The sequence below is a fragment of the Capsicum annuum genome, chromosome 6, assembly GCF_002878395.1.
Source record: "Capsicum annuum cultivar UCD-10X-F1 chromosome 6, UCD10Xv1.1, whole genome shotgun sequence".
NCBI classification, from domain to species: domain Eukaryota; kingdom Viridiplantae; phylum Streptophyta; class Magnoliopsida; order Solanales; family Solanaceae; genus Capsicum; species Capsicum annuum.
The window spans coordinates 115,408,246-115,480,334 of NC_061116.1; positions in this window are offsets into that span (position 1 = coordinate 115,408,246).

Genomic DNA, 72,089 nt, shown 5'->3' on the forward strand with positions numbered 1-72,089 from the left:
CCAAGCTAAGGGACAGGTATGCTAACTCTACAAAACTGACTGAGGACAATCTCTGATTCTATGGCCTGGCTTACCACAGTCAAAACACAACCGACTGCCTGCTCTACACACACCCTAATGGCTTCTGCCCTATTTCTGGCAAGGAGGATTTGTTCGTCCACTCTTTGGCCTTGGTGTTTTGGCCCTTTTTTTTCTCCCTCTTTTCCTATATCTTTTTTCCTCACTCTGCGGAGCTTGAGTCATAAGCCTAGATAGGATTGAAGCCATCTAATTATTCTGGGCTACTACTGAATAAGCTAAGGCAACAAAAACATTCCTTAGTTCAGAGTCAAATACATGCTTATTCAGGGGATCTGCCTGAACGGGAAGAGGTGCTGGCTGATTTTCATTCCTTCTTCCATTAACTTTTCTGGGAGGTATGTTCTATAGACGGAAAGAAGGAATGAATTATACTGAGAGTTTAACTTGACCTTATACTCACTCATACCACATGAATACTAAAACAAGGGAAATTTTTCCTAAAATATCTCGTAGCCTCCTATCGATAAGTGTGGCATTCTATACACCCATGCATAAGACTCTACTAGATGCGGTTTTCAGAATTCCTAGGACTTTGTTCAACCTTAGGCTCTGATACCAAGTTTGTAATGCCCCGAGTCTATACGCTGGATACAACACGGTGCTAGCGACCCCAAAGGACCACCAGCTAACCCATAACTGGTACCTGCTATGAGCACTAAATTATAATAACACTGTAATAATAACATAACTAAAATATATGTGGAAGTTAGGCTAAAAAGGCCATAACGTTCATAACTGAAAGACCAATACTGAATACTAAAAGCTAAATACTGAAAACTAAAATATCCATCCAAAATACTCTAGTCTGAAAGCCTCTAACTACCTAAATTATGGAGTTGATGGTACAAGCGCTCAACTAACTCCGACTACTAAAAACTACACTAAAATACTAAAATAATACTCTGTCCTTAAACTATGAGGACTCACCACTAAGTTTGTTTCTGATAGGAAGGGCCTCTAAGAACGGTCAGGAGTCCGTGCATCTGAACCTATGATATAAGACACCATAGCATAGAAGAAAGGTATGCATCAGTACTTTGAATATACTATTATGCTAAGTGAGATAGGATGATATGCATGGGTTCATGTGCATAAATAATAACTGATTGAGTAACAAAAACATAACTAAATGAGAGAACATGCATGAATACATAAACTGTAATTGAGATCATGTTAACACTGGTTACTAATTTCTAAATACAGATTAACTGATATCTGAGTTTATTGCTACTGTATACTAATAACTGAGTGACTATTTCTGATAGTTCTGATTGATGACTGGGTGATTGTTTCTGACAGTCCTAATTTTGTAGAAATGAGCTGAGCTCTATAATGAGCTAGGTGACTGTATCTAACAGTCCTGATTCTATAGAACTAAACTAAGTTTTATGTGAAAACTGATACTAAAACTAAAATTTTGGAAGCTAATCATCTAACCGATATGTCCCTCTCTAAATGGTTTAGGATCTAACCCATAACCCCAATTAGAAAGGTATCAGTACCGTGTCATAGATAAAGACAAGCTGTGAGTTAACTCTCTCTAACGGAAGCTCTTTTGTCAACTATCGTTGGTAGGAAAGCTCTGATGAGATGTATCAACCCCAGTCTAGCAGGAAGATATCTCAACCTACACTGTTTATGTAGTTCTATAATGCAGGGATTTCTACTAAGGGTCAAACGCTATACTAGCAGGAATTCCCCCATCCCTGGTTTTGCTCGATGCTGAAACCTACTCCCAACTAAATAGACATTGAACTAAAATCTATCCCATACTAGGATTGACTGAACTCTTACTTATAGTACTATCTAACTAAACTAAACTGATTTCACTACATTTTGCTAACTGATAGAGTACTACTGAATCTGGTTAACTAACTAAGTTCTAAACTGAATACTAAACTGAGACTGTGACTGATTACTGAGTACTACTTTTTGAAACATTACTGAGACTACTCTATAACTACTGTAGCTCTAGGTAAATTGCTAAATTTTTTGGTATAGAATACCCCTAGGACTCGATAGCATGCAAAGTAAAGCATCGAGTAAACTTGAAAAGCATAACATTATGTACTTGTTCATAACTTATCCATTCGGACATTTTATCAAACACTTGTAAGGTATAAGTTTATGCACATACTAGCATGTCATGATTTTTCCACATTTAATTCACATGAACATTTTAACAAATACTTGGTGAGCACAACTATGGACATGATAGTAAAACAACATGTAGGCATCATAACATAAATTCACAAATTCACAAATTCAATGGATTTAATATGAATTCATATGATACTATACACATGATAATCAATTCCAAATGAATCTTGTAATAAACCATGGATTAGAAACCCAATTTACATTATAATATGAATACACTTAAATCCAATTATGGAAATCATGAAATCAATCTACTTGAAGTTTAAAAGAGTTTCTTGGACTCCAAGGGCAGAATGAACCCTTGGATGAATAATTCACATACCTTGGTACTTGAATTCACTAAGGTTGATGGTGAGTTCTTGAATCTAGAAACTTAAATTAGAAGCCCTACAGTTTTTTCTCGAGCAATTTTAAGAATACTGAATGGATTTTTCCTCTAAAATGGCTAAATATCGTGGTTTGGGGGCTGATAGATGTGGGAAAATGACCCAAGTACCATTGAGTATGTGTTTTTTTATTGACTGAAAATTGGCCTAGCAATGCGCAGACAAATGTGCCATATTGATGGGATAAATGTGATGGATAACGTTGCATCAAGTCCGTGTTGGTTCACTAGAAATTACACTAGAATTTGGGGGAAATATTCATCAACACGATAGGCGACACAGCGCATCTAAATCGCATCGATACACTGGGTTGGACTCCTAAACATGTTTCAAACTATGTTAGAAAAACCTAAAACTTATCCTAGAATACCTACTGACATTCCTAATCATGAAACAACTTAAAGATTGACATTTTATGGTTATAAGGATTGCAAAATAAGATTTCCAACTATTAAGGCTATAATAACACTAAGTATGAATACTTTCCTAAAATTTTCTAAGTCTGGGAGCCCTTAACAAACTTTAAAGGACTGAATTAAACTTAGGATTTTGTGGGATCTTATAGTTGTATCCCCACGTGATGCAGGAACTTATCGTTCTACTCCTTTTACTTTGAGATCAAATTTGGGATTCAGCTTGTGTTGGATTAAAGTGGTGAGCTTTCATAGTCTAAAAGTCTCCATTTCGTGTTATGGTTTTCTTTACACACTTTGATCATTTCATAGACTATAGTTTTGGCTATGGTCGGGGGCATGTCTTGATCAGATATTATTTTACTTTTAGATAGAGAATTTACGAGAGTACTATGGGTTCGTATGGGATGTGTCAGTATTGATATCAACATTGGCGTTCATATTGGTACTATGGTTGATACCGGTTGACTGTATTTGATTTATGATTGTTCCATCTTATTATGTTATAAAATAGTTATGGATTGGTTTATGTTATAATTGTTGGTTCAGTATTAGATGGTTTAACTTCTATGGGATAGTCATGGTCATGGACCTATCCCAGAGTCTTGAGTGGTACATTACTCTATCTTGTTATATGTTCAAAATTCATCTGACTCAGTGTATGTGTTTGGAGATTAGGTTGGGTATTGGGGGTTGTCCCAATCCTTGTTGTACTTGGGATGCCCATTACAACAAGGCCCCTGTTCAGGTCGTGTCAAGATGGTATCAGAGCACTAGGTTCATAGTCAATTGGTTGTCCACAAAGTAGTGTCAAATAGAGTCTCTTTAAAGTGTGAGTAGCGCACCACACTCATTAGAGGGACGCTATAAGTAATTTAGGAATATTTATCTTTCTTGTGTTCTGATATCAACCTACAAAGTCTAAGGTCTTGAAATTCTCCTTAATTCTAGTTTGTTCTCTTTTTAGAGTATGGCTCAACAATCTAATACACATAAAAACTCCTCTCGCCTAGCTGGGGACAATATTGATAGGAGACATTCTACTCATGAGATCCATACTCAATCTAGGGGTCTACTCTATAATTTCTCTAGAGTTCAACCACTTCTCTCTAGTCCTCCTTAGGCTACTCACACCAACATGAAAAATGTAGAGTTTCATAGTTGCTTCATATAATTACTCAGTTGATAGCTTCTCAGGTTGAGTGTGGGACATCTATTACTTTATCTTTTGAGATTACAAGGGTTGGCCTATTCATGAGGTTGAGTCCTCCAACTTTTACTGGTGCTAAGGTGGAAAAGAATCCTTAGGTTTTTTGGATGACATGGAAAAAATTTTTAGGGTTATGCATGCCATAAATATGGAAGGGGTGGAGTTTGCTGCCTACCAGGTGAAGTATGTGGCGTACCAATGGTATGAGAAATGGGATGGAGAAAGAGATGGTATTGATGTGTCATTATTATGGGAGACTTTCTCTAATGCATTTATGGACCACTGCTTTCCTTAGGAGTTAAGGGAAATAAAAGTGGAGGAATTTGTTAATCTTAATCAATGGAAGATGTCGGTCAAGGAGTATTCCTTGAAGTTTCACAGTTGTCTCAGTATGCTTCATAGATGGTGTCGAATATGAAGGCTAAAATAAGAAAGTTTGACTCAGGACGATCTTGTGAATTGATCCTCAAAAGCAAGACTACCTTGCCGATCAAGGACATAGACATCTCTAGGTTAGTTTTTCTTATGCAATAGGTGAAGAAGGAAAATAAAAGGCAAGATGAGATAGGGAAAGGCAAGGTAAGAAGTTTAGGTTTACTGAGTAGGTTGGTGGCTACTATCAAAGTGGTAGGGGTGGTAGTAATTGTCCTAAGAAGAAGTAGGGGAGTTTTCGTTTATTCTCCACAGCTAGTGCTCCTTACTCGATGCCGTCGGGTGATAGGCATCAATATAGTAGCAATAACTTTAGGCCACAAGGTGCCCAATCTCTGGTTAGTGGGGCTTAGTCGACTTCATCATGTCCTCCTTATAGGTTTTGTGGTTGGTTTTATCTGGGTTTCTATGATGACTAAAGAGATAGATGATTCAAATATGGTCAGCCAGGCCATATGCTTAGAAACTATCTAGTTGGTAAGGTTGATTCAATGGCAAATAAGGTTCTAGTGGTTTCACCATCAACTCTAGCACCAAAGGGTGCACTATCTAGTTTTCGCACTGGTCGAAACCGTCTATATGCACTCACTACTGGACAGAAATCTGAGGCATTACTTGATATCATGACTGGTAATTGCAACTCTTTTCTTATGACATGTGTTTTTTAATTTGATCTGAGGTCCATTCACTCTTATGTGTCCCTATTTATGACTATGTATTTTGGTTTTGATCCCGAGGTTATTTTAGATCCTTTTTTTATTTCTACTCCGATAGGTGGCTTTGTGATTAGTAGAAGAGTCTATAGGGGGGTGTGGCATCTGTTGGTAGTAAAGAGACCTTGGTGGATTTGTTTAAATTGGATATGGTGGATTTTGTTGTTATTCTGGGATGGTTTTGTTGCACTAGTGCTACACGTCCATAGACTGTCGGACCTAAAAGGTTGCCTTTAGGTTCCTTGATGATCTGATTATTGAGTGGGAGAGTGGTTCCTTAGATCCTAAGGAGAGGTTTATATCATATCTTAGAGCTCAAATATTAATCTCTATGGGGTGTCTCTACTATCTAGTTTGGGTTAAATATTCTAACTCAGAAGGTCCTTTGCACTCTATTTCTGTGGTGAATAAATTCCCTAAGGTCTTTCTTGATGACCTTTCTAGTGTTCCTCCTAATAGAGAGAGAGGGTTAGGGATTGATCAAGTTCTGGACACCCATCTAATTTTTATTCCCCCTTATAGAATGGCTTCGGGTGAGTTAAAGGAGCTTGAGAAGCTGAATGATAAGCTAACTTCGTCTCTGATTTTGACTTTACCAGAAGGCATGGATAGGTTTGTAGTTTTCTGTGATGCATCCCTTGTAGGACTTAGTTGTGTTTTTATGCAGCATGGAAAGGTAATAACCTATGCTTCTAGGAAGTTGAAGGTGCATGAGAGGAACTATCTTACTCATGACTTAGAACTATTTGTTGTGTTATTTGCATTGAAAATATGGTAGCAATATTTGTATGGAGTGCATGTTATCTTCTCTGATCATAAGAGTGTATAGTCTGTGTTTACTAAGAAAGAACTTAATCTCTAGAAGAGGAGATGGCTTGAGATTCTAAAGGAATAGGGCATGATTCTTCACTACCTTCTAGGTAAAGCTAACGTAGTTGCTAATGCTCTTAGCAGGTTATCCATGGGAAGTACAACTCGTGTGGATACGGAGAAGCAGGAGTTTGTGATGGATATTCATTATTTGTCTAACCTTGGAGTTTGCCTCTTGGACTCTTGGGATGGTGGTATGTTCATTCGGAAGGTGGCACAGTCGTCTCTTGGTGCTGAGATCAAGGAGAAGTAGATGTTAGATCCTGTCCTATTAAGGATTGATGAGTGGTGATTTTACCACTTATTTGCAGCAAACATTTGTGGATACTACTATGTTTTGAAAAAGAAAATGAGACATCATCATGATTTAAATGCACTAATATCCATATTTTGTAGGTATATGGTTGAGAAAGTGAAAAGTTATGGATTGGAGATAAAACGGGATCAAATGGAAGCCAAAAAGGTGCAATATGAGGCCTAAATTAGTTTTATCAGTTACTGCAACCTCGGTCCTTAGGCCACAATCACAGTTATTTAAGATGTTCAATATAATGTGATCGTTGAGCATTATCACAGTCGTGGTCAAATCTACATGATCACGATTTAGTTGCAATATGACCCAGGGTAGTTTTGTAAAATTGCATAGACGAATCCCAAACCTCATATAGGCAAAACCCCTTTATTCTTTGGGTATTTCTCACCTTATAGATCATTTTCAATTGGAAATAAAAAACCCTAATTGGGAAAGTGTGTAACTAATTATGGAGGCTTGATTTCTTAGTATTTTATCAAGAAATAATGCTTTGGATAATCCTTATGGTATAACTTTCTTTACTTTGTTCATGAGTAGCGAAGTGAATTAGCCATGGGATTATGTGGAGTAAAGTGTAATTGTTTGCATTAGTTTATATAACGCCCCGATTTTTCTGAACCGGAATACTACACGGTGCTTATGACCCCGAAGGATCACAAGCTAACCCATGACTAATATATGTACCTATACACTACAATATATAACGTAATAATGTAGAAAACATGAACATGTAGGCCATAAGGTTCAACCGAATAAAGAATCTATCAAACCATAACATCCATATGGGTGAAAGATACCCTAAACAACTGAAAATTGAATCAAATCTGAACATAAGTCTGAATACTGAATCTGATAGCCTCTAAGTGTTGTCTGAATAAGCAGTTGAAGAAACATGTCTCTAACTAACTCCGTAAACTGATAACTGGCTAAAATAATAATGAATAAATCAAATCATATTGTCCTCGAATGAAGAGGACTCACTGAATCTCTGTAACTGGAAATGCTACTGCTACTGCTGATCTGGAGCTCGTGTCTCTAAACCTATGGTGTAACATAAAAAGAAAGAACCATAGCACAAATGCGTCAGTATGAGGGAATATATTGAGTATACGAGTGAGGTAGGCTAAATATAAACAAGGTTTACATGCATGAACAATGCTAACTGTCTGACTAACATAAACGTAAGAGTACAAACATGCATACATAGTAACTGAAATCATGGGTGCCTAATAGCTAGTCCTGTATGCTAATACATGGTTTACTGATGGCTAACATGACTAATACTAAAATTCTGATAACATGGGCGACTGTATCTTACAATCCTGAATCTGATGGAACTATCTGAGTTTCATACTGTAACTGAGTCTGACTGTATCTGACAGTCCTGATATACTAAAATCTAAAGACCTATCTGAGTTCTTTTACTGAGACTAATTCTAAAACTGTGGGAGGTAGTTGTTTAACTGACATGCCCTAATAATGGATATAGCTAAGTTGGGGTCCAATCTCTACCCCAAATGGAGGGGTGTCAATACCGCGCCACTGGTAAGGATAGTTGTGGGTGACCCTTAGCTGGTAGGTATTTGAAAAGAGAATGGTGGTAACCCTAAACTGACAGGTTAAGCCACCTCTTCAACCCTAATCTGATAGGCTTAGATGTCTCAACCTACGCTGGCTACGTAGTTCTGGAACACAAGGATGACTACTAAGAATAACAGCCTAAACTGGTAGGTGAGTCCCCATCCTTGGGTTCACTCGGTGCTAAATTCTACTCCCATCTGAAGAGTCTAAACATGATTCAACGGACTGTACAAGAATGGATTAACTAAATTTCGTTGACTTACGGAGTAGTACTATTATCTGAGAGTTAACTGAGATCATGAGATTTCTGAGGTTTTTCTTAGTCACATGACTAACTGAGCTCTATAGATTATAGCTTGACTGAGATTATCGTGACAACATGACATGGATCTAGGCACATAGCAATTTTTTCTGGATACGAATACCCCCAGGACTCGATAGAAGGAAACTGACACACATGACATAACTTTATCATAACATTTGAGTCCACAATTAATAATATCATAAGTAGGGGATATCATATTTTATATAGTTATTCAACATCTTAAACATTGTAGTGAATGCATGGATATATTTCATGTACATATTGTATATCTCCATTATATTACATGTTTCATACCACCACAATAGCAACACATGAAAAGCATGGGATTCATATTGAAGTAAATAGCTAACATGGAATTGTCATTTAAACATCATAGAACCATACAAACATGAATTTCTAGCATTCTAAGAATTTTATGAAACACCTTTCATGCATTCTTTAAGGCATAGGTGAGTTTCATACTTGTACCATATTAAACCACTTAAAGTTCATGGTTTTCAATTAAAAAACATATATATTCCATGAAAACACCTTTAGACATCACATTAAAACTTAAACAACAATCATCAATATGTACATACTCATATCACCACAAAAAAGTTTATAGAATAATATTTAAAACATGGTTCATGAGCTCTATGAACGGATTGGATCCATAGATGAACATTATGTATACCTTAGAAAAGAAACCTTGAAGATTTACTGGAGAGTTCTTGGATTGGGAAACTAAATTCTTAATTATCTTGGAAAAAGGCTTGAATCTTGCTTTTGAGAGATGAGTTTGATGGAAACCCTAATCTTGTGGTTGAGAGTGTAAGAGAGGATTTTTGAGATGCTTTACTGAAGAAAAAATGGGAAAAAGTACTCCTCTTTAGGGTTATAAGTCGTTGAAAGTGAAGGAAATGACCAAAATACCCTTATGAAATAAATTCCCAGTTGCTGAAAAATCATAGCTGACGAACTTCGTGATAGGGAGTCACAATTGTGATAAGCTTTCACGAATGTCGTCACCTAGGAGCTGGTTTTTTCCTAAGGCTGACGAACTTCATGATAGGGCGTCACAAATGTGGTAAGCTATCACGAATGTCGTCACTTAGGAGCTGGTTTCTGCCTAAGGCTAACGACCTTCGTGATAGGGCGTCACAAATAGATAAGTTGTGATAAATGTCATCACTTAGGAGCTGGTTTCTGCCTAAGGCTGACGACCTTCGTGATAGGGTGTCACAAATATGGTAAGCTATCACGAATTTCGTCACACTATTTCCAGCCTGTCATACTGGAGTAAACTAGGAATAACTCTTTGCTCTGATATCAGATTTAGCCAAAATTGATATCATTGGAAATCTAATTCAATTATCTATCTGTTGATAGGTCATGAACTCAAAAATTCCAAGTATAATGAGATATATGCTCGTTTGAAGTTGACTATACCAATATCCTTCTCAAGATTTCAATCAATAAGGAATCTTTTGATCCGTCTGATAGCTGGGAGTTATTTGAAGCCTTAATATACATCTAACCTACTCATAAAACTATAAAATAACCATGATGTACTATGCATGAGCCTGTTACATGGCTCTAATATTGGTTTGGTTTTTTTGTGGTATTGTAATATCTCCCCCTTAGCAACATTCATCCTCGAATGATGACTGCTTAAGAGGGGAGAAAAGATAAAACAATACATACAATGATCATTCTCAAATGGCACATGATTTTAGGACTGAATTGAATTCTAAACTGAATATAGCCAAACTGAATAGCATATCTGATGCATGACTGATAAGCTAAACTCATGAATGTAAGATAAGCTATATACTGATACTTGATACCAATTTTATACTAGAATTTTGAACATGTAACTGAATAAGCTTAAGGAAAATGGTTACCTCGAGCTAAGTCTGAATTAGTGGAGAAAAGATGTGGGTACTTCGTTCACATGTATGCTTCTGCTTCCCAAGTAGCTCCCTTCATTGACTGATTTCACTGAAGAACCTTGACTAGAGAGACTTTTTTGTTCCTCAGCCTACGAGTTTGATAGTCAAGGATTTCGACTAGAATCTCTTGAGCAAAGAGATATAGAAGAATGGATGAACTGAGGCTAGATCTAAAGGCAATTCAAGATCATAGGATACCTTGCCAAAGTAACTGAGAATCCTGAAGGGACCGCCATATCTAGGACTGAGCTTTCCTTTTTTGCCGAATCACTTCACTCCCTTCATAGGAGATATCTTAAGATAGACATAGTTATCGACCTCAAATTCGAGATCCTTTCTACGAACATCACTATAAGACTTTTGTTGGCTCTGAGCAGCCCAGAGTGTTTCTTTGATACATTGAAATTTCTCTAAGTCATCGAATACTAAGTTAAGCCATATGACTGTGGTCTCACTAACTTCAAACCAACCGATCGTAGACCTACATCTGCTACCATAGAGAGCTTCGAATGGAGCCATCAGATTACTAGAGTGATAGCTGTTGTTGTATGAAAACTCAATCAAAGGCAAGTGGTCATCTCAGCTTCCCTTGAAATCAATTTCACATGCCCTTAGCATATCTTCTAGAGTTTGAATGGTCCTTTCTGCTTGACCATCAGTCTGAGGATGAAATGTTATACTGAGATGAACTTGGGTACCAAGACCCTTTTTGAAGGCTTTCCAAAAGTGAGAGGTGAACTGGGTACCTCTGTTTGAGATGATAGATAGTGGAACACCGTGTAGTCTGACCAACTCCCTGATATAGAGTTTGGTATAATCCTCAGCTGAGTAAGAGGTACGAACTGGAAGGAAATGAGCTGACTTGGTCATTTTGTCTAAAATGGCCCAAACTTAATCATACTGATGACGTGTTCTAGGCAAACCAGTTACGAAGTCCATGGTCACTTCTTTCCACTTCCAAGTAGGAATAGTGAACTCCTGCATGGAACCACTAGGTTTCTAATGCTCTATCTTAACCTGCCGATATATAGAGCACTTAGCCACAAACTCTGCAACATCCCTCTTCATCCCACTCCACCAATAGATCTCCCGTAAGTCACATTACATCTTTGTGTCCCCTAGATGAATAGAGTATTGTGCACCATGTGCTTCTGCAAGAATTCATTGACTCAATTCATCTACACTGGGAACACATAGATGACCCTAACAATGAAGAACACCATCTCCCCCTTGGGAGAAAACCTCTACTTTCTGACTTTGAACTGACTCTTTTAACTTGACAAGGCTAGGATCCCTGCCTTGCTTCTCTTTTATCTCAGAAACTACAGATGACTCTGAACTACTCTGAACATATACACCACCCTCTGAAGAGTCGACTAATCAACGCCTAGTCTAGCAAGATGACGAATCTACTGAGCTAATTTTTTCTTACTATCCTCAACATGGGAAACACTACCCATGGACAGTCTACTAAGTGTGTCGTCCACTGCATTGGCCTTGCCAGGATGATAAAGGACACTTATGTCATAATCCTTTAATAGCTCTAACCACCTTCTCTGATGAAGATTGAGATCTTTCTGGGAAATGACATATTGAAGGCTCTTATGATCTGTGAAGACGTCTACATGAACACCGTATAGATAATGCCTCCAAATCTTTAAGGTAAAGACAACTACTGCTAACTCAGGGTCATGAGTAGGATAATTCTTCCCATAGGGCTTTAACTGTCTGGAGGCGTAGTCTATGACTCTACTATGCTGCATGAGGACACAACCTAAACCTACTCTGGATGCATCACAATATCTATGAATCAATCAGAACCATCGAGAAGTGCTAAAACTGGAGCTGAGGTGAGTCGAGTCTTCAACTCCTGAAAAATCTTCTCACAAGGTTCTGACCACTAAAAATTGACCTTTTTTGAATCAATCTAGACATAGGAGATGCAATAGAAGAAAATTTCGCAACAAACCGTCGGTAATAGCCAGCCAAACCCAAGAAACTCCTAATATCTAATAGAGAGATAGGGCAAGGCTAGTTTCTTACCACTTTAGTTTTCTGAGGATCTACTTTAATGCCATCACCAGAAACAATATGTCCAAGGAATGATACTGATCTTATCCAAAATTCGTACTTACTGAACTTGGCGAACAATTGGTGATCCCTGAGAGTCTGAAGAACAATTATGAGATGGTCTGAATGATCACGCTCTGTGTGAGAATAGACCAGAATATCATCTATGAAGACTATGAAGAATGTATCCAAGTACTGCTTAAACACCCAGTTCATCAAGTCCATGAAAGCTGCAGGGGCATAGGTAAGACCAAAGGACACGACTAGAAATTCAAAGTGACCATACCAAGTACGAAAAGCTATCTTCGAAATGTCACATTCTCTAACTCGGAGCTGATGATAGCCTGATCTAAGGTCTATCTTGGAGAAATAACTGGCACCTTAAATTTGGAAACATTGATGATTTGCTAGAGATTTCTTGGATTGGGAAACTTAATTCTCAATTATCTTGGAAAAAGGCTTGAATCTTGATTTTGAGAGATGAGTTTGATGGAAACCCTAATCTTGTGCTTGAGAGCATAAGAGAGGGTTTTTCAGATGCTTAACGGAAGAAAGATGGGGAAAAATTATGCCTTTTTCAAGTTATAAGTCATGGAAGGTGAAGGAAATGACCAAAATACCCTTATGAAATAAATTCCCAGTTGCTGAAAAATCATAGTTGACGACCTTCATGATAGGGCATCACAAATATGATAAGCTGTCGTGAATGTCATCACTTGGAAGTTGGTTTCTGCCTAGGGCTAACGACCTTCATGATAGGGTGTCACAAATGTGGTAAGCTATCACAAATGTCGTCACTTAGGAGCTGGTTTCTGCCTAAGGCTGAGGACCTTCGTGCTAGGGCATCACAAATGTGATAAACTTTCATGAATCTAGTCAATTAGGAGCTAGTTTCTGCCTAAGACTGATGACCTTCGTGATAGGGCGTCACAAATGTGGTAAGCTATCACGAATGTCGTCACACTGTTTCCAGCCTGACATGCTGGAGTAAAATAGGAATAACTCTTTTCTCCGATATCAAATTTAGGAGAAATTAGTATCGTTAGAAATATAATTCAACTATCTATCTTTTTATAGGCCATGAGCTTAAAAATTCTAATTATAATGAGATATATGCTGGTTTGAAGTTGACTATACCAATATCCTTCTCAAGAATTCAATCGGTAAGGAATATTTTGATTCGTCTGATAGCTAGGAGTTATTTAAAGCCTTAACATACATGTAACCTACTCATAAAACTATAAAAGAACCAGGATGTACTATGCATGAGCTTGGTATATGGCTCTAATAGTGGTTTGGATTTTTTAGGGTATTACAATTTTAGTTGTTGAGTATGGATTCCAATATTGCTTCAATTTATGAGTTGGAATTTATGGATGAAAACCCCAAATATCTAAATAAGTTTGATAGGTGAAACCCTTCATCATCCTTGAAAGAGGGATGAAAGTGAACATATAGTAACCCATAACATTCTTGAAAGAGGGTTATAAGGAGACAAAGAAATGGTGGACAATTAAGCCCATGGTTTACTACTTTTTGCAATCTTAGAAATAAGTGTAATTGAAGTGTAAATAAGTCAAGAGCATCATCCTAGAAATAGAGATGCTTGATTAAGGTTTTGGGTGATTGTGAATGGTACACTTGTTAGGTGCTTGAAAGAGCTAATGGGTGAAATTGTTGTGGTTTTATTGAAATATCAACCACAATGAACTTTGACCTATCCTATCATGTAGTTAATAACTAATCTTTCATGTTAAACCATCATCAACCCACATGTTTTTACCTTTTGGTAGACATAATCTCAAGATCTCCTCATATCTTGATTTTAAATAAAAAGTGTCATATTCGTGCATTGTTAATCAAAAATCATTACAAACCAATCCCAATCCAATTCCCCCACTTTATATTATATGTCGTGTTTATTAGCATTCCCGGTAATCTTTTAGCAATCAAAGCACCCATAGGACTTGAAATTTATAATTCACTCCTTGTCGATTTGACCCTAACTCAAGTTGGGTAATTGACAACGTCCGCTTCACCCTCAAACATGAGAGTGAGTTGAGCATTATCAAAATAGCATCGTTCCTGGGGAGTGGATTATAGATTTTACTTGTACGGTGTGCTTTTTTCTTAGGTATATCTGAGGTGGTATAGTTCACTTTCGTTATTGTTTTTGATTTTTTTAGATGGTCATAGCATGAACGAAAATATGAGTAAAGGCACTAATCATGTGGGGTCATTTGATGTTCCCCTTGATATAGAAGGCCAAGTAAATGATGTGGGTAAAATGGTGTAATTTATATCCCACCAACTCATGGGAATGGGACCTTCCATGTGACAAGTTTCATGCTAAACTTATTACAAATGAAAGGGCTATACGAGGGTCAAGCTTACGAGGACTCGTATTTTCACTTAAAGAATTTTTTGGAGTTGTCTGCACCATTAAACATTGTGCACATCACTCAGAAATCATTTCGACTTCGTCTTTTTCCATTCTCACTAACGGGCAAGGCGGTGTTGTGGCTCTGTCCACTTCCTACGGGTTCAATCACTTCGTGGAATTAGCTTACAATGGTGTTTCTTGATCAATACTTACCTCCCTCAAAGATGTGTCACATGAGAGATGAGATCATAAACTTTAGACAAAGTAGTGGGGAGCAGCTTCATGAAGTATGGGAGAGATTTACCAAAAAGTTAGCCAAATGCCTGAACCACGAGATTCTAGGGAAGATACTTCTCCAAGTATTCTATCGGGCACTATATCCTTTGAACCAAACAGTGGTAAGCAATACGGCAGAAGGTTCTTTCTTGAACTTGAACTTGCACTTCTACGCGACGACAAAATTGTTGAGAGCAGTGACTAAACACAATCGGGAATGGCATACACGAGATATCGAAGTCCCCAATAACTCTCCCTCTACATTCATGGTTAGTAAGGAACAAAGAAAGTAGGATAAGGAAGAAGAGGAGACTATGGCAAAGATTTTGATCCAACTTAAGCTCCTAACCAAGTATGTGCTGGGTGTACCCGTGAAAACAGTAAATGTCATATCGCCAAAAACATATGATGAAGATGAGGAAGATAAGAAATTCAATGAAAAGATCTGATATTTGGCAAACTATTCGGGGGGTTCTCACCCAGCCTATCGAAGGTAAGGTGAAAATCAAGGTTGGATAAATCGGGATGGTGGTCGAGTTTGGAGAGATCGGGAACATGAATATTGCCACTTTGTGCCTCACCATGATTGGGTTTATGAAAAAGAATCAAGCTCCATTGACTATAAAAAATTTAATACAGATGATGTCCTTGCAAGAATCTTGACTAGAGTGAAAGATACGAACAAAATGGTTTGAGTTAAAAAATAACTTCTCCCAACTCTCTCTAACTGTGGTATCTCACTCTGCCTCTATCAAGAAATTGGAGACCCAAATTGACCAAATCTTCACACGATTAAATGATAAACCTAGAGGTGATCTCCCTAGTTAAAAAATTGCCAACCCTAATGATACCACTCAAGTCTCAGCAATAGTTACTAGGAGTGGGAAGACAATGGAAGAGCACTTGAAAGAGGACTTAGGTGGAAAGATACCCAAAACTCATCAAAAGGAGGAGTTACCTCAAAGTCAATAAGAAGAGGCTATGAAATAAACGGAAGAAGTTGCCACAAAACTGATTGATATTGAAGAGGTTAATAGAAGGAGGCTTGCAGACCCCCTTGAGAACTGAATAAGGAAGACGTCGTGCCACGAAAATAACTAAGGCGCTATGTGGGAAGCAATCCAAAAATTCCATGAAAGTGGCTTAAATCCTTTTTGTTTTGTGTTTGTAGCATATATTTTAGTTTTTGCATTTGAATAAATCATGCATTTGTGACACTACAGAGTGCATTGGAAGAGCTTAAATAGGGGGGGCAAAATTTGCATTGAAAACTGAATAGGGGTGAAACCTGTGTAAAATGAGAGAAGAGCCGAACAGGGGAAAATAGGAGTGCAAAAATGCTCTCAGTTAACGTGATTGCGGTCCCTAGGCACGATCGCGGTCGTCCGTGTGTTCGAGACCGCGGTCACTTCAGCCATTTAAATCACAGATTCCTCCCTCCCCCCCCCCCTATTTTCCTTACACTCCACTTTAAGTTTCTGCATGAAGTAAGGGTTTGAACTTGAGCAGAATGATAAAGATGCAGAATAAGAGATTGATAGCAGCCCTTGATACAATTTTATGGAGCACCCTTATTGCTTTTATCCTTGCTTATCTATGCATTGGGGACACAACTATCTTTTCAATTGGGGATGTCTCCTTATTAATTTGATTCGGCCCTGTATTAGTGATATTTCTGCATATTTTTCTGCTCTTTAGGTTTATTATTATTGTTATTTGAGTGGAAATATTCTGGTACTATGATGGTGTCCAAACTTGTGTGGATTGGTCACTTTGTTAATAGATAGTTATCTTATTTTAATTCTATTGAATGATTTTTCCCTATGATCAATTGATTATACATTCTTAAGGGGAAAGCAACGTAATTGTGTTTTTAACCATGGATACAGGGTAAGTTTGACTACCTATGGCATCATGGTCAATGCAAGGAAAGTCTGAGTACTTGTGGAATTGATTATTTGGGACCGCATTCATACCCATTGGCAAAGTATAGATAGCAATTTTGGTGGTTTTCCCCTATTAGAGCCGCAATGTCAGACAATAGCTTGTGTTGTTGCCATGATTATCAAATTATTTGTGGTGCGGAAGCAAAGCAAACACCTCTCCCCCCCCTCCATCTAAATATTTTTGCAAAATTTGATAGCATGGAAATGAGCAACCATGTAACAAAACTTTGCCTCCTTTCATAGGCCCCATCAGTGCGGGCCCCAGTACAGGCCCCAGTGCATATAGTTGTATATACATGCACAGGGGACTTGAACCTCACAATCATATACTAAGGAAACTTAAGAACCGATCATGTAATGTAATATAGGGGACTCAAACCTCACAATCATAATAATATGGTGTACTTCAACCACATGGTCATAAGCGCTAGGACTCGCACCCCAGGATATTTTTATTCCCGCGCCGACAAATACGGTTTCTAGTATTGGTGCCTCAGGACCTCCACTTCGATGGCCTAGATACACATCCCTATTTTATGCCCCATTAAAACATTTATCACACATTACCCTTAATTGTACCATAATTCACATTAGGAATACACTATTGGTATCGTCATACCAACTACACTTGCAACGTATCATCAACATGCCTAATCAATTCAATTTAACTCAGGAAAACAACTCCCTTTGTTCATTAATACAAGGTGAGGTTTACACTGACTCCATTTGATCATTAAATCAACTGTTATGTTTCAATAACCTCTTTATATCATGAAATTATTCCGAAAATAGTTCAATGCAATTATACTCTCATTCAAAACAACTTCCGCAAAATTTTGGTTAGGGTTATTACCAATTTAATTTTAAATATTCACATAATTTGAGAAAATCATAATCCCCTAGATTATTCACAATGCCCATGCACCCCAAAAGATCAAAACCATAAATAAACTATGAACAATTATATGTGAACCATGGAAAACATTATTCGGAAACAAACATTCAAAACCCATAACCGATGTTCCAAAATCATTATCCAAATCACATGAATAACTATTTAGAACACATGTCATTAAAAAATATTAGTTGGGGAAGAGTAACATGCCTAAAATATTCAAGAGTTATGGAGAGAATTTTCCCTTGGGAACTCTAATTGATCAACTTCTTAGAAACCCTAAGCATCTTGATTAAGAGAAGTTATAGAGTTTGAGAGAGTGTTTTGATTATAAATAGTATGCTAATGAAGTCCCAAATAGGGTTTTAAGACGTGGGGGAAATGTTGGATAGGAGGTAAATTACTAGGATACTCTTAATTAAAAGATCAAAAATTAAGTCACAACTCATAGGGTTACCCTACGACTTATTTAGTCCAGTCATAGTCTGTACAGTGTCCAGGGTCACCCCATACTGAAATGGTTACGTATCGCACCACACCACTCGTATCCAGTCCTTACGACTCATTGCATGCTAGTCACAATAACAATATCAACTTAGGATAGTACAGTGGTTTCCCCACGATTCACACCTTATGACTCATTACGAGACCGTACAACTCGTAGGTTCCAAACCGTAGTCAAGATAGAAAATCTAGACCAACATACTGGTCAGGTTATGATTGGGTCCCTAAGACACCCAATAACACCCTGTGACTCGCAGGGTGTGTTGTAGTAAGGGCAGTAAGTTCAAAGATCAAGAAATTTTTAGGGATCAAAAACCAGGGATATTACATTCTCCCCCCCCCCCAGGATCATTCATCCCCAAATTATGGAACAAGGTATCCCTTAGCATGATTTAACACAGAAACATACCTACTCTTATCTTTACCAACGATAGAAAAAAAAATATATCAAGGAAATCAAAATTTCTTTAACAAAGTCAGGAAAAAAAGATGTTAAGAATAACACATACCTTAAGCACGATTATTCGGAAAGGAGAACAAGAATGGATGTTTGGAATTCATCTCCTCTTCAGCTTCCCTAGTGGACTTTTCAACCTTTTGGTTCCTCCATAGAACCTTTATAAAAGCCACATCCTTTGTTTGTAATTGTTGGACTTGATGATCCAAGATATCCACTGGGACTTTCTAATAAGATAAGGAATCCAAAACACCTGCACTTTTTTATGAAACCACCAAGGAAGATCACCCACAAACCTCCTCAATATTAAAACATGAAAGACCAAGTGAATAAAACCAAGACGCAACGGAAATTCCAACTCATAATCTACATTACAAAATCTCTTAAAAATCAAATAAGGGCCCATATAATGGGGACTAAGCTTCTCCTTCTTTCCAAATAACATCACTTTCTTCATGGAAGACACCTTTAATAACACCCAATCACCAACTTCAAATTCCTTATACCTTCACGTCATGTCGTCATAGGACTTTTGGCAACTTTAGCTGATCTTAAGCCTATCTCGAATCACCATCACCTTCTCTACAACTCGAAGAACTAAATTAGGACCAAATAATCCAACCTTATCAACCTCAAACCACCTAATAGGAGAATGGCATCTCCTACCATACAAAGCCTCAAACGGAGAAATCCCAATGCTAGGGTGATAGATATTACTATACACAAAAGCAATAAGGGGAAAATGATCAACCCAACTACCACCAAAATTGATCACACAGGATTTGAGAATATCCTCCAAAGTTTGAATTTTCCTCTCCACTTGTCCATCCTTCTGAGCGTGGAAAGTGGTGCTAAGGTTCACCTTAATTCCCAAACCTCTCTGAAAGTAACGCCAAATATGCGAGGAGAACTTATTACCTCAAACAGATATAATGGAAACTGGAGCACCATGCAACTTTATGATCTCCTGAATAAAAAACCTTGCATAATCCTCAATAGAGTAATTAGTCCTCACAGGTAAGAAATGGGCAGACCTAGTCTTCCTATCCACAATAACACAAATCGAATATAACTGACGGCAATACTTTGGAAGACCAGTAACTAAATCCATATTAATCAATTCCTACTTCTACTCGTGAAACTTATCTCTTGAGAAAACCTATCAAGTCTCAAGTTCTCCTTATTCGCTTGTTGACATACCATATAGTTGGCCATAAAATTTGCCACACCCCGCTTCATGTTATTCCACCGATAGATCTTTTTCATAACATGGTACATCTTTATTATTTCAGGATTAATGGTGTACCTCAACTCGTGAACCTCAACCAAGATCCTCTCTCACAGCCCATCAATGTTGAGAACACATAACCTACCTGGGTACCTCAAGATACCATTACCATATATCTCAAAACCCATTAGTTTCTGCTAGACCACATCACCCTTAATCTGCATCAAGATAGAATCTAAAACCTACTTGTCTTTCACCTCGATAAAAAGAGATGGCTTTACTATCTCTCTCACTATTACACCACCATCCACAGAGCCTACGAGACAAACTTCTAGATTATCCAACCAATGAATATTCTTTACTAATTCTCATTTCTTCTCCTCCATATGAGATAATCTCCCTATAAATAACCTGCTAAGAGCATCAACAACCATGTTAGCTTTACCTAGATGACAGTGATGACTCATACCATCAGTCTTGAGCAACTCAAGCGACCTCCTCTGCCTGACATTCAACTCCTTCTGGGTGAACACATATTGCAAACTCTTATGGTCGAAATAGTTATCAACATGAACCCTATACAAATAATGAGGCCAAATCTTCAAAGTGAAGACCGCAGCCAACAGCTCTAATTCACGCATCGGGTAATTCTACTCATAAACTTTGAACTATTTAGAAGCATAGTCCACAACCGTGCCATGCTGCATAAACACACAACCTAGTCCCACACGAGATGCATCATGATAAACTACAAAACCCTCAATACCCTCGATAGGGTTAGAACTAGAGCCCAAGTCAACTTGTTCTTCAACTTCTCAAATTTTCCCTTACAAGAATCGGACCGTATAAACTTCACCTTTTTTTGATTCAACTTAGTCAATGGAGCAGCAATCGGAGGAAAATATTCCACGAACCTTTTATAGTACCCTGCTAAACCCAAAAATCTTTGAATGTCGGTTGAAGTTGTGGGCCTAGGCCACTTATTAACCACATCAACTTTTTATCGTTCTACCATTATCCCCTTACTAGAAATAACATGACCCAAATAAGTTTGTGTATTCAACCAGAATTCATACTTGTAGAATTTAGCATAAAATCAATAATCCTTAAGGGTCTCCTATACTATTTGGAGGTGGTTGAAATAATCCCCCTCACTCTTAGAATACACCAACATATCATCAATAAATATGATGATGAGTATGTCCTTAAACTGATGAAATACCTAGTTCATAAGATTCATAAATTTGTCAGTGCATTAGTCAAATTGAAGTACATCACCAAATATTGAAATTTACCATACCAGGTTCGAAAGCAGTCTTTGGGATATCCATGTCCCTAATCTATAGCTGATGATAACCCAATCAAAGATCAATCTTAGAAAAGTAATTAGCTCCCTAAACCTGGCCAAATAGATCACCAATCATCAGAAGAGAGTACATATTCTTTACCATTACCTTATTCAACTGGCAGTAATCTATACACATTCGTATAGACCTATCCTTCTTATGCATGAACAACATAGGAGCACCCCACGGAGACACACTAGGACGAATAAAATGCTTATCAAAAAGGTCTTTCAACTGCTCTTTGAGTTCCTTTAACTCAGCTAGAGCAATTTTATAAGGATGGATAGAGATAGGGCGAGTATACAGAAGAAGATTAATCCTAAAATATACTTCCCTATCGGGAAGGACACTATGAAGGTCATTAGGAAATATTTTGAGAAATTCACAAATCAAGGGAATAGATTGCAATGAAGGACACTTGATTTAAGAATCTTTAACATGCACTAAATAGTACTAACACCCCTTGGAAATCAATTTCGGTGCTCTAAAACAAGATATAAACCTTTCCTTAGGACTAGGGAACTCCCTTCACTTTCTATAACTAACTCATTCGGAGATTTGATAATGAACTTATGGGTCCAACAATCAAGAGAGGCATAGCACAATTTCAACTAATCCATCCCTAGGATAATATCAAAATCTATCATCTCCAACTCTATTAAATCTACTAAGGTTTCCCTACTACAAATAGACACCATACAATCCATATAAACCCTTTTATCCAACATAGAGTCACCAACCAAGGTAGACATAGGGAAAGGATCAGGATTCTAATCAGGAACAAAACTAAAATGAACAACCACATATGGGGTCACATAAGAAAAAGTAGACCCCAAATTAAGAAGATAATACACATTATCAAAAGAGTTGTAACATACTTATGATAACATCAGGAGAAACTACAGATTCCTAATGAGTGGTGATAGCATAAAGGCAGTTCTAACTAAAGCTGGAGCCAGAGTAGCACCCTTTAGTACAGGAGTTGAGGATGTGATAACCAGAACTTTATTAGCCCTAGTAGAAACTTTGACTGATGGACAATCCTGCTGCAGGTGGCCCGACTAAGCATACTTAAAGCACTGATTTCTTCCCTCCTTAAAAATTTTGTGATGTACCTGCCTACAAAAATGGTAAGTTGTATAAAATGGGGCTTACTGAGTTCCACTAGCTTGAGATTAAGCACCCTATGTCCTAAATCTATTGTTTCTCTAAAATGATAATTATCAAACACCTTAGGATATGAAGCACTAGCCATTGAATAGGAACCAAAATTACCCCATCTCTTCTTATACTATTTTCCACCATCTCTACCACTCTACTATACACCTCCACCTTAGTCTGAGTACTAAAACTTCTTGTTCTATCTTTTGCTCATCTCTGCTTGCTTCTTATTTTCCCCTTCCACTCATTACATATACACCATAAATCTAGAGATATCCATATATTTGTTCAACAGGGTAGCCTTTCTCTTTAAAATCAAATCACAAGACAACCAAGAAGAAAATTTTCTCATTCTAGCCCTCATGTTAGATACTAACTCAAGAGCATATCGTGACAAATAATAAAAGTTCAGGTCATACTCTTTTACTGACATCCTGCCTTGCTTTAAATTCATGAATTCCTCAGACTTTATCTCTCTCAACTTCTGAGAAAAGAAACAATCAAGAAAAGCACTAGAGAAGTCATCCCACAAAGCACACTCAGCATTATCGCCCTTATACTCGTCCCAATACTCATACCACTGATACCACATCCATCAACCAATATGCAACAAACTCAACACCTTCTACATTAGTAGAATGGATCACACCATAAATCTTCTCTATCTTATTAATGAAACTTTAAGGATCCTCCTCAACCTTTAAACCGGTGAAAGTCAGAGGACTCAACCTCATAAATTGGCCAACTCTAGTGACCTTAGAAAATAGAGTAACAGAAGCAACATACTCAGTCAGAGAGTCCACCAACTAGGTAAGAAAATGGATTGACTGAAAAAACTCAGCATTAAACGCATTAGGTTGAGGTGTCTGAGATGGGCTAAGGAACTGGTGAAACTCCAAGTGGGGCAGTATAATCAGAAGTTGGAGCTATATACTAGGTCTGAACTGTTTAAGTAGTACGATCTTCGTTAATACTATCCTCAGATGCAAAAAAAAAGTTTCCATAATCATTAGATCTTTCGGGAAGCATGATCTGAAAAGGAAATAGATGGGAATTAGAGGAGATTTTTGGATCTTAGACTCTATATCCCAAAATATAAGAACAAGAAAGGAAATATTCCTAAATGTCTCCTAGCCTCTCCCTTATAAGTGTGGCATACTAAACGCCCATAAAAGAGACTCTACTTGACACGACTTTATGGACACCTAATGACACAAAACCTAGGCTCTGATACTATCTTGTTCATAACCCAAACTAGGGCCTGGTAGTGATGGGTATCTCAAGTCTAACAAGGACTAAAGACCAACCCCTGCTCCTAATTAAATAGGACACAATACCCTAATATTAACTAAATTCCAAACCTATACTAGATATCATAATCTAAGCTCAATGAATTTAAGATATATTTATAAGCGATAACAGTTAACCAACCAAAATAACCATCACCACTACCCAAGTCCGTAGTAACCGTAAATCCTTCTAATAAACCAAAATCAATGAAGTGTCAGGACATGACCTTGACTCTGACAATGATAATGACAATTATAATGTTAATGTGAACTCTTCAATTCTATTTTATGAAAGGAAACTAACGGACTAATCAAGTCTATTGGAGAATGGAACCTCAGCACTTCTCCGCAAATGACTGATGTACTAAGTAGTTCCATCTAATACTTTTGGAAAAGTAGAAGCATCTCTGGTGCTTGCATCGCATGGTAATACAACATATGAAGATGGTTTTTGTCTTGGGTACAAGTATGTAACTCAGGGATAAGAATAAAGTAATCACAATTTAAAATTCATTTCAACTTAGTGTACATGTTTGCATACATATATGAATATATATATATATATAAAACATGTTGGGATAAGGAATAAGAATTAACATGCAGTTTGAAACTTTAGCCTAGATTATGTAGCTTAACTATCATATAATAGTACCCACAGGATATATAAGCCCTATCTCTCATGCCCTGGTCGGGACCCAGTGCGTGTAAACCCACGAACTGGATAATATCTCACATATCTACATGGGGGAATCGAACCTCCCAATGTTAAACAACGGTGACATAAGCACCCGATCAAGTAATGTAATATGAAGGACTCAAACCTCCCAATCATAATAATAGACTTTAATAACTTGGTCATAAAGCGGGGACTCAAAAACCAGGCCATTTCAATGTGTGCGTTTATGAATAAGGTTTCTAGTATTGGTCCCTCGGGACCTCTACTTTCACGGCCTAGCTACTCCACCCTCTCTTAATCCCCATTGAAAGATTTATAACACATTCTTATTCATTGAACCATAATACACATTTAGGCATACATTGTTTGTATTGTCATACCAACAACACTTGCAAGGTATCATCAACATGCTAAATCAATTATATTTAACTCGAAAGGACAACTTCCTTTGTTCATTAATACAACAAGGGTGAACAATAACTCCCTTTGTTCATTAAATCAACCATCATATTTCAATAACCTCTTTATATCATGAAATTGTTCTGAAAATAGTTCAATGCAATTAAACTCATGCTCAAAACAACTTCCACAAAATTTGGGTTGGAGTTATTACCAATTCAATTTTAAATATTCACAAAATGTGGGGAAATCAAAATCCCTTAGTTTATTCACCATGCCCATGCACCCCACAAGTTCAAAACCATAAATAAAGCATGACAAATTTTATGTAAACCATGGAAAACATTCTTCAGAAACAAACATTCAAAACCCACAACCCATGTTCCAAAATCAACATCCAAACCACAAGAGTAACTATTTAAAAAATATGTTTTTACAAAATATTAGTTGGGGAAGAGTAACATGCCTTGAATATCAAGATTTATGGACAGAATTTTCCCTTGGGAGCTCTAATTGATCAAGTTCTTGGAAACCCTAAGTGTTTTACTTGAGAGAATTAGAGATTTTGAGAGAGCATTTTGATTATAAATAGTATTCTAATGAAGTCTCAAAAAGGGTTCTAAATCATGGGGTCTAAGTGGGGTAGGAGGAAATTAACAGGATACCCTTAATTAAAGCACTAGAAACCAATGCCTAGTAGCTACGGGTGACCTCACAACTCATAGGGTTACCCTATAACTCATTTAGTCCAGTCGTAGTCTAACAGTGTCCTGGGTCACCTTACCCTGATTTGGTTATGATTTGTACCATATGACTCATATCCAGTACTTACAACTCATAACATGCTAGTCATAGTAACAATAGGAACTTAGCATAGTACACCGGTTTCCCTATGGTTCACACCCTATGACTCATTGAGTATAAGTCATAGTGAAGACAGAAACTACAAGCCAACATACTATCCTGGCTATGATTGGGTCCCTAAGACCCGTAATAACACCCTAACTCTCAGGATGAGTCATAGTAAGTATAGTAATCTCAAAGATTAAGAAATTTTTTGGGACCAAAAAACCTGGGGTGTCACAACATCATAGTCTAATTGAGCTAAATTGCACTAAAATCATAAATAGAGTTCAACTATATAAATCAATGTCAGAAATAATGGAGCAAAACCAGAAATAGTCAATCATGCCAAGTGAAAGTGATATAAAGGTAAAATAAGTTCTTGAATATGCAAAATAAACTCTAACTATATCCTAACTGAGCCTTGATAAGACAATAAGGGACAAATAAAAAGGATAATAACCTAATCAATCCCCTATAATCTTAGTGGGATCAAGGAAAATGTAATCACCAATTTGAAGATAAAATAACGCCATAACAAATATAAAATGAACCACCATGTGACAAGTGTAACTAGAACTCTTTTATTATTCTATTCTTGAGTCTTTTCGGTACTTATCAAATTGTCAATCCCAAATCAATATTTGTATGGATCATAAATTCCAGACTCAAATTCAAACTAGAGGGTAATATGTATGCTAGACTCAAACTAGAACAGATAGCAATAATAGAGCTACTAGATGCCAGACTTAAACAAGAACTAATATATGGTAATAAAGCTATTAGATATCGAACTTAAATAAAATTGATAAAAATGTAAAAAGTAACAATAATCCAAGAGTATAGCTCGAATTAAGTAAAAGAATACATAATTTAAAGGTAAGGTGGTCAAGTCTGAAAGGTGATATGGGACCTAATCACTAAGCCAAGGAGTGTGATTTATGGTCAAATACTACCCCATATGGAATAATCAAGATAAAAAGGGCTCATGAAAATGATAAGTCATCCTAAACTCACTATTAGTCTGAGGTGATAAATCCAGGTTATTTATGTCACAAGGGAATATTCTAGGCATTCTACCTAAAAGTAGGGTTAAAGGGGCCCACTAACAGTGTCAAAAACTAGCTTGAGTGAAGAACCTACCCACCTAGACTAAGGGGTCTTAATCCCATCCCAAAAAGCTATGTATACTAATACTAGTCCCAAGGGATAATCATATAAAAATCAAATGAAATGGGGAAAAATTCAATAAAAAAAAGGCCCATAACTGGCTAATTTAATTTATGACTACTAAAATAATAATTGTGTCATAAGTAACCACCTATAGCTACCACAATACATACAAATACTACAATGAACAATAGTCTAGAAGAAAAGTAAGCCTAACCTACATGGACATCATCTAATGCATGTATAATCCTCTACTCCATAGCTTTCCCCTTTTGAGAGGCTTTTGACCATTGCCATGCTGTCAAAACAATAATCTACGCATCAAGAATATAATATTGATACCTATATTACATATTAACACTCCAAGTTAGAAATGGGACTAAAATCCCATATGGGGTTCAGTTGGGAATTCACAAATTTTTAATCATCACAGTGTCCCTCTCAGCTCAATGATTATTTTTCTAGAAAAATGTGTGTAATTCGAGCCCTAGTAATCCCCAAAATAGCCCCAAAAAGTTCTAAGAAACAAAGATTTCATCTACTAATTTAATTGAAAATTTAAATGGATACTTACAAAATTAATACAAGAAGATGATTAGAAAAATGGTCTCAATGCTACCCCGACTTCAATTCTATGATCTCTCACATGTTTAGAGCTCTTAACTATCTCTAATGGAATTTGTACTTATAAGGGAAGTGCTGAAATTTGACAAAGTGCATACAAATATATATGTACCAACAATTGTTGTTTTAGAGGCTAAATAACCACTAAAGCAGCTAAGTGGCTGCCCTAAAGACCTAGGCTTAACCAGGAAACCTCAACTAAAGTGGTCTAGAGCCATTAAAGTAGGCTGATAAAGTGGTTGCACAAGAGAATTTGGCACCTGCCAAATTTTTCTAAGTCCCGACGGACTCCAATAGGGTGCATAGGATTGGTTCAGAATCACGTTCACACAAACACTCTATGCTACCTTATCAAATTCAGCATTTCAAACTTAATAAGAACCATTGATATTTCCACCTATGGTTATTGACAAAATTTGAATCCCACCCTTAAGATTCTGGTTTTCACCAAAATCAACCCAATAGTCTCAAATGAGTCTGCAAGCCTAGCAACCCAGATCACGGGTCGTTCTAGAATAAATTTGGCATTCTAAAGCTGATGGAACCATTAGAAATAGCATTTGATTTCATTTTTATGAAGTTTTGGCATGAGACCTATTTCTCAAATTTAAAAGCTCTAAAATTGGGAAATGTCTCTAAAAATAAATAAACTGACAAATAACCCTACTTTTAGTCCCAGCAAGTCATAAATGACTTTAGGCACCTATAGAAAAGCTCTAAATATAAAAAGGGAACATAATTAAATAAATAACATGGAGGGTCATTACAACATCCACTACAAAAAGGATGTTCATCCACAAAAGTAAAGTATTAAGAAGTACATGAGGGGTCGAACATTTATGGATATTGGATCTATATCTTACGCTCGGTCTCCAAGTAATCTCCTCAAATGGATGATGTATCCTCTAAACCTTAACCATAGGAATACCTCTGGAATGTAATTTCCTAATATCTCTGTCTAGTATAGATACTGGCATTGCAATCAAGGTTAACCTTTTATCCAACTAAACTGAGTCTCATCAAAGCACGTGAGACTCATTCAAAAATAACATAGTATCAAAGATAAATGGAAAATTTTATGGATGGTTGAAAGTCTAGAAGTAAAGCCAACTCATAAGCTACCTCCGTAATTATCTAAAAGATCTCAAATGATCCAATATACCTAGGATTGAGGTTTTCCTTTTCCCAAATCTTATCTTCCCTTTACAGGCGATACTCAAAGAAAAAGTCGATTACCAATTATGAATCATAAGAGACACAAAGCCTATGGTCAGCATAACTCTTCTACTTTAAGCTACCCATAGCCTATCCTGAATCATCCAAACCTTACCCAAACACTCATTAAGAAAATTAGTACCACAGGGCCTAACCACTAAAGTCTTAACTCAACCTACTTAAAATAGACAATGCCTATCATATAATGCATGAAATGGTGCTATATGAATACTTAAATGGTAGTAGCTATTAAATAAAACTCTTCTAAAGAAAAAATTTCTCCCACTAACCTCTAAGTCCATAACATACGCACAAAGAATATCCTCCAAAACTCAAAAAGTTTACTCCAACTGCCTACCATTCTGTGGATAAAAAGCAGTGCTAAGTTTAACCTGGGTACCAAACTTCTCCTGAAATACCCTCTAAACTCTAGAAGTGAATTAAGAGCCTCTATCTAAAATAATAGACACGGGCACTCCATAAAGGAAAACTACCTCTTTAAAATAGATATGATCCAAACTCTTAACATTGAAGGAAATCTGAATAGGAATGAAATGGGTAAAATTGGTCAATCAATCTATGATAACTAAGATACTATTAGAAAACTGAGATGTGTGAGGTAAACCAAGTACCAAATCCATAGTAAGATACTCCCATTTCCCCTCAGTAATGGGTAGCCTCTAAAGCAATCCACCAAGCTTCAGATGCTCGACCTTTATCTTCTACCAACATAAGCACCAAGCCACAAAATTTGGCGTATCTCTTAGCATACCGCTTTATGGTAATTGTACCTCAAATATCTATATATTTAAGCTATCTTAGCGTAAATAAAATATTTGGATCTATGAAACTCCAAAAGTTTCAACTATATTAAGTATCCTATCCTTAGAATATCTGGAGCTATGAACCTTATAAAATATCTACTAAATCAAGTCTCTTATCCTCAAAACACAGATGTGAGCATCAAATCGTAAAATACCCTCCAATTATATAGTAGCCCTCTTGGACTCACCTCTCAACACTTGTTACCAAATGACACATAGTCAACTATCTTAAAACTATTGGGCCCAAATCTACTACAACAAGGTAAACCAAGTCTCAACACTAGAAGGAATCCTCCTAAGATCCAAAATATCAAGATGAACTATAATTTTGGCTAGGGACTAGATGTCCAAGGCCAACGAATGCTTAGAAACTAAAATGAAGGCTAAGCTACCCATAATCACAGACTTTCTAGCTTAGGTCATCTGCTAACACATTTGCCTTACCCAGATAGTATAGAATAGAGATATCATATTCATTCAACAACTAAATCCATCTATGTTGCCTTGAATTTATCTCTCTTTAATTAATTTACTTAAACTGTGGTGGTTAGTAAAGCTTAAATATCAAACACCATACAAGTAATGCCTTCAAAACTTAAATGTATAAACCACTATTGTAAACTCTAGGTCATGAGTGGGGTAGTTATGCTCGTGCACCTCTTAGATGCCTTAATACATAGGCAATAACTTAGCCCCACTACATCAAAACATACCCTAGACCAACACTAGAATCATCATAATAAATAGTAAACCATGCCCCCAACTAGAAGAGGCAATATATGAGCTGAAGAAAGGGAGTCCTTATGCTTTAGAATGCTTGCCTCACAATTAATCAACCACTGAAACAAAATAACCATCCTAGTCAATCTACTAATAGGCACTTTAATAGTAGAAAATCTCTCGACCAATCCTATGTAGTAGCCTACCAACCTAATAAAACCACCAACCTCAGTCAGAGATATACACCTCGCTCAATCATAAATAACCTTAATTTTTTCTAGGTCTACCATAATTCCATCCTTAGACACCACATGCCATATGAAAGTTTTAACTTAAGCTAGAACTTACACTTTGATAATTTAGCATCAAGCCTATGATCTTTAAAAGTGTGAAGCATAGTCCTCAAATATTGCTCATGATCCACCATACTCAATGAATAAACAAGGATATCACTGATAAAATCTATCACAAAGAAGTCCAAATAAGGCCTAAAATCATGGTTCATCAAGTCCATAAATGCTTTTGGGCATTTGTCAACCTAAAAGACATCAGTGAGAACTCGTAATAGTTGTAGCGGGTCCTAGAGGTTGTCTTAGGGATATCCTTTCTTGAATCCTTAATTAATGGTACCTATACCTCATATCAATCTTAAAAATCATTGACATGCCCTAAAGTTGGTCAAATAAACCATTGATATGAGGTATTGGATACTTATTCTTCATAGTCACCCTTTCAACTTTCTTTAATCGGTACACATACCCATAGAACAATCTTTATTCTCCATGAATAAAATAAGAGAACCCTAAGCTAATAAATTGGAACTACTAATACCCTTAACCAAAATATCCTGAAGCTAAATATTTATCTTTTTTAGCTCAACAAAATCCATACAGTAAAGTACCATAAAAGTAGGATGGGTGCTCGGCTTAAGGTCAATAGCAAACTGTATATTATGCTCAAGAGAAAGGCTAGATATGTCAGTATAAAAAGCATTAGGAAAGTCATGAACAAAGGTAATAGAGTTAAGTAAAGGACTCTCAGTACCTTACATAAAAAAACATAAACAACATAAGACACACAACCTATCAATACTAGTCTCCTAACCTAAATATAATATGTAATCCACATTAGTACATTGGTAAAAGAACATGCCATACAACTAGGGGTAAGCCAGGAATGGCAAAGAAAATGGTCTTAGCAAAGCAATCCAAGACCACATCAGGAGGATAACAAGTACGTGCCCAAAATTACATCGAAATCTACTATATCTCAGACAAAAAGGTCAGTTTAAGTTCCATACTCTTGATCAACCACCAAACACAATTTGTATACCCTATCCACTACTAAAGAATCACCCACAAGAGTAGCTACACACAAAGGCACAAATAAAATCCACCTAGATAATACCAAACATGGTGTAAAATATTTAGAAACATACAAATATGTGGAGATCAAATCAAATAAAGTATAATTTGGATGATGGCATACTAAATTCATACATGTGATCATAATATCTAAAGCCTCTATCTCTGGGCAACCAAGAACAATAGACAAGTGACCTTGTCTGCCTCTAGACTAGGTGCCTACCCAACAACCTATTCGACCTACCTATGGACCTTCTATAAAACCTTAGGGATACATCCAATGACATTTTTCACCACCTCTAGATAGAGATGCTACTAAATTTGATTGCTTAAAGACTTTGCATTAAAGGCTCATTCATACCATACTAAGGACACTCTCTAGGAAATTGACCTATTAAGCCACAATCATAATATATCTCGAGAACTCTAATCAGTCAAGAATGTCTGGTTGACTCAAAATGGAAACCTTGACCTGAATACCCTGATTATGCACCCCTTAAAAATTGACTACTACTGTAACTGGGTTGACCCTCATCTAAAAGTTCAAGCTATCTCTGAATGGGCTAACTATACTAACCTTAATATTGATAAGATTTATATTGGAGTACCTAGCCTAAAAACTATGAGCTATTATAGCTTCCACTATAACTAGCCTACTGACATGGTCTCTTATCTTTTCTTCTATGGGCCTCATGATGCATCTCTTTTATTACTTGTGCATAATCAAAAATATCCACGAAAGACCAGACTATAATAACTAGACCTTGAGTATCCATGTGAAGAAAAAGTCTTATCTCTCTAAAAAATCATCAAATCTGCTCATACTTGGTCGGTAGAATCATAGTAGCATGCCTAGCTAATTCATGGAACCTTACCTTAAGCTCAGCAATTTACATAGAACGCTAGACTAATTATGTAAACTATTCTCCCATACACTTATGCATGCCTCCAAAAAATCCTCAGAGAATTGAATCTATTTCATGATGGAGATCTAACTATCCCAGAATCCATATAACCCTTCCACCACTACATGGCTAACTGATCAAACCAAAACATGGTGGAGTCCATACCATGTGCCTCTATCAGGCCCAAATTATATATTATCTCCTCACAACTAGTCAGAAAGTTAAATCCATTCTCACCTAGGTCCCCTAAAAACTAGATGGACTTAATCTCATAACTCAATCCAACATTTTTTGCTCCACCATGATCAAAATTGCCTAGGATAATATTGGTTGTAGAATTATCTGTGTGGTGAAACCTCTAGTTTAGGAGTCACAGTTGTAGGCTATGATCCTAAACTAGTACCACCTTAGGCTACGTTTTGATCCCTATAAGTCGGTAAACCGCATACTAATCCTAATATTTTTACAAAATCATTACGATGGATGGGAGAAGATATATACCACAATATGTCATGGGCAACCCCCTAGACTACCTACTATTATAGTGAATGACACTATGGTGCTATAGCTAGCTTGGGAGCAATAGGATCTAGAGAAGACAACCTAGCCTGATATAGAGCTAGTGATCTAGTTTTGTCCTAACTTAAACCTATTGCTCAACCTAGGTCTCTACCTGATGCTCTGACTATAGGCTTAGGGTCCTAATCCATGGTCATCGTCTCTCAAATCCTAGTCATTTATGATATAGAAAAACAAATAATAATACAGAAACTAATATATATTCAATGCCTAAAAATGAACCAAAAAGGTGAAATTTGCCTAAGAATATCCTATAGCTTCCCAAAAATTTGATATGAACATTATCGCACTGATCTGTGGTGCATTATTGGACACTTGCTCTTGTATCAATAGTACTAGTGAACTGAGACTCTAATACCAAACTATCATGACCCAATCTCTCAGGTCATGATGGCATCTACTACCAACCAGTAGGTAAGCCAACCCCTAAATCAAAATGGCAGTAAAGGGATAACTAGCAAAGAAAAATAAAAGAAACAAACATATACACGAGATATGAAGAAAAAAGTGATAAAATACATATTTATAAATATGTTGTACAACAGAGGGAGGAAGACAAATAAACTAAAAGAGTCCCTCCATCCCCTTAAGATATGGTTTAATCGATTCAAGAGCTACTAAATAAAAATAGCGCACCAGACAATACCAAATATCCAATATAGTCTCAGAATATACAAAAAGAATATTCAAAAATAGCAAGGGGAGGAGGATCGGCTCTTAACTCAAAAAGCTCACTCAAGCTTCGAATAGCAACACGACCCAAGATAACATTAGTTGTGGCAACTCGTACTTGAATATGCATTGGATAAAAGGTGCAAAAGTATAGTATGAGTACCAAAGCAATAAGTACATAGTAGGCATCAAACACCAACAAAGCTAAATTACAGTAAAACAAGTTAAAGTTGAAAAATGTAGACTAAAGTCAAAAATAAAGGAATGAAAATAATAGATCATGCCTAGAAAAAGAGATAAAAAGGTGAAATAAGTGCTCAAATGCATAAATCAAGTATAACTATAATTTGGGCCTCATAAGCCTAGTAGGCACATACAAGAAAGAAAATAACACAATCAAGCCCCCATAAGCTCGATGGGTACAATTAAAGAGTAATCATCAATATAAAGATGGAATAATTCCATAAAAAATATAAAATAAAACAATGTCTGAAAAACATACCTAGAAATCCTTTTTATCATAATTTTTGAGTCTTATAAGTCCTTACCAAATTCCCAATCCCAAATTCTTCATATAGATCATAAATGGTGGACTCAAACTAGAACTAAAGAATAATATCATAATAGTATGCCAGACTCAAACTAGAACTGATACTAAAAATAGAGATGCTAGATGTTGAACTAAAAATAGAAATAATATATTGTAATGAAGTTGTTAGATGCCGGACTCAAACTGTTACTGATAAATAAAATAAAAATTAACAATGATCCAAGAGTATATATCCCAATTAAGTCCAACTAGATATAATCTTTAAGATCAAAATTTCAAGTCTATAAAGATGATGTAGGACCTAATCACTAAGCCAAGAATTGTGATTTATTGCAAAATACTACCCCCGCCCAGCCCCGCCTAGAGTAATATAATGGCCCTACATCTCATTTCATGCATCTCTATTCATTTCTTAATTTAAAGCCTACCTATATCTGACCTAACTTATTTATGACTTGCTAGAGCTGACAGTTCAATTACCAAGAAGTTCGTTTGGGCTTTAGAGCCAATTTCCTATTTTAAAGTCTTCACAGGTATAAATTGTCTATCAAATATAAACTTCAAATAAACAACCTCATATGCTAGTTTTAACAGTTCCATCAGTTTTGAAACATCAAATTTAGGCTAGAAGAACCTTTGGTTTGGGTCCCAGGTCTTTTGTACCCATTCGAGCTATTGGTTGAAATTAGATAAAAGTGACCTTTAGGTATGGGGCCTACTTTTTGTTGAAGCAACCCTGGATTTATATTTCAAGTGATCAATTAAGTTTAGAATATTAAATATTATAGGATAGCATAGTTTGTTTGTGTTCATAGGATTCTGAATAAATCCCAAGGGGTCAGTGGAAACTTGAAATTTTTCATGTTTCAAGTGGTGCATTTGCTTAAGTGGCCAGCAGGTCGTTTAAGTGATTAGGGCTTGTCCAGCTCTATTTCATAAGCGAAGGCACATTCTCTTAAGTAGATGTTTCTAAGCATGAGGTTATCACCTAATAAGAATCGCTTAAGATATCCATTGACCACTTTATCGGTGACCACTTAAGCAGAGTCTGGGAGGCCATTAAATGCCCCATTTGCCCAACCCTATTTTCCACAATTCAAAAATCTAAAAACCCCTAGAGAGTGTGCAAAATTATTATACTAATTGTTGAGAGTTTTGGGGGTGATAGTGAATCTTGGATTAATCAGTTTCTCTTGGAAATCTAGGTAAATTTTCATCAAATTATTGCTTTAATTCTTCTATATAGACCCGAATCCCTAAATTATTTTTTGGTGGATTTTAGTATGGATTGAGCTCTAAATTTACCCATTCTTGAGGGTAAATATTCCTTGATCATAGAAGGACGTGTTGATGATTTCCAAAGTATGATTTTACAAGCGGGCTGCCCATGGGATTTTGACTCAATTTTTGACCCAAAGCATAAAAATGTAATAATGGGGACTTTTGTGCTCGTATTAACAAGTAGATTGCCATTTTGATAGAATGGAATTGTAAGGAAGCTTCTCAGATGAGGAAATCATCAATTTAGCAAACTTCACTAGGCCTTTTTGGACTCCATGTAAGCTAGGTTAACCTTTCTCAAAGATTGAGATTAATTATAGTATAATTATGATATTATTCAAGTTTTGGGATAGGTATTCATGAAACAAGAGGGGGTGAATTGAAATTTTTCTGAGTTGACTAGTCATTCTTGACATTCAACTCACCTACAAAAAAGTATACTTAAATAGAACAATTTTAAGATTAACTATATAGGTAAATAAATATGTAAATAAAGTAAAAATACAAAGATTTATCCTGGTTTGAAACACTAATATGGTGCCTACTTCCTCTCCCCTTGGGTTTCAAGATTTTCCTTTAGATTATTCAAAGTAGATTCAGAGTATAGATGTTGAAGACAAGTTTGGAAGATTACTTTGAAACTCAGATCTTTTGACACAACCTCAATTATTATAACTAAGTTGTCTCTATCTTTTTTTGTAACCATTGTAAACAACAAAATACAAAGCTTATCAAGAATAAGATTGAGACACACTAAGATTTTTTGTGACGTTGCATAAGTCTTCCATCATTCAATCTTCACTCTTTATACATTTGGTTTATGTTGTTTCTTTGCTTCAAAAGTAAACCAAAGGAAATTCTTCTCAATCAAGGATTTGATTGGCTCCTTGATTGAGGGTAATAAATTAATATCAAATATGTCTGTATATACTAAGTTTCTTACCTTTAATCACTTTCATTCATGTCCATATCATATATGTCCATGATGATGGTGTGATTTCCTTCCATGTTTATTTCCAATCTTGTTGATTATCTTTCTTGAATTCTGGGATCTGATAAGATCTTGAGAGATATTTTAGTGACGTCATTAAGGGATTGGATTTGCCTTCCAAGTATATCTTCATGATAATCTTTCTTACCTTGATAACCCTTTTGGTGTATCCTTCATATTAGCAATAGATTGGTTTGTTATTATTAAAATTCACTACTTTGATACGTAAATCTAACAATATTCCCCCTTTTGATAATGAAATACATTAAACATCAGTTGACTTCTATGTCAATGTAGTTGACTAGCTCTTCTTGACTTACTAACTCCATGCCCTGTTGACTTAGTGTCTTCGATAGTCGAATGGCTCTTCCTTAGTTGTAGCCATATTTAATGTGGGTCTACTTATCCCCCTTTTAACATAATCAAAAATACCAAAACACAAAATAAATAGGGCATATAAAACAAGATATGCAGATAACCATGAAGTGTTTCAAAACATAAATGAAAAATATTGCAAGACAAGTTAAAAACATTATTTTACGACCCCAAAACATGGAAAGGAATTGAGCCCTTTTGAATAGTATTCAAGAATTTTATCATTTGGCTAAAAAATAGGTTAAGGTATTGTACATGCTGGTGCAAAAATAGTCAAAGGATTTTTCAATAGTTTTGGTAAAACTAGAAAAGGAATTCTTGATAGAGATTGTGATCTCAATACTAGAGAAGGAGGTCTTGAATTTGATTATGTCAATCTTAGCAAATGGTCTGTTGAATAGCTTCAAACCTTCCTGCTTGAGACCATCAAAAGATAATCGTAGTTTGCCTATGTCAGTGCTTGTTTCCTTACTCAGTTGTAGCAACTTGGTACTCGACTCCTAAAGACTCACCAACCCTTATTTGATAGATTTAAGCCAATATTTAAGCTCATTAACCTCTTTAGTTGCAGAGAGCATAAGGTTAGACATAGATTTTCTTACCTTGGGAGTGTTAGAATGGGTTTCGGTGATTTCTTTCTTGAACCATTCATTGTACTAGGACATATCCCATGCTTGAAAGGTCTTAGAGTCATAGGTAGATAAAATGTTTACCATAGGGTAAGAAGAGAGATGAATTAAATAGTGAACAAAGATTCTGGTGATAAACAGTCCATAGGACAAGTTGTCTAAGGCATTATCGGCTGTACTTTCTAATATGTATTCACAAATCCAAGCAGTTCAATTGATTTTTTACCTTTTAACCCAATAATATTGCATGAATACATCCCAACAAGTCACATTGGTAAGAGAACTTTTTCGAGGAATTAAAGTGTTGGCAATGATATAAGCCAAAATTATGTTCTTATAACTAAAAGATGGGGGACCAAAGTTGGAAATATTTACTTCAAGGTCTGAAACAATCTTCTTGGCCTCTTTAAAACTAACCTCTAAATTATCAGGCCAAGATCCATTCAAATAAAGGAATGATACCAGAAAACTTGGTGTCTAAAATTTTTTCAAATAAGAAGTCATTTAAAATGATTCGTGTTCCCAGTACCAGTCTCTAATTCACCATATCATAGGATAGGCAAATATTTCCATATAAAATACGAACAAGATCTTCAATGACTTCCATATCATAGAGACCAAAAACCATAGACAAATCTTGTGCTTTAAAGAAGGTACATACATTGAAACGGGATTCCTTTAACTGAGATAGATTTATGAATCTTCTAGGCATAATAGAGCGGCTTTTGAAGGTGATGAACTTCTCACTTTGTGTGCTAGTCTAGAATTTGTGCATGTATACTAGTAGAAAAGAATCCTGAGGAGAGGGATGACTTTTCTTTGTAGAAAAGTTAGGGCTAGAGGCAGACCATTTTTATTAATAGTTGACTGGATGGAATAGGAGGAGGCTTCGTCGTAGAATCTAGAGATGAGAATGGGGTTGTGGTAATTGAAGAGAAGGTCAGAATTTGATTTAGAGATATAGACCATTGAACAAGTTTTAGTCATGGATGGAAGACATGAAGTGAGAAGGGTATAAAAAGAAGAAATAAAAAATAAAGGAATGGGAGTCAAAATAGGTGTAGTAAACTGAGGTGACTCAAGAGATAAAGAGGTTATAGATGTGTATGGAAGTTAAAATGGTGAAAATATGGTAATTATGATGGAAGAGTAAAAAGGAGACGTAAAATGAGTTGGATAAGAAAGGAAAAGATGGGAGTCAGAGGGATAAAATTATGGACAAAAAATTGTAACAAAAGATTTTTACACAAAAATAAATGAGTTTAAACATTTAAAGGTTATTAATGCATAATACACCAAGTTTTTTATCTTAAAAAAAGAAAATATTTCTTCAAGTATGGTTTTTGTAAAGATATCAACAAGCTAATTTTCAGAATCAACAAATTATAAGGAGAAATCTCCACTTTCTATGAGATCACAAATAAAATGATGCTTAATGTTTATGTGCTTGGACCAAGAATAATGCCTTGTGTATTTTGACAAACTAATTTATCTTGTATTATCACACATGATAGATACAAATTCAAATGATAAATTAAAATCAAGTAACTGATGCATGATCCATAAAATTTGAGTACCATAATTTCCAATGGCTATGTATTCAACTTTGATAGTTGATAGAGCAACTGAAGTTTATTTCTTGCTATGCCATGAAATTAGGGCATCACCAAGAATTAGACCTATTTGACTCATGTGCTTTCTATCATTTTGGTCACCTATAAAATTAGAATTGGAATAGCCAACTAAATCAAAGTTTGAGTGAGGATACTAAATTTTGACATCTTATGTTCCAATAAGATAGCAAATTATTTTTTTGACAGTATTAAAGAGGGACTCTTTGGGAGCCAACTGAAACCTTATGAATTTACACACGATAAACATATGTCTGGTCAACGTGCGTTTAAGTAGAGTAGGGATCCAATCATTCCTCTGTATGTATTTTCATCAACACCCTTTCTGGATGTATCAGAATCTAGGCTTGTTGAAGGACTCATTGGAGATCAAAAGTTTGTCCTTTCTCGTTTCCATATTTTTTATGAGCTCCCTGATATACTTAGCTTGTCTGATGAAAGTACCTTTGGAGGTTTTTTTTATCTATAACCCTAAGAAGAATGTGAGTTCTCCCATGAGGCCCATTTTGAATACTCCTTTTTATTAGATTTACAAAATTCTCACACAAAGAAATGTTAGATCTTCCAAAAATAATATCTTCCACATAAATTTGCACAATAAGTAAGTTAGAGTCCATATTTTTAGTGAAGAGAGTAGTATCAATCTTTCCTATTTAAAAATTATTTTTTAGCAGAAAAGTACTCAACCTCTCATACCAAGCATTTGGAGCATATTTGAGATCATAAAGTGTTTTTGAAAGTTTGAAAACATGGTCTGTATAAGATGTATTTTCAAAACCAGGAGGTTTCTTAAACATAAACTTTTTCATAAATGTAACCATTTAGGAAAGCACTTCTTGCATCTGCATTTGAGCAGCAAAAGCTAGTAAAATTCAAATTAATTCTAACCTTGCTCTGGGAGTAAAGGTTTTATCATAGTCTATACATTATTGTTAGGAGTATCCTTAAGCTTCTAGTCTGGCTTTATTCTGGATTCCTTACCATCATCGCTTAGTTTATTCCTGTAGACTCATCTGGTTTTAACAACTGAATAGTTCTTAGGTCTTTCAACAAGACTCCATACTTGATTTTCTTTCAAACGGTTCTAATTATTCCTTCATTGAATTAACCCAAAACTTATCATGGAGGTTCTCATCAACCTTTTTATGATCGATTTGAGACACAAGAGCAATAGACGCTTGCTTTTTTAATGAGGCTCTCATCTGCATCCTATCATTTGGATTTCTGATGATAAATTCATTCAAAAAACTTGTATTATGTCTCCATTATCTGGGAATGTTGGTTTTAGTTATTTCATTTATAGGAACTGACTCAAAATTGACTATACTAGACTCATTGATTAATGGTTCAAGAGTTATGCCTGTTTGACTCCTGGTTATAAATCATTTACATGTTCTTCATCAAAAGTCAAACTTATAGGAGAGTGAGCAATTTTATCAAATATGATATGCATAGGTTCTTCACAAAATAGATTCCATTTATTATTGGACCTATATGCCTGACTAGTAGGAGACTACCCAAGAAAACCTTCGTCACTTCATGGGTAAAACTTCATTAAATGATTCTTAACATTGTTGTGAATTAATTACTTACATCCAAAAGGATGAAAGTAACTAATATTAGGTTTTTTCCCTCCCCATGGCTCATAAGGGTTTTTTTTAGAATTGGTCTGACAAGACATCTATTGATAATGTGACATATTGTGCTTACTGCTTCTGCCCAAAAATAATATGATAAGTTATGTTCTAGAATCATGGATCTTGCATTTTTTTGAAGATATTTATTCATTCATTCCACCACACTATTTTGTTGATTGGATGTAGGAGATGAAAAGTTCTGAGAGTAGCTGTTTTGAGCACAGTATTCCTCAAAAGCTTTATTTTCAAATTCCCCTCCATGATCACTATGAACATAGGTGATAAAATATCTTGTTTCTATTTATAATCTTTTACAAAAGATCATAAAATTAGTAAATGGTTCATGCTTATAAGAAAGAAACATAACCCAAGTAAAATAATAATAATCAACAATAACAAATACGTATCTTTTTCACTAATACTTACCATCTTGGTGGGGCCAAACAAATCCATGTGGATTGCTTGAAGAGGTTTCGTGGTGGTAACAATATCTTTGACTTTAAATGATATTCGAGTATGTTTACCAAGTTTACAAGCACCACAGATATGTTTCAAGCTTTAGCTTTGGTAAACCTTTCACCAGTTAAAGTATAAAGCATTTCTCAATGGCATGCATGATGGCATAACAAAGCTTTCTGTGCCACAAATAGGTGTAACTGGTTTACATAGAGAGATAATTCAAAGTGGCAAAGTCAGGTTTATTAAGAGCATATATATTATCAATATGTTTACTGATAAGAGAAATATCTTTTCTATAATATTTGATAGAGCAACTCTCAACTTTAAAGGAAACTCTGAATCTTGTGTCGAATAGTTGACTAATACTCAGTAGGTTATGTTTGAGTTTATTCATGAGATATACCTCAATGAGTTCGCTGAAGGATTTGAGCTTCACTGAGCCAACTCCAATGACATCTCATTTTGCATTATCACAAATATAATTGATCCTCCTTCTATATTCTTCAGAGAAAAAAATTATTTATTTCCAGTTATGTGTCTAGAATATCCGTTATCAATGACCCACATTCCTTTACTGTAGCTTTTGCAGATATGTTCCTTCAAAATAAGAAAATTAATTTTGTGTAGGTACCTAAGTGGTATTGGTTCCTTGAGGGTTAGATGTACTTACTTTAGGTATCCAAACCCACACACCTTTAGACCTTTGTCTACAATTGTGTGATTTTTTCCCCTTCTTTCCACAGGTGTAGCAGACTGGTCCTCAAAAAGAAAAAGAGGTTTTACGTGACTTAAACAAACTTAATAGGGAACTTGATTTTTTTTTGCAAGAATTTGATCTTATGGAACTATGACTTGGTGATTTTCTAATGCTATTTAATTGCAATTTACATCATTAAGTTCTTCTTGAAGTAAGCCAGTTTTGATTTGAAATTCTTCAAGTTCAACTTTCCTGCTCCTTCATTCCTCTTCAAATATTTTCTTTAACCGAGCTTTCTAGTTTTCTTTTCCTCAGCAAGTTTATTGTATTCATCAATAACTTTATGAAGCTCATCAGTAATTATATCAACATTTGTTTGAAGAATGTTGCAATTATTTCAATTGTAGGGTCTTACCTAACTTGATTAACCTTTTTCCAAGTTGAACATGTTGGTCGCTTTTGTCTCTCCTTCATCTTTATCTTTATCACTGCATACCCGAAGTTTTTATTTCTTCTGGTTGATCTTCTTCTCAATTCTAGATAATTTTGTTTAATGTGACCAAGCTTTCCAAAATAATAACAGCAATTATCATTCCTTGTGAATTCATTGGTTTTTAATACTTCTGGTCTTTCCTACCTTTGTTTCAAGATCTACCTTACTCTATGATTTATGAGAGCAATTCCCTCACTATTGTCCTCTTCTATAGATTCTTCTTCTCTAGTTCTTAAACATTAAATTCCACTAGTTTCTTGTCTTCTTCTATGATCTACCTATTGATATAATTTTGTTCATAGGCAATGAGATAGCCTCTTAATTCATCGTAGGTCATATTATGGAGATCCCCATCTTCTAGAATGGTAGCTTTGGTTTCCATGCTTTTTAAAGGCTTCTTACAAGATTTTGGACTTCAAGACTAAGTAGATAGATCATCTATAATGACTTCAATTCACATACAATTTTACTGAATCTAGCAAACATTGATTCCACGCTTTTATCTTCTTCCATATTGAAGAGCTCATACTCATTGACCAGAGTACTGATTTTTGCATTTTTGACTTTGGTGGTTCCTTCATAGGGTACTTCAAATTTTTACCAAATTTCTTTTATAGTTTCATAGGTTGATATCTTGTCATATTCTTCAACACTAACTGTAGAAAGGTGTAAACTCATAGCTCTTGCATTAGTTTGAATTACCTCTTGTTGTTCTTTGGTGACTTTGACGTTTTCAAAGTCCTCCACATCAACACTGCTTGATTACTTGTCCTTCTATTTTTATTTGAGTCTTGGAATAGGCGTTAGTCCCTTTATAATAACAACCAATTCTAGGAAATCATTTGACTAAATAAAGATTTTGAATCTATTCCTCCAATAGGAATAGTGTTGTCCATTGAAGTGTGGTGCTTTTGTGAAAGAGCGACCATCATTAAGGAGAGCTCCTGAAATCAGATAGTTTTATATTGGATTGTTGCTCACCTATGTTTTAGCAACTCTATTAGTGAGACCATCTCTGATACCAATTGAAATTCAAGAGGGGGTGAATTAAATTTTTCCAGACTCGACTAGTAAGGCTTGACAGTCAACTAACCTTCAAGCCAGTATACTTAAATAAAACAATTTTAAGATTTACTATGCAGGTAAATAAATAAGTAAATAAAGTAACAACACAAAGATGTATCCTAGTTTGGAACACCTATATGGTTCCTACTTCTAGTCCCCTTGGGTTTCAAGAGTTCCCTTTAGATCCATCAAAGTAGATTCGGATTATAGATGTAGAAGACAAGTTCTAAAGCTTATTTTGATATTCAGATCTTGTGAAATAGCCTCAACTAGTATAACTAAGTTGACTTGATCTTTTTTTGTAACTATTGTAAAACAATAAGTACAAAACTTTATCAAGACTAAGATTGAGACACACTAAGATTTTTCATGAGGTTACGTAAGTCTTCGAGCCTTTAGTCTTCTCTATTTATATCATTGGGCTAATTTATTGCTTCTCTTTAAAATGCAACCTAAGTGATTTCTTCTCAATTAAGGATTTGATTTGGCTTTTTAATTGAGGGTAATACGTCCATATTAGATATGTTTAAATATATTAGGCTTCTTTCCTTTCATCACTACCATTCATGTCCATATCAGATATGTCCATGAAGAGGGCATGATTTCCTCCAATGTTGCTTTGTGATCTTGTTGATTATCTTCCATGCATTCTTGATCTCAGAAGATCTTAGGAAATATCTTATTGATGTCATATCAAGGATAGGTTTTGCTTTCCAAGTATATCTACATGATGATCTTTCTTTCCTTGATTATCCTTCTGGTGTATCCTGCATATTAGCAATAGATTAGTTTGTCACTATTAAAATAAATTACTTTGATATGGAAATATAAAATTTATTTCTTGGATTTACATTTAGTATCATTTGGATATTTATCCGAGTAGGCATAATTGACTTAACTACTCGTTCCTAGTGTACAATTTCAATCTTAGGACTCAAGTGGCTTAATCAACATCACTTAGTGAAATTAGATACCTTAGCCTAGTTTAGGATTGAATTTTCTTTAGAACGGACAGTGGGATTAGAAGTGGACCCCCTCCGACCCACCTTATGCATAGATCGTTATTAGTTTCTTGTAGACTCAGTAGGCCTTGCGCATTTCTTTAATTAGATTCTTAGACCCCAAAGAGCTTTATAATTATGATGTTTTATTCTAGATTGGTACCTGGGATATGGTATTAGTTTCAGGTCGAGTTGGATAATTTCCAATAATGAGTTCTAGTTGAAATCCAAATTATGACGATATTGAGTTTCGATTCAAGTCTGGAAAATAATGATAAGAATTTCGGTTCAAGTCAGGCATTGAGACATTATTCATGACAATTATGGGACTGGTTGGAGTCCCATTTTATGATAGAGAAGGATTCACGATTATGAATTTGAGACATATTTAATTTGCATAATTATGATTTCTACTTCTCCTTGATTGCACCCTCTGAACTTATGGGACCCACGTTGGGTTATTTACTTTATTCATACTTTCTGTCTTATTGGGGAGAATTATGTAGAGGTGATTATGTTTTCTTTATTATTGTTATGCCAATAATTTTCCTTCAATATTTGGGGCGTTATTCTAGGTTCTTGCTCTATCCTTGACTTAGATTATTTATCTCACATTTTATTATGTTTATATGATGAATTTACTTAGTCGGTTGAAGATGCCTACAAAGTACCCATGGCTTTGGTACTCATACTACACTTCTAACATTTTTGGTGTAAATTAGAGTACTTGTTGATGTTGTGATCATGCTTGTCAGAGTTCAGAGACACGATGAGCTCTCAAATTCAGAGTCACCTTTACTACATTTTCTATATTTCAGATAGTCTTTGGCTACGACAGTACTCATATTCTTTTGGATCAGTACCTCTTGTACCGACTATACTAGGTCATGGGATATTGTTACTTATATTTTATTTCTCTTCCACTATGATATTATTATCCTTATTCTATAGCCTATAAATACCTTACATGCACTTTTCCAACATTTATTCCATTTTCCGTCGAAATAGCCCGTTGCTTAAAGCATTGGGATATGGGCTGACTTACCTTTGGGTAGGATAAATTAGGTGCATGTATCATAGCATTAGGCTCACCAGTATTGTTCTACAAGAGCAACTGTCCAGTAGAGTCTCGCAGATAGAAACGATGACGTCCATTTCTTATATTTGGGAGGCAATAGGAAATTCTTAGGAGATCCTCACTTTCTTCACTCCTTTCATGCTAAGAGTCTGTGTGGGTTTCAAAGATTTTCTTGTTTTCACTCTATCACAGATGGCTAGGATGTTTGCTACTTCTACACAGGATGAGGACCTTAAGTCCGCAACTAAGGATTCTATTTGAGTAAGTAAATGAACTAGGGGTCAAGGATAGTTGAGAGATGTAGCCTCAGCTAGAGACTGGGATTGGGAGCCTTTTAACAGACCCTATTCCCTCTCACGCACTAGATATTTCTCCACCCCATCCAATGGTGGGACAAGAGTCATCCTAGGCTCCACCAAAGTTTATTTCATCTTCACTTCTCAGGGAAACAATTGTTCGGTTCTTAGGATTAGTTGGTGGTGCATTGGTTTATGGTCCTCCATCTTCAGACCTGTATGGTACTAAGGCAGGAGCACAGCCTGTCGCTAAGTCTCCTAAAATTGAAATTCCTCTAGTGTTTGTAGTTTATCATTTGGCAGATGACTATCCTTATATGTATGTGGAGGAGCAGAAGATTTTGGGTAAATTCTTGAGATTTACTCCTCCTGGAATTTTTGGGCACCGAGCGAGGATCCGTATGAGTTCTTGGTCTCTTGTAAGGATAGGCTCTGTAACTTTTGCCTGATTGAGAATTGTGATAGGACTACACTACCTTTCAATTAGATTTGGAAGCTCGATATTAGTGGAGAGGCTACCTATATTCCAAGCCATCTTATCACAACTCAATTTCTCAGGTCATGATGTTGCCTATGATAACCCACCGGTAGGTAAGCAATAGCCTAGTTCAAAACTTCTAGTAATGGACTACCAAAAGAATGAAAGGAAAAAGGTGGAATAGATGTAATAAAAGACTAACATACATAAGTAATCCCAAAACCTGGTGAAATCACTTCAAGAGCTTCAAATATAAGAAGGATATAAGAGAGGTACTAAATGAATATACAGAATACAACCATCTCTGAATACAACATAGTGACTAGTCGAGCACATAAGAGGGAGGAAGGTAATACTCCAAATGTTAGGAGCTCACCTTATATCTTCAAACCATGGTTGCTCTACATGATGCACATATCAATGAAGATTAGATATACTATGATCTGCAGGCGGCAAAAGTGTAGTATGAGTATCAAACTCGTGGTACTCAATAGGCAACTACCAACTAAGCTACAAAGATAATGCAGATACATATAACATATAAATAGAATGGAAAACTACACTCAAATGTCCAGAAACCACATAAGAAAGTCAATGAGATAATAAGGATAACTATCTTATTCATGTCCAAGAAACTAACATAATAAGGCTAAGGAAGTATTAAGGATGAACTGTCCTATTTCATCCATATTCAAATATCTCAACATTATACCATATATAAGTAAAGGGTAAAAAGATATATAATAGTATATAAGTTCAAGGAGTGAATATAAAATCTGAATAAATGAAGGAAGGGATATACGGCAATACCTTAGCTATATATAGCAAGACATACATATGTATATATATATATATAAACAAGGTCAACTCAAAGTACAGCCTAAATCATCAGAATACCATTTTAAGACCTCATAATCATAGGTAGAACTAGTGCTAGTATACTCATGGTTTACTATCCATACGTCTAATAATGAGTTAATCATGCATAAGAATGAAGTTGCAAAACAGAAGAGAGAGAATCATAGCTCAAATCTCAATACCGAATCATTAACCAATCTAGCAAGAACTAGCCATAACAATGATCATTAAAATAATCATAACCATAATAATAATAGTAGAAAAGACAACGCAAGTAACCAGCTAGTCTAGACAAACAATACCTAATCAAGACTATCATGAACCCCCACCACCCCAGGCTTAGAAAGTTCAATCAACATACAACACACTATAAGTCATAATATCCAGGTGGTATAAAAACCAATAAGGCACCTCAAATTAATAAGGCATTATATCAATAAACCATAACTCAAAACTATGAGATATATCACATCTATAAGGCATCTCATATCTATAGGCCATATATCATAACTATGTCTATGCCTAAGTTATTAAGCATGGAGATAGACCATATCATATATCAAGTTCGAAAGTCATATCATAGCTAAAAACGTAGAACCATAATGAGGAAAACCATCATCAATCACTAAGTCACAAAGTAACCTTATACTAAAGTCTCAATACTCGCAACTATGTCTAATATGAGTCAGTAAGTTCACAAAGGCTAACACAAGTCTTGGCCTAAGGTGGGCCGGAAGAACCCACTTCTAATCATTGAATTCCATATTTAGTCAAATTCTACCCCGGACTAGGATATGGTATCTAAATTGACTTCTAGAGGGTACATAAGTTGTAAATATTCTAAGATAGGAGTACCACCAAGAACATGAGCAATTTGGTCAATTTCACCTAAATTATTGGTTCAAGATAACAAAAATACCCCAAACAAGGTTAATCATACTTGCCATGCTTCCAACACTTAAATTGCATCCCAAACCTAGCATTATATCATATCCATTCTACGAATTAGCTTAATCTATGAAAAAGACAATAGGATCCTAGAAATATAAAAAGTATTCCACCTTACGGGTCAAACCACTAATCTAATCCCTAAGCATTCCATAATTAAGACTAAGCCATGGTGTTCTACCCATGATCAATATTAACATTCACATTCACAAGCAATATAGAACACATATCTTCTTATGAAGAATAATAGACAAAAGCCTACCTTAAAGCCAAATCATAAACCCTCGGACCGTCCACCAAACATTCATCTTCACTCCATGATCTAGAAATTCTGCTATACTATCAAAATCATAATTTTTGAATGATTAGGAGTAAAATAAGACCCATATTCTATATTAAGGGCCAAGTCAAATTTTGGGTCAAGAACGGGTCTGTGGGATCTGCTAACGGAATCCAAAAATTGAACCCATCATGAGGTCCCTCGAAGGATAAGGAATTTGTGCTCAAAAATTTAGCACAAAAAAAATACAAATTGAGTCTCAAATCAACCCTCAAAGTTTAAGAATTCAAAGCCCTAATTTCTATAAATTTATCAAGAAATTGGAGAAATCATACAATGAATTCGATGGGAAATCATGGAATAATGGATAACCAAGCTCCCCAAATCATCTAAAAGCTTCAATCCCACTTAATCTCACTATTTAGGGTTTAAGCTCTCAAGTAATGGGTGAGAAACAGTTAAATTTGCAACCTAAGGGGTCTATTTATACCTATACCAGGTACTCGGGTCCCTCTATCGTAGCCTGAGGCCAGCAATCGCAACTCAGGGTATTAGAATCAGGTTTTGCAATTGCAACACTACCTTCTCGATATTTTAACACTTCCTCTGCCAAGGGTACTATAATCGCAACCCTTAGCTTGCGATTTCGGCTGCACGAGATGGCAGCTGAAACTTTAAAATTCTTCCAAGTTCCCATCAAGCCTTTAGGATTCATCCAAAACTCCAATATGTAAATGAAATATGTAACCACACCAAATTAGACGTTCGAAATATGATGGTGCACTCAAAATTTCCATCTGAGGTTGTTTTGACCAAATATGGGTCCCACAACTTAATTTCCAATTTCTCAACTTTCAAACTAATAGGTCGAAACAAGCCCAGGTACCTTGGGACCCAATCCAAAGGTCCACCCAGCCTAAAATCAACATTCTAAAGCTGATAATACTGTCGAATTCTCATTCGAGGTCATCTCCTAAGATATTTAGTTGGACAACAAATCCTAAATAGCGAAAGCTCTAAATAGAGAAATGAGCGTAAAATCCGAACTTATTGTCCGATCAATAAACCGCAGTTTTGGAAAGTCATAAATTTTTGGTAGTTGTTGTGGGAAATCTCAAAACGCTGGAAATGTATGCAAATCAAGGAAATGACATGGAGGGTCATTACAATATTCACTACTAAAAAGACTTTCATTCGCATATGTTAGTAGATAGAAAGATCTCAAAAGCTCAAAAGTGTGTGGTACTGGCCTGCATTCCCCAAGTATGACTTCCTTAGATAACCTTCACAAAGAAAGAACACTTCAAATGAATTTTCCCACATGTATTCCTTCATAACTATCTCTCTCGCTTCCCTTTCAAACAGCCCAAAACTAAATCTCCATAACCAACTGGTCTTCAACAGAACTACAGAAGGCTGAGACACCCAAATCAAAATCATGACACACTGATACTACACCTCTACAAGTACAACCTAACAAAGGATTATCCAAGATAAAAGAAAACCAAGGCATGAGTTATTCAACCGACTCTAAATATAAACATAACCTTCCCTTACCGTTCCATGCCTTCTATCCACTCCAAACCAGGAGAAAAATACCTGAGTCTTCTCCATGCAATCTCATCACAGAGAAATCAAAGAAGTGAAGTTTATTTGCTGAAAGTCCATATGAAAAACATGAGGATAAGCCTATAAGGCACTACCTGGGCACATAAATAGAGATAATCAAGAAATGCAATCTATGCCATTGCTACAACTAGTCTAGATGATAATCAAAATTGAGATCTTAAAGATCAAGGCATAAATACTCATCACTAAATGATCCTCTCCAGGATGTCCCATTATCCATGAATAAAATCAAGTTGAACCCAACTCAAGCATACTACTTCCACTGAGTATATCATTTGAGAATCTCAAGGAAAATTGAAAACCCGAGGTCAGAGCTGAAGGAACTAATATCGAGTCCATGGGCTATCATCTAAATACTTATCAACTAAAATCCATCCTAATAGATAACCATGAAATAGGATCAACCAACCTATAAATGGAATCCAATCTTAGACAAATCTGAATTGAAGGTTGCACTCAAGCTCTACAACTCCAAGCTAAATCTCTACAACAAGGTTGAATGGCTCGACCTCCACTACCAAAACAAAATTTGAAGATGGGTAGTCATTCATACTCCAACTCTATCATAACTTTCAAGTTTCATTTTAAGGCATCAAATCCAAAATCGAGCCAATAATCCAAAATAGGGTCAAATACTAAAATCAATCATACTATCTGAATAAGACACATCTATACTAAATCATGTTGAGGTAAAATCTAAACGTAGCTTGAGAATAAAATCATGAGAAAAATTATGGCTGAAATCACAAGGAATTAACTCCATATCCTATAAAGGGCATGAATTATCCAAACAAACTCCAAAACTTTCCAAGGTTGCAAACCACTCTAATCATAGAAATAACTTTAGCGACTCATAAAAATGCAACTTTAGCCAAAACTAATCAATTCAACACTCCATCTCAACCAAGAATAGCCATAGGCACTATCACCAGGGATAAGCACTCCACCAAACCTTATTAGGCTGAACAAACACTGAAATGGGGATTTTTTGAATCCACCTAACTAGGACAATCATAACTCAAACAAGCCATGAATCATCTCACTGAGGAAGAAAATACAAATCTCGACATCAATGTCAAGGTAAAGACAACTACCAAAAAATGAATCAATAACTCAAGATGAAGAATTTCTGATTTTCCAACTCAAGACACGATCACAAGAAAGACCACCTACCTCTAACTCTCTAACTACACTTCAGACAAAAAACAAATCACAGAAAGAAAGGATCACCAATCTCCACGCTAGTACCTTGAGCAAACCATCACAAGGAGATGAATCTAACAAATCTAAGAGATGAATCCAGGATATCTCAATATTAATATCAAAATATTATCAAGCGATGAAATAGCCATAACCAAATAATGGACCCAAAACTAATCAAACACAAAAATGGGCTACATAGACAGGGATATCCAATGCAAAATCCTTTGCAACATAGGGGAAAGCCTAGTAATCCGAAGATCAAGAATGGCAAAATAACTAAATTGCCAACTCTAGATCCATAACAGAACTATGGAAGGTCAACTTACCTTTAATACCATAGTTTTCTCCACAATCAATCTAGCATAGCCAGTAGAAAATGAAAACAAAAAACCTCGGCTTGCTATAGGAAAGAAATCATCAAATTAAGTTATATTTGCCTAGGCTAATGATTAAGAATTATAATAAATGGAGTTCTAACTAGATAACACTAGTCTCAACAGTCATCCAGCGAGGATAAATTTGACCAAATAATATAAATAATAGTAGCAATAGAAATATAAAGACAATGAATTAGCGGTACCAAATTGAACGTTAATAGCAACACACAAGGGCCATAATAAGACCAATATGCCAAGATAAATAGGACTCAAAGCCAAATGCTACACCCACAGTGGGAAAATATCAATACAGATCTACCCCATCCATTACTAAAAAAAAAACCACGGGGATAGTCATATAATCATGAATACAATGACAAGGCACACAATAACCAATATGAACTTATCAAGGCATATAATTATCAATGGCTATGAAGACCCCAATATTCATAATAAATTGGAAAATATGGTTAAATAAAACCACACCAATCATGGTTAAATCCGCAACCACATTCCGGACAGATCTAAGGAAGAATAAATCTGAATGGGTCTAAATTTGCACTGACTGATTGAATTATAAACTAAGGCACTAAGTGCACTATTTTAAATTAACCTTGCTATAATATCATGAGGCTGATCTGAATGAGCTGAATAACTAAAAATCCCACATCATGGACTTTGTCTAAACTAGTGACCGGTTGCTACAGTCATAATAAACTTATGAGGCCCTAACCTAGCAAGCTACATGGAATAAGCCTAAACGGTTAGCCAACTATTGCTGAGAGTACTCTCTACTACTATAATCATCCTTCCCACAATCATAGCCTATCTCAAGAACTCTATGCTAGTGGGGAATGCATGTTAACTCTGTTTGACCAACCAACTCGCATCTAGGTCACTCTAGGAACCAATGTCCCATCCCATCACAACCATGACAAGCTCCTAGAATATTCTATGATAATACCCCTCCTAATCCAAAATGGCCGCCAGAACCTCAAGACCCATATCAAAAACTCTACAAGGTCTGACGAGAATTATTCCCACTGTGATCACCATAACAAATTTGAGATCCATCCATAATATTGAATGATACTCCCATAGAAATGATGGTATACAAGTGAAGATGACTACTACACTAATGGTATGGTCTCCTATCATCACCTCCATAGGTCTTAATGTATGCTCTCTCTATGGCCTCACATAATTAACAATTTAAGTGAAGAAAACCCTAGTTGCTATCAGCTTCTTCAATGCCAAATAGGGTGGCAATGCTAAACCTCTAATAAATCTATGCACCATGTCCAACTCAGAAGAATATAGCATAAAAATATGCTTGGCCTAATTCAAAAAACTAATCTCCTACTCCAAAATTGATAAAGAACACCAATAGACCCAACTCGGATTTGAGATCTGCTTGATAAACCAAATGTTATCCCTGGTTGTAAGGTTTTTGCAATTATACTTAGGATCCCCAATGCTAAACCTCAAAGGGCTGAAGTATTCACGAGCTCTACTAGAGCCTGAGTTGGCCCTAAATCCTTTGGCTAATGCTGAAGATCTTTGATATGCATCTCTAACTCTCTAGTCAAAAGCTACACTAAAGCTCTAAAAGCATGTGTTGAAGTCTTATATACATCCATCAAAATCCTCACATCATCCATTAGGGACTAAATAGTATTAAACAATATGCTTAAGGCACATAGCAATGCTGACACACAATAAGTAGCTAAGAAATGAATTTCCTAAAAATGTCCCTATATCCTCCTGATGATAGGTTATGAATATTCCGCACCAATCCATAAGACTCTACTAAACACTTAGCTCTTGTACTAATACACCTATTAACCTAGGCTGTGATACCAATTTATCATGACCTAATTTCTTAGGTCATAATGGCACCTACTGTAACCCACCCGTAGGCAAACTAATCTATAGTTCAAAATTGCTAGTAATGTACTACAAAAAGAATAAAGGGAAGAATGCAAAATAGATGTAATTCCTAAGATAATCCCAAAACCTAGTGAAATTAGCATTAAAAGCTACAAACATAAGAAGGATACAAAAGAAGTACTAAATGAATATAGAGAATACAACCATCTTTGAATACAACATAGATACTAGTATAGTATATAAGAGTGAGAAAAGTAATATTTTAAACGTCTAGATCTCACCCTACATTTCCAAACCATGGCTGCTCAACACGATCAGCAATGGCGATAACCTGTACTCTGATCTGCAGCCTGTAAAAATGTAGTATGAGTACCAAACATGTGGTAATCAGTAGTAAATTGTCAACTACAAATATAGTGAAAATACATATAATATATAAACAGAATATATAACTACACTCAAATGTCTAGCACTCATATAAGATAGTAAATGAGATAATAAGGATAATTATCCTACTCATGTCTAAGAAACTAACATAATTAGGCTAAGGAAGTATTAAGGATGAACTATCCTGTTAGCATACTATCAAATCGCAACACTATACCATATATCACCAGCTAATATGTTAATAAAGGGCAAAAGAAAGATATATAATAGTAAACAAGGCCAAGAAATAAATATACAATCTAAATAAATAAAGGAGGAAGGGATATACCATAATATCTTAGCTACATATAGCTAGATATACATATTTATGTATAAAAATAAGGTCAAATCAAAATATAGCCTAAATCATCATACTAGCATTTTAAGAACTCATAGTAATAATAGGAACTAGTGCTAGTATGCTCAGGGTTGCTAATTCATACATCTAATCGTGAGGTAATTATGCATAATAATAAAATCTCAAGATAGAAGAGCTAGAATCATACCTCAAATCTAGATACCAAATAATTAACTAATCTATGACAAATTAGCCATAACAATGAGCATAGAAATGACAACACGAGTAACCGGCTAGTCTAGACAAACAATACCTAACTGAGCCTATCACGAACCCCCATTACCTCAGGCTCAGAAGTTTTCATAAACATATAACACACCCCAAGTCATACTCATTAACCATATCTGTACAACTCGTTATAAAGGTGATAGGTATAAGAGTAGCTGCAAATATGCATGCAAATATAAATGCATTAGAATCCACAATATTGTAAGAGTAGTTAGACTTGAACTGGTAATCACAATTAGGATCATAACCATCATTATCACAATAATCATCATCATAAAGATCCTCCAAAATTAAACTGGGCATTATAAGGATATCATCATAATCATTCTCCAGCCTTATCGAGTATATAAGCATATCATCATCATCGTTCTCTGGCCTTGCCGGTCACATAAGTATATCATCATCATTATCTGTCTTGGTTAGGTATATAAATATATCATCATAATCATTCTACGGCCTTGATAGGTATACAAACATATCATCATAATTATCAACATATATATAGCATCAATACTATAATATGTCATTGGGTTTACCTAAAATTTATATCATCAATACATCATCTTCCTCCATCCCATACTAGAGTGATGTGCATATAGATATATGATAGGTGCACAGATTTAAGTCATGGATATAATGAGTGTCAATCTATAAATCCATTACTCGAAATAAACTTTGGGACTAAATCATTATAAAAGTATAGAAATGGTCGAATCTTTCACGATCAGAGTAGATAGTAGTATCAATCATATATCAAAATCTGTCTGGGTCAAATCTTTTGAACATCATTTTCCATCTCTTAACACATAGGTTATTCATTAAGAGAGGCAATTATTGTTATGAATAAAATTATTTTCAAGGTAAAAAGTGGGTTTTGAACCCCTAATTAGGAAAAATAGTAATAAAATCATATTTTTGTTAGAATTGTATCATTTGTCAATTTAATGCTCATGTATGTACTGAATCTATGCAAGCCATCACCAGTATTCAAACAATGAACCATATGAATCAATATATCTATAAACTACAACCACATCCTTTACAAGATAAAATACTTCCCAGATATACAACTGATATCATAACATGACCTAGGCTAAATAATGTGTCCAGAATAATTACAATATCATAGTCACTGCATTAGGCCCACATACATATCTGAAACTCATATCAATAAAAATATTTGTAAGCCATCTCGCATCTATAAGCCATAGCGTAACTTTGAGGTCATATTATCTATATAGGTTATCAATCGTATCTATCAGGCATAATATATTAATATTGACTATCAAATCTAGAAGGCATAATATCAATAAGGCATCTCACATCTAGGAGGCCTAATATCAGTAAAAGATCTCATATTTAGGAGGTATAATACAAATAAGGCACCTTGCATATAGGAGATATAATATCAATAAACCATAACTCATAACTATGAGGTATATCACATCTATAAGGCATCTTTTATCTATAGGTCATATATCATAACTATATCTATGCCTATGTTATTAAGCATATCGATGAACCATATCATAGCTATGTTATTAATCAAGTTCGAAAGCCATATCATAGCTACAAGCTAAGACCCATAATTTATAAAAACTATCATCATTCACCTAGTCACAAAGTAACCTTATACTAAAGTCTAAATAGTCTTAACTATGTATAACATGCATAAGTAAGTCCACAAAGTCTAACACAAGTCATGGACTATGGTGGACTGAAAAAACCCATTTCCAATCCTCAAATCCCATATTTAGTGGAATTCTACCCCCAGACTAGGCTAAAGTATCTAAATTGATTTCTATAAGGTACATTAGCTATAATTATCCTAAGATAGGAATTCCACCTAGAACATGAGCAAGTTGGTTAATTTCACCAAAATTATGGTTTTAAGATTACTAAAATGGAATAAATAAGGTTAATCATAATAAGCACGCTTCAAACACTAATAACGTATCCCAAACCTAGCATCATATCATATCCACTCTATGAATTAGATCAATCTATGAAGAAAACAATAGGAACCTAGAAATATAACAATTATTCCACCTTACGGGTCATACCACTTATCTAATCACCAAGCATTCAATAATCAAGACTAAGAAGGGTGTTTTACCCATAATATATCTTAACATTCACATTCACATACAATACATAATGCACATCATGTTACAAAGAATAGTACGTAGAAGGCTACCTCGAAGTCAAACCACAAACCCCCTAATCATCCACTAAATATTTGTCTTCACTCCATAATCTCAAAATGCCTCTACACTATCAAAGTTATAATCTAGACATTATTAGGAGTAAAACACAAACCATATTTCCATATTAAGGGTTGGGTCAAATTTTGGGTCAAGAATGGGCCAACAGGGCCCAGTAATGGAATCCAAAAATTGAACTAGTCCTAAGGTCCCTTGAAGGATGAGAAATTTGTGCTCAAAATTTTAGCACAAATGGAACAAAAATTGAGTCTTAAATCAAACCTTACAGTTTTGGATTTCAAATCCCTAATTTCTAAGTTTTTATCAAGAAATCGAACGAATCTTACCATGAATTCAATGGAAAATCATGGAATAATAGATAACCAAGATCCCCAAATCATCTACAAGCTTCAATCAAACTCAATCTCACTCTTTAGGGTTTAATGTATCAAAAATGGGTGAGAAATGGCTAAATTTGTGACCTAAGGGGTCTATTTATACATATACCAGGTACTCGGGTCTTGCTATTGCGACTTGAGGCCTATGGTCACTACTCAGTACATAAAAATCAGGTGTTGCAATTGCAAAACTACCATTCTTTAACTACACCACTTTCTCTGCCAAGGGTACTGCGATCATAGCCTTAGGATTGTGATAACGGCTCCACCAAATGACATCTAAAACTTGGAAATTCTTCCAAGTTCCTGTCAAACCCTCGAGATTCATCCAAAACCCCGTATACATAAATGAACTATGTAACCACACCAAATTTAACATTCTGGATGAAATGGTGAACTTTGAATTTCCATCTAAGGTTGTCTCGACCAAATGTGGATCCCAAACCTAAATTTCTAATTTCTTAACTATCTAACCAATAGGTTGAATAAACTTGAGTGCCTCAAGACCCCAACCAAAGTTCCCCCTAGTCTAAAATCAGTGTTCTGAAACTGATGGAACTATTGGAATTCTTATCTATATTCATCTAATAGGAGTTTTGGTCTGAGATCAAATCCTAAACAGTGAAAGCTCCAAAGCAAGGGAATTGACCTAAAATCTAAATAAACTATCCAATCACCAAACCGACAATTTTGACAAGTCATAAATAGTTTGTAGCCACTATGGGAAGGATTAAAATTCCATAAATGCATACAAATTAAGAAAATATCCTAGAGGGTCATTAAATAGCTAGATATTCCTCATTGGCATAGACTTAGTTTTTCGAGGTTTTCTTGGAGAAGTATATGCCTTGTAGCCTTAGAGATCTTTTGAGAGACTAGTTATAGAGATTAGAGCTAGCTTCATAAATATTTTGGAGTATGAGGCTCAATTTTATGAGTTGGTTAGGCATGCTACATCTATCTGATTGATCGAGTGTAAGCAAGTTTGGTGTTTTACTTGGGGATTGAGACTTTCTCTTTACATAGATAAGCATAGTTTGGTTGGCACTAGTAGGTATTTTATTAAGGTTTTTTATCATGTATATATTATGAAGAAGATACATCACAAGGACCAAGGGGTTAGTGATAAGAGGTCATGATATTAGTGCAATTTTAATAGGAACCAAAGTGGCTCACTATTCAGAGGTAGTGGTTCCTAGGGTAGGAACCCTCCACCCAGCCTTATAAGTATCAGGGCCAGTCTAGTAGGCTTGTTCATGTCGTACTTCAGATTACTTATGGAGTTAATTCTAGCTTCAGTAATCATCGTAGTCAAAGCAGTGGTTAGTTTTCGAGATGTTCATCTTCTGGTGTTTTAGTCGAGATGATGATTTTAGGTCAACTAGATTTTTTGGGTTCATGTAATACCCTAGGTTTTAAACCCTACAAATTTCATGGTTTAGTCATAAATGTCTAGGGTATAGCTCAGGTGATGAGTCATAAAGACTTCTCACAAGTCTTTGTGGTCTAACTAGTGAGATAGTCTATTATTTCTGTTGTCGTTATGACTAAGACCCTATAATTCATAAGTACTGTTCACGAGTCATAGAGTGTCACTTGTGACCTTACTAGATAAGATGCGCAAACTTTTTTCCCCAACTATGAGTCATGGTGATGACTTGTGTCAAGTGACCATGAGTCATTATGAAACCCATAGAGAGTGGGAGTTATATTTCCTGCATGATTTCATTAAGGGAATTTTGGACTTTTCATTCCATCCCATTATATTACATATATTAAAATACTTCCCTTAGCCTTATTTCAACCAATTAACATAACATAAACACTGTTTATCCTCTTAAATTTCCCAAGAAAGAATAATTAGGGTTTTAAAGGGAATTGGTTATCTAAGCTTCAAATTGGGGTTTTGTCTTTGAATTTCTTGGTATCTTTAGGCATGTATCTCTTTGCTAACTTTATTTTATACAAAAGTATGTGTTTAATGATGGTTTAGGTTAAATTAATTATTGGGTTTTGAATGAGAAGTTGAGGATTTTGAATAATTGTTACCTACTTAGTTTTTGATGGTTTTGGAATTGTTATTCATGCTTTATCCATGGTCTTTAATCTAAATTTGTGTATATGCATGGTGAATGGGAAGGTGGTCATGGATTCCTCCAATTTTATTTAATTTGGTTTGAAATTTGTATTATGCTCAACCCACTTGTATAATTGGTTTTGAAATATGGATAATTACATAGTTTTGCTTACTAATCTGAGATACTACATTGTATTAACGGCTAAACAAATAAAAATAGTTTTAAAAAGGGCCTTGGTGTCCATGTTATGTTTTTACATTTGAACTTAGGGGTCGTGGATTCCCCCTAGGTTGATGGAATATTGGAATGGTATAATTCTATAAGCTTGCAATCATAGTTAATTAGTATGACGATGCCAATGGTAAATACTTAATTAAAAGACTCCTTGGTTAAATGGATGGGTTATGTGAAAATGCTTTAACTAAGATTAAAGGGGGTTGTGTAGCTCTTTAACTAGGGTCTTTATGTGAGCATAGTTGACACTTTATACATATTTTTGGAATGTCTAGCGTCATGGATTCCCTGGCCTTTCCTTGGATTTTTTCCTAGTTCTTGCAGCTAACGCACATTAGGACTCTTTCAATAGAGGAAGCTCAACACATAAAGCCAGTGGGTGCCCTTAAAACGGTTATAGATACACAGTCTAGGTTAATGGTTTTTTAATCTCATGTTTAAACCCTTTAGATGCATAATTAAAAGCCTCCTTGGTTAAATAGATGGGTTATTTGCAAATGCTTTAATTGGGATTAAAAGGGGTTATGTAGATCACCTTGGAAGGTCAAGGTCACGAGGGGACCAATACTAGAAACCATGTTTATCAGCGTAGGGGTTTTTATGACTGTGTACATAGTTCACACTTTATATATGTTTTGGAATGGTTGGTTTCATGGATTCCCTAGCCCTTCCTCAGATTTATTCCTAGTTATTGTGGCTAACACGCACTATGACCCTTTCAGTAGGGAAGTTGAACACATATAGCCCGTGGTTCCCTTAGGATGGTTGGAGATACATTGTCTAGGTTAATGGTTTTTAAATCTCATGTTTAAATCTTATACCCTATCCCATCATCTTATATATATATGTATATGCATTTTGTAAACATGTACATTGAGATTGGTTTTTCTTTGGAAAATGGAATTATTTTATCCCTTCCCTGAGTTACATACTAGCGTTTACCCTACTAACTGTCCCCGAATACTATATCATTTCATGATGTAGGGTCTTAGGTGTTTTATATTATTAGATGCAGTGGTAGGTGATCTAGTTCATCAGTTGGTCTACTTAAAGTGGTGAGCCTCCTTCATTTAAAAAGCCTGTTATTTCTTAGTTTTGTTGTGTTTCTTAGACTATTGCTTTTGGATTTCTTTTGGCTATGGTCGGGGGCATGTCCCGACTTAGTTTGTTATTTAGTTTTGTTATAGGTGTATGTGGATAATAATATAGGAATGATTATTGTTAACTCTTAGAGCTTACTTTTTGGGTTGCATTAACTATCTTGTCTTTATGTTTTGGGTTTCTTTCTGTTATTTATCTATATTATGTTTGATTGATCAGTCTATAGGGTGGTATGTTGCCCAGGGTGGTCTCTTGCCTAGGGTGGGATTGAGATACTCATCATGAAAATGCCCTAGCTCAGGTCCTGACAAACTTGGTATCGGAGCCTAGATTTAGGGTCTGGCTGTGCATAAAGTCATGTTGAGTAGAGTCCCTTTTATGGATATGTAACATGTCACACTTATAAGAGAGAGGATACAAGGCATTTAGGAATGTTTCGATTTCTTATGTTTTATTTTGGGCTATAAATTCTAGTGTCATAAATTCTTTCTCTAACTCCCAGTTTTGTTCATATTTTAGATCATGCCTCCTCAATAATTTGATGGTCATAGAAACTATATTGGGACCTCTACCCCACCTGATAGGACTCGTCTTATTTATGAAGTGTAGACCCAATCTAGGGTCCCTGCTACTGATTGTGTTTCACTTTTTAGGGTTCTATCTATCCCCCTAGTCCTTCCTCGATTGGTAACACTAATTCTCAGTCACTTCAGAGAGATATCTCTAATGCGGAGTTCCCTCAGTCTATTTATCTTCTTTCCCAATTGGTGTCCTCTTTTTCTTATTAGTTTGGTCCTATTGGTTTTGTTGTGGTTTCATCAGAGGTTACTTAGGTTGGTTAGTTTTTAATGTTGAATCCCTCAACCTTTAAAGACTCTAAGGTTGAAGAGGATCCTTAAGGATTCATTAATGAGATAGAGAAGATTTTTAGGGTCATGCATGGTACTGATGTAGAGGGTGTGGAGTTTATTGCTTATCAATTGAAAGATGTTACTTATCATTGGTATTAAGAGTAGGAGTATTTAAGGAGTGATGATGCTACGGGTAATGTGGGAGGAGTTTTTCGGTGCTTTTATTGATTGTTTATTTCTATAGGGGTTGAGGGAGGCCAAGGCTGAAGAATTTGTCAACTTGAGGCAAGTAAGATAAGTGTAAAAGAGTATGTACTAAAATTACATCAGTTGTCTCATTATGCTTCAAACTTAGTTGCTAGTATGAGGGATAGAATAAGAAAATTTGGTTTGGGTTTGTCTCATATCTTGGTATTTGAGTATAAGGTGACAATTTTGAACTATGATATGGACATCTTTATACTTGTGGTTTAAATTTAGTAGGTTGAAATTAATTAAAGAAGCAGGTGGAAATAGAAGAGAGATAGGATAAAAAGTTTAAGAATTTAGAGCAGAGTGGAGGTTAGAAAGCAAGTAGGAGAAATAGTAGATAATGGAGCAAGAAAAATACTTGTGGAAATTTTGTTACTTATTCATCGGCTAGTGCTCCTTATCTTAAGCCTCCAGTGATCTCCATTTTAAGGCTAGTCATGTTTCGAAGGCATAGGGTGATCAGTCTCAGTCTAGTAGAGCTCAGATAGCCCACCTTAACTCCTTATAGATTTTTTGGATACCTACACCATGGTTAATGTGATGAGGGAGAAACTTATGCTTTAATAGTGGCCAGTTGGTACATATGTAGAGGAACTATTCGGCAGCTAAGGTAGCTGCTAGGGCTAATAAGGTCCTTATCTCTACTTCATCAGCTCCTGCACCAAAGGGTGTTATTTTGAGTACTAGAACTGGCTAGAATCATTTCTATACTCTTGATAACCATCAAGAATCTGAGTTATCTCTTTATGTTGTTACTGGTATGTTACATTTTTCTCTTCTGATGTATATTTTTTCTTGATCCAAGATCTGCTCTTTCTTATGTAACCCCTTATGTGGCTTTCTATTTTGGTTTTGGTCCTAAAAATATTTGTAACCCTTTATCTATTTCTACTCTAGTAGGTGATTCAATTTTGTCTAAAAAGATCTATAGGGGTGGTGTGGTGTTTATCTTTCAGATAGAGACCTTGGTAGATTTGGTAGAGCTAGATATGGCATATTTTGATGTGATCTTGGGGATAGATTATCTTTATTCATGCTATGCTTCTTTAGACTATAGGACCCAAAGAGTCAGTTTCCAATTCCCTAATGAACCAATAATCTAATAGGAGGGGAGTTCATGAGTGCCTAAAGGGAGGTTTATTTCTTATCTTAGAGCTCAGAAATTGATTTCATTGGGAGTTTTATATTATTTTGTTCAAGTTAAAGATTCTAATTCTGAGGGCCCCTCTTTGCAATATGTTCCTATGGTAAACGAATTTCTTGAAGTGTTTTTTGAGTATCTTCCTAGCATTTCTCCAAATAGCAAAATAGACTTTGAGATTGATCTTCTACCAATACCAATCCAATCTTTATTCCTTCTTATAGAATGGCTCCAACCAAATTAAAGGATCTTAAAAAGGAGTTAAGGGATCGCCTTGATAAGGGTTTTCTTAGTCCTAGTGTCTCTACATAGGGTGCTTTTCATTTTTTCATACGTAAGAAAGATAGGTCTCTTTATATATGTATAGATTATTGACAGTTTAATAAGGTTATCATGAAGATTAAGTACCCTCTTCCTTAGATTGATGATTTCTTTGACCAACTTTAGGGTGCTAAATACTTCTCTAAGGTTGATCTCTGTTCTAGTTATCATCAGTTGAAGATCAGGGAAATTGATATCCTTAAAACTTCTTTCCAAACCCAATATGCTCATTATGATTTTGTGGTTTTGTCATTTGGGTTGACTAATTCTCTGGCTACTTTTCTGGATCTCATGAATAGGGTGTCCAAGTAGTTTTGGATTTTTCTATTATAGTGTTTATTGATGATATCTTGGTGTATTTTAAGAGTAAGAAGGATCATACCATTAATCTCTGAATTATATTTTAGACTCTTAAAGATCAACGGTTCTATGCTAAATTTTCTAAATGTGAGTTTTTGGTTAATATTGTGATATTTCTTAGGCACATTATTTTGAGTAAGAAAGTTAAGGTGGCTAAAAGTGGCCTAGACCTACAACTCTAGTCAACATTCAGAGCTTACTGGGATTGGTTGGGTATTATAGGAGGTTCATAGAGAGTTTCTCATCTACTGTCGCTCCATTGACAAAGTTGACTCAGAAAAAGGTGAATTTCTTATGGTCGATGCTTGTGATTGTAGCTCTAAGAAGTTTAAGGATAAGTTGACTTCTGCACTAGTTTTGACCTTGCCCAAGGGTACTGATGGATTTGTGGTGTATTGTGATGCGTCCCATGTGGGACTGGTTTGTGTCTTGATGCAGCATGGTAAGTTTGTAGCCTATATTTCAAATTGCATTAAAGTTCATGAGAAGAGTTATCTGACTCATGATTTAGTGTTGGAGACTATGGTTTTTATTTAATGATTTATCGCTACTATTTGTATGGGATGGGAGTGGATATTTTATTCAGATCATAAAAGTTTGTAGTATGTGCTTACCCAGAAGGAGTTAGATCTCAGACAGAGGCGATGGCTTGAATTGCTTAAGGATTATGACATGAGTCTTCACTACCATCAAGGTAAGGCTAATATGGTTATTCATACTCTTGGTAGGTTGTCATTGGGTAGTTTATCTCATGTGGATGAGGAGAAAAGAGGATCGATGAAGGATATTCATGAGTTGGCCAGCTTGGCAATTCATTTTTTAGACTCTTAAGATAGAGGGGTAATTGTGGAAAAAGTGGTTAAGTCATCTCTTGGTGCTGAGGTAAAGGAGAAGTAGACTTTGGACCCTATTCTTATAAAAACTAAGGTAGATGTGGGTCAGTAAAAGTTAATGGATTTTGAGATTGGTGGTCGGTATCTTAAGGTATCAAGGAAGGTTATGTGTTCCTAATGTTGAGGGACTGTAGGGTATGATTTTGACTAAGGCTCATGAGTCAAAGTATATTGTTCATCTAGGATCAACAAAGATGTACCATGACTTGAAGGATATCTATTGGTGGAACGACATAAAAAGGGATGTGGCTAACTTTGTTGCTAAGTGTATGGTTTGTCAGCAAGTCAAGGTTGAGCACATGAGGCCTAGAAAAATATCTTAAGAGATAGAATTACCCATGTGGAAGTTGGAGGTGATCAACATAGATTTCATTATGGGTCTTTTTCAGTCTTATAATCAGTATGATTCGATCTGGGTCATTATGGATAGGATAACTAAGTCTTCTTATTTCTTACATGTGAGGACTACCTACTCTGGAGAGGATTATGCTAAGTCTTCTCACTTTTGGCATTCGTTTTAGAAAGGTTTTGGGACTAAGGTGAACCATAGCACCGTTTTCCACCCTCAAATGGTTGGACAAGCGGAACAGAATATACAAGCCTTGGAGGATACGCTGAGGGCCTATGTGATTGACTTTAAGGGAATTTGAATTAAGCACTTATATCTTATTGATTTTTCATATAATAATAGTTATCACTCAAGTATTCAGATAGCTCTTTTTGAGTCTTTTATGGTAGGAGGGGTAGGTCTCCTACTGGATGGTTTGAGATTGGTGAGACTCGATTGTTTGGTCTAAAATTGGTTCACAAATATATGGAGAAGGTGAAGGTGATTAGAGAAAGACTTAAGACTGCCCAAAGTCTCCAAAAGTCTTATGTGGATGTGAGCTAAAGAGAGTTAGATTTTTTTATAGGTGATTCGATGTTCTTGAAAGTATCTTCCTATAAATGGAGTGATGAGGGTTGTAAAGAAGGGGAAGCTCATTCCCCATTATTTTGGTCCATATCAAATTATGAGAAGAGTTGGGAAGGTTTCTTATGGATTGGAGCTGTCTGCGAATTTGGGTTCTATTCATCCCATTTTCATGTATCGATTTTGAAAAAATGTGTGGGCGATCCTTCTTTGTTTGTCCCTGAGAAGAATTTGGTATTCCGAATTCCTTATCATATAAGAAAGTCCCTATTGATATTTTGGAGAGACAAGTATGTAGGTTTAGGACTAAGGATGTGGCTTCGGTAAAAGTTATTTGGAGAAATCAAAAGAGGGAAGAAGGTACTTGCAAAGCTGAAGAGGACATGAAGACTGAATATCCATTCTTGTTCCCCACATTGGATGGAAGTGTTTAAGGTACAGGTTCCTTTTTTTGCTTGTTTCTTTTGGATTGTTTTCATTGTTTTGTGGTTGGATTCTTTCATGTTATCGTGCTAATAGGTACCTTAACTTCTCATTCGGGGATGCATGATCCTAGGGAGGGTAATGTAATACCCTAGGTTTTAGACCCTATAAATTTTTAGGTTTAGTCGTCACTATCTATGGTACGGCTCAAGTGATGAGTCGTGAAGACTCCTCATGAGTCTTATAGATCTAATAGTGGTCTAACTAGTAAGATGGGTCATTATTTCTATTGTGGTTATGACTAGGACCTTAAGAGTCGTAACGGCGGTCACGAGTTGTAGGTTATGACTCATGGCCTTCCCAATCAAGGTGCCTAATTACCCCAACTATGAGTCATGGTGATGACTCGTGACCAATTACCACGAGTCATTACGAGAATGGGAGTTATATTTCCCACACGATTTCATTAAGGGCATTATGGTTTTTTTCTTCCATCCTATTACTTTCCATAACTTAAAACCCTTCCCTTAGACCTATTTCCACCAATTAACAAAACATAAACACTCTTTTTTTTATAAAATTTCCCAAGCAAGAACAATTAGCGTTTTTAATGAAATTTGATATCTAAGCTGCAAAATAAGGTTTTCTCTCTGAATTTCTTGGTGTCTTCAAGCATGTATCTCTTCCCTAACTTGGTTTTATATAAAAGCATGTGTTTAATTATGGTTTAGGTGAAATTAATTATTGGGTTTTGAATTATTGGTTGAGGGTTTTGAATGGTTATTACCTATTTGGTTTTGCCATGGTTTTGGAATTGTTATTTATGATTTATCCCATGGTCTTTAAGCTAAATCTATGCATACGTACGATGAATGAGGTCATGGATTCCCCCAATTTTATGGAATTCAATTTGGAAATTGGTATTAACCCCAATCTACTTGCATAATTAGTTTTGAAATATGGAAAATTACATAATTTTGCTTACTCTTCTAAGATATTGCATTGCATTAATGGATAAACGTATAAAAATAGTTCTTAAAATAGCCTTAGTAGCCATGGTATAGTTTTTAAATTAGATCTTGGGGGTCATAGATTTCCCCCAAGTTGATGGATGATTGGAATGGCATAATTCTATAAGCTTGCAGGCATAATTAATTCGCATGGCGATACCAATGGTAAATTCTTAATTAAGAGACTCTTTGGTTAAATGGATGGGTTATGTGAAAATGTTTAATTCAGATTAAAGGGGGTTGTGTAACTCGCCATAAAAAGTGGACGTCTCGGGAGGACCAGTACTAAAAACTATGTTTCCCGGTGTGAGGGTCTTTATGACCATGTGCATAGTTCAAACTTTATACATACTTTGGAATTGCTAGGTTCATGGGTTCCCTAACCCTTCCTCAAAATTTTCCTGGTTTGCACGGCTAACATGCATTGGGACATTTTAAACCGAGGGAGCTAAACTTTTATATCCCGTAGGTGCCTGTAGGATAGTTAGAGATACACAATCTAGGTTAATATTTTTAAATTTCATGTTTAAACCATGTACTTTATCCCGCCATCTTATATATATATATATGCATATATGTGAACATGTACATTGAGATTGGATTTTCTTTGGAAAATGAAATCATTTTATCGTTTCCTTGAGTTATATGCTATTGCTGGCCCCGCTAACCGTCCTCGAATGCTATATTATTTCATGATGTAGGGTCCTAGGGGTTTTCTGTTATCTTCTCCAATAGTAGGTGATCCAGTTCGTTGGTTGGTCTACTTGAAGTGTAAGCCTCCATCTTTCAAAAGGCCTGTTAATTCTCAATTTCATTGTGTTTCTAAGACTGTTACTTTTGGATTCCTTTTGGCTATGGTCGAAGCTATGTCCCCACTTAATTTTATGTTTGGTTTTATTAGAGGCTTATATGGACAATAATATGGGAATGATTGTTGATGAATCTTAGAGCTTACTTTTGGGTTGTATTAACTATTTTATCTTTATATTTTGAGTTATCTTCCGATGTTTATCTGTATTATGTTTTGTTGGTCAGGCAATAGGGGTGGTCTCTAGCTCGAGGTTGGCTTGAGATACTCATTACAACTAGGCCTCGGCTCAGGTCATAATAAGCTTTTTTAGTATATCGCTTTGGGCATGTAATTATTGTGGATCCTTTGGCCATTTATCTAGATAGTGTCCCTAGCATAGGTGATGATTCCTACAGTGTAGAGTATACCATCATTTAGGGTAGTACCACTCCCAGAAGGAGGTGGTATGTAGGGTTATCTGGATGGTCCCCATGATGTTTGTAAAGGTGCTAAGGTAGGTAGGATAAGAGATTAATTAGGCTCCCAGCCAAGTAGTGTGCGAGGTCAGTTTATGTCGCACCTGGTAGTCCCAAGACAGAGTCTTAGAATGTAGTTATTATCATTGTGATCTCTATATGCCATCAGCCAGCCTTTACTTTATTTGATTAGGTATCCACTTACTCTTATGTATCTGCTTATTATACGCTATAGTTAAGAGTTATCTTGGGATTCTTTATCTATGGCGTTATGTGTATCTGCTCCTGTGGGTTATTCTACTTAATAGATCGTGTCTTATGACTGTTTGAGATTTTGATACTCAAGTTGATCTTATTGTATTAGATATGGTGAATTTTGAGCTTATTCTAGGAATTGAATGGTTATCACCCTATCATGCGGTCTTGGATTATTTTGCTAGGACTGTCACTTTAGCCATGCCCGGCATATCCCTGGTTGTACGGATAGAATCTATTAGTTTTGAATCAATGGGGATTATTTCTTATGTATAATCGAAGAGACTTATATCAAGGGGTTGATCATTATATCTCACTTATATTTATAATGTTAGTGTAGAGAGTCCCTCGCTTAACTCTTTTCCTATAATCTATGATTTTCCTAATATTTTTTTCTACTAATCTACATGGTCTTCCTCTTGAGGGAGATATTATGTTTACCATTGATCTTGTGTTGGGAGCCCAACCTATTTCTATGGCACCTTATCGAATGGCTCCTTCCGAGCTTAAGTAGCTGGATTCTCAACTTCAGGATCTTCTAGGTAAAGGTTTCATTAGACCAAATAAGTTACCTTGGGGTGCTCCTTTCTTGTTTGAGAAGAAGAAAGTATGACACCCCCTATTTTTGGAAAACACTCATGGGAATCACTTCGAGCGAAGTTGATCTAAGAGCCTTTGATTCAGCAAAATTTTGGTATTCGATTCTACAAGGGCCAGATTTGAACATGTATAACACTTAACATATGTGAAATTTTGCATCTCAATACCTACCCAGTTGTATATAATTGAATTATCTTTTCGACGATACCAATTTAGCCCTAATCTAATACCCAACCAAAAAGTTATGACCATACTAAGGATGTGCATTGCATGGCTATCACAAATAGGCACTGGATGAAGTGCGCTATTGGCGTACATCACACACAAAAGCAAATTACCAAAATTTGCTCCGTTATTACTTATATTACGGGCATTGAAGTCTTTTCACACTCCAAAACCATTTCTAATCCTTCTTAAACAAATTAAGGGGCTTTAAAACACGTTATTTCCATCTTTTCCTGAGATTGACTTACGTAAACCCTTCCCCTATTCCCAAGAATGAAATTCAAGTTTGTTTCCTCAAGAACTCAAGGATTCAAGTTCCAATTTCAAGTTTTCCTTTAAGAGTTCATCCAATTGAGGTACATGGTCTATTTATCAATGGGCTCCTTCCATCCATTGAGCCCAAAAACCCTCTTTTTGATTCAATTATGAATTTTACTCTAATTATGATCAACTTCCATGTGAAATTTATCCTTGTTTCTCATTATTTTTCCATTCAAGCCATGCTAATAGTTTTATCTAATGAGAATCATTTTGTACATGCTTGAAGTTCCAAAACCCTAGGTCGTGTTTAGTTGGAATCATGTCAAATTCTTGAGTTATTCTTTAAACTGTATAAATATGATATTTTCCCAAGGTTAGCTCATTCCCATGTTTACATTCATCAAATTTATCAGACTATTGAAATATCTTGTGTTTTGGGTCTTTGAATTATGATGTTTATGTTAATGTTTTAACTGTTGCTATTGACATTTTGTAATCATTCAGTGTTGGCGGATTATGAAACCCCGATACCTACATGTTTACTTACATTTCAAACCTTTCAACTAATGATTAAGTCATCTCATGATTTTATCATTAAACTTAGTTTGTTATGATCATGTTAAGCACTATCATTTTACACGTTTATAATTACATTAGTATTTGTATGAACTATTGTTTTCATAATACGATGACATGGGCTTATTAGTTATTAGTTCATGCCCCAGTTAGTATTTTAGTGTCTTTTAGTTGGGACTAGGATTTAGCACCGAATAGGAAGTGTGGTTTCAGCGCATCCTACTTTTCCAGAAACTACATACCACCATAGGTTTAGGGGCCTCGCCAGAGAGTGTGTCCCTTTGCCCAACACGGGCTCATTTTAGTGATCACTCCAGTTCAGTTTCTACTCTGATGGCAAGGATAAAACAACCCTCCTCAATGTGGGTCATACATTATACTCGATGATAGCTCACATAGTTTATGTCGGTAACATGATAGCTCACACATTCTTAGTTCAGTATCAGAGTATGTTAGTTCAGGTTTGTATGACCAAGCATTCAGATATATAGAGTTCAGTTGTCCGTTATGCGGATAACAGTTATTTAGTCCTTCATACTTTAGATTATTTCAATATATGTTTATGATTAGCCTTACATTCTTGGTTTTACATGTTCATATTTTCATGCTCAGTATCCATACATGATCCTCAGTTCAGTTTTATAGCATGTTCAGCTTTACATGAGATTTACATACAGTATTCATGTTTCTTTCGCTTCCCAACTTATAGAATAATTTTTAGCTCATGAACTTATAAATTTAACCATGACTTATTGTTTTCATGTACAACCATGTTTTAAACATATGTTTCATCAAATAACTTATTGTCCTAAGTTGTAAATCATGTTTTAAATATTTTCATGATTTAATGCATGTCTTCACATAGTCAGTACATTCCATTATACTAACCACATATATTTGTTTGTGGCTATATTCCTTCATAATGTAGGTACTATATGTAGTCCATACACCAGGGTCTAACAGTTCTTCATATTCAGCCAGCAAGTGATGAGTTCTCTTATTTTGGGAACTCTAATCCATTGCAGTTTATGTGTTGTATTTTGATTATCCGTCTGTATTGATTAGTAGTAGTTAGAGGCATGCCCCAACTATCTATAGTCAGTATAGCAAAGGCTTCATAGATGGTTCATCAGTGTCAAAATATGTAACTCAAGTATTTCTTTAGTTTTATCATGTTTTAAACTTTATTAATATTATACTTATTTGGATTTTCTCATGATTATGTTTTTTCTCAAAAAATTTAGTTTGCATAAACATTTTAAATAAGTTGTTCAAGTATCATGCAAATACATGGGTTAGATTGAGATCACTTGTGTTTCCAAGTACCGTGTTACAACAAGGGGGTTACCTCAGGTCGTGACAAAACTTGGTATGTGAGCACAGAGTTCAAGTGTCCTAGGGTGTCTATAAAGTCGTGTTTAGTAGAGTCTTGTAAAATAGTATGGAGATGTTTGTACTTTTCTTCAAGAGGCTATAGGGCATTTAAGAAATGTTTTCCTTCTTTTATATCTTAGATTAGGCTATGGAGATATTCTCTATGATATTTATACAGATTCTCATTTACTCCATTCATGCCAACTCTACCTTATTTTTGAGGAAACAGAAACATTAAAGCTTAAGTTTCTATTGATAGATTTTTCTCAAACAGTCCCTGCAAACATCTATGGGATTGGATGTTGGATCAAAAAGTACCCCACCAGTGCCTTTATGTTTCAAAGTATGAAATATTTCATTCATGATCATGAAAAATTATGCATTACGCCAAATTTAGATGTGCCCTCAGATCCCATTTCTGGATCCTATGATAGTATATGATCTATAGTTAGAGACAAGAACCCAGAATTTTAGCAGTACTAAAGTGGGGATAGTGTTTATCTGGATTTAATAGATTATGTGTCCATGGGG